Source organism: Silene latifolia, chromosome 7 (genome assembly GCF_048544455.1).
Source record: "Silene latifolia isolate original U9 population chromosome 7, ASM4854445v1, whole genome shotgun sequence".
Lineage (NCBI taxonomy): Eukaryota > Viridiplantae > Streptophyta > Magnoliopsida > Caryophyllales > Caryophyllaceae > Silene > Silene latifolia.
The window spans coordinates 41,542,209-41,614,297 of NC_133532.1; the positions used below are offsets into that span (position 1 = coordinate 41,542,209).

At 39.1% G+C, this 72,089-nt stretch overlaps 1 protein-coding gene across 1 annotated transcript; it reads left to right on the forward strand.

Moving 5' to 3' along the window:
- Nucleotides 1–21,773: 21,773 nt before the first annotated feature.
- Nucleotides 21,774–43,431, forward strand: LOC141589996 (agamous-like MADS-box protein AGL8 homolog). The gene is made up of 8 exons (XM_074410614.1): nucleotides 21,774–22,051; nucleotides 30,584–30,662; nucleotides 30,775–30,830; nucleotides 31,057–31,168; nucleotides 31,438–31,479; nucleotides 35,739–35,780; nucleotides 35,913–36,049; nucleotides 43,295–43,431. Exons 1-8 carry the CDS (start codon nucleotides 21,774–21,776, stop codon nucleotides 43,296–43,298), a joined length of 750 nt encoding a protein of 249 aa, XP_074266715.1. The 3' UTR covers nucleotides 43,299–43,431.
- The last annotated feature ends 28,658 nt before the right edge of the window (nucleotides 43,432–72,089 follow it).

Genomic DNA, 72,089 nt, shown 5'->3' on the forward strand with positions numbered 1-72,089 from the left:
TTGGCAGTTGTGGCAATGTCTCACGTATTTGATGCAATCGGATTCCATGGTTGTCCAATAATACCCTAAACGTGTGATTTTCTTTGCCATCATGGGCCCACTCATGTGAGGACCGCATTCTCCATCGTGGACTTCTTCCATCACCTTTCGTGCCTGTGAATGATCAAGGCAACTTAGGACTACACCAAGAGGTGTTCTTTTGTATAATTCTCCTTGCATCAGGATGTATTGGGAAGCTAATAGGCGTATAGCACGTTGTCCCCTTTTGTCCATATCCGGTGGATAGGTACCATTGAGCTTGAAATTCAGGATCGCTTGGAACCAGGGTTCCTGTGCGATTTCTTCTTCATCGGTGATTTGATGGACATAAGCCGGTTCTGATCGTCGTTCGATACACAAAGGCATTTCTACCATGTGGTCTGGCATATTTATCAAAGATGCAAGTTTCGCAAGAGCGTCTGCAAATTGATTTTCCTCCCGAGGTAGGTGTAGGTAGGTTACGTGGTCAAAGAATTGAGCCACTTGGTCTATCCTAGCTTGAAAGGGTGCGAGGCTTTCGCTTCGGATTTTCCAGGATCCTTTAACTTGATTGATGATCAGTGATGAATCCCCATGTACTCGGAGGTTTTTGATGCCTAAACTTACTGCCGCTTGCAGTCCAATGAGGCAAGCTTCATACTCTGCAGCGTTGTTTGTCACCTCGAAGTCGAGTTTGACAACAATTGGTGTACGCTCACCTTCAGGAGAAATGAGCAACACTCCTATTCCGAATCCTCTTAAATTTGATGCTCCATCAAAGTATAGGTCCCAAGAGTCTACGTCTGTTTGAAGTATATCCTCGTCGGGAAATGACCAAGTGTCTATGGTTTGTGCGTCGTTGATAGGATTTTCTGCGAAGAATTCGGCGACGGCGCGACCTTTTATGACTTTTAGTGGCACATATTTGAGGTCGAATTCTGAGAGCATCAGAGTCCACCTTGCAAGACGTCCGTTGAGGACGGGTTTCTCGAAGAGGTATTTGATTGGATCCATTTTGGAATATATCTTGATGGAGTAGCTAAGCATGTAGTGACGTAGCTTCTTCGTTGCCCACACAAGAGCGAGGCATGTCTTTTCGAGTTGCGAGTATTTGCACTCATATTCCAAGAATTTCTTACTTAGATAGTAAATAGCTCTTTCTTCACTTCCTACAGTTTGAGCCAGCATAGCACCCATGGCAGTTTCAGTTACTGTGAGATATAAACCAAGAGGTTGATCTCGTTGTGGCGGCATGAGCACCGGTGGTTTAGCCAATATCTCCTTGATTCGGTCAAACGCCTTTTGACAATCATCATCCCACATGGTGTGGTCTGTTTTCTTGAGTTTCTTGAAGATAGGCTCGCAAATCATGGTAAGTTTCGATATGAATCGACTTATATATTGTACCTTTCCCAGGAATCCTCGGACTTCTTTTTCTGTTTGAGGTTGTGGCATCTCGATCAGAGCTTTGATTTTTGAGGGATCTATTTCTATACCGTGTTGGCTGACGACATATCCCAGGAGTTTTCCCGATGTTACCCCAAAGGTGCATTTCTGAGGATTGAGTCTCATGTTGTACTTTCGTAGCCTCGCGAAGAACTTGCGAAGGTTCGCAATGTGTCCCTCTCTTTCCTTGGATTTGACGATCATGTCATCTACATATACCTCAACTTCTTTGTGCATCATGTCATGTAGGAGTGTAGTTGCGGTGCGTTGGTATGTAGCTCCGGCGTTGATCAATCCGAATGGCATTACTGTATAGCAATATGTTCCCCATTGGGTGACGAATGCGGTTTTGTGCATATCTTCCATGGCCATCTTGATTTGGTTATAACCCGCATATCCATCCATGAAGGATAGTAATGCGTGGTCTGCAGTATTGTCCACCAATATGTCAATGTGAGGTAGAGGAAAGTCATCTTTCGGACTTGCTTTGTTTAAGTCCCTGAAGTCAACACAAACACGGATCCTCCCATCCTTTTTGGGCACAGGTACTATGTTGGCTACCCAGTCAGAGTACTCGGAAACTTTGATGAACCCGGCTTTGAATTGCTTATCAACTTCTTCCTTAATCTTTAGAGCCCATTCTGTTCTCATTCGTCGAAGCTTCTGTTTCACAGGTTTGAAACCCGGCTTAATCGGAATCCTATGTTCGGCGATATCCCTGTCGATCCCTGGCATGTCTTTGTAGGACCAAGCGAAAACGTCTTTGAATTCATTTAGGAGGTCTATGAAATCGGCCCTTTCGGTAGAGCTCAAGGTAGTCCCTATCCTAAGTTCTTTGGGTTCTAATCCGGTTCCTATGTTGATGGGTTCAGTATCCTCTATTACTGGTCCCCCTTCCCCTTCCTGTAATATTTCTTTGGCTACGTAGGGAGGTATTTCGGTCAAGTCTGGGTCTTGGTCATCCTCAGTATCATCATAAACAGAATTGCACTCGAAAGAACACAGAGAGTAAGCAGAACCTGATTTATTCATATTAAGATTTGAGTAAAGTTGAAACAAAGAAGCCAACTGATCCATGGTCAGTGGCGGCAAAGGAACAGTAGTTGGGGCACTCCCCGAACTACCGTGACTACTCGATGCTAGGCTAGGAGAAACGAAGGGAGTGGGGATGACAACAGGAGTAGACTCTCTAATAACTTCTCTAGACTCCGACTCTGACTCCGACTCCGACTCCGACTCGAACTCGTCGTCTTCTGGTTCTCCTTTGAACATCTCTCCTTCTCCAGTAGTGAGCTTGAAGAGCCTTCCTTGGTTGTTGGTCCATTTGATAGATTTTCTCCATCCTTTCTGCTGCTTTGTGTCGATTTCTGTGATCAACGCGGTGGGGTTGAAGCGATCATCCTGAAGTATCATAGTAATGATCTCATCCTGCGCGGCCCTAATGAATCGGTCTTCTCCAAACAGTAGGCTAACGGCTTGTTCGTCGAAGCAAGGTGCTTGACGGGTTTTGACGGTAGGAACCGTTTCGGGAGGAATGAAGTAACAATCATGAAAGATCTCGATTCCGGCTAACTTCCTCTCAAGATAATGCCAAGGTTCGGGAAATCCATGGAAGAGTTCTGAACTTCCTTCTTGAACGAAGTATCCATTTAAAGTGGGGAGATACGGTCTCATTTGGACTCCCACGTGCTTGCGATTTTGGACTTGAGCGAGCATTTCGAGAACTTCTTCTGTTGTGGGTTTGTATCCTAGTCCAAGTGGTATCCTTGTCGAGTTGCCTTTCTTGTATGGTGCGAAGGTGTTCTTCCGAATTGGGTTCAAAGGCATTCCAAGGAAGTATCCCTGAGACTTGAGTATGTGGTTGACCACCAAGTTGGAGTAGGGATTATAGTATAAGGGTGCCAACTCACTTTCTATGACATCCACACTTTGGAAGCCTCCAAGTTCGTATATGGGATCCGCAAGGACTTGATTGTTTGATTGTTTCTCGATTATTGCCTTGATGGGTGACGAAGTGATCGTCACAACTTTGCCATTTAGTGGGATCTTGATCTTTTGGTGAAGGGTGGATGTTACCGCTTTGGAAGCGTGAATCCAAGGACTTCCCAGAAGTATGTAGAATGACGCTTCGATGTCCACTATTTGGAAGTTAACTTTTCGTTCGATTGGCCCCGTGGCTATGGTCAGGCTAGCAAGTCCAACTACTTTTCGTCGTGTACCGTCATATGCACGTACACCTTGATTTGTAGGAGTCCAATCCGACTCCTTCATGCCTAGTTTGTATGCCGTTTTGAGGGGTATGACGTTGACCGCGGAGCCATCATCTACCAAAGTCATTGGCACGTTCTTCTTTAGACAAATGACAGTGATGTATAAAGCAAGGTTGTGATTGGCGCCGAAAGGTGGCAAGTCTTCATCTGAGAAAGTAATAGGATTACTTAGCCTCGGTGATTCTTGGAAGACCAAGTTGACTACATCTTCAGGAGTGGAGTTATGTGCTACATTCAATTTGGCCAAGGCTTGCAGTAAAGCTTGGCGATGCGGAAATGAGCTTGCCACTAGTTGCCAGACTGAAAGATCAGCCTTGGTTTTCTGTAATTGCTTGAGCAAATGGTCAGTGGGGTCATCTTCGTTGTCATTTGGTGTGATGACGTTGGTTGGACCGTTTTGAGTAGTGCTTTGATATGGGCGACCCGAACGAGTTAGGTGATCCACATCTTGGTCTTCACCATTTTGGACTATTTCCTTGACCAAGGAGTTTTCAATGAGATATTCGTCTTCGTCGTCATCGGCCCAAACCCCATTGATTACAGCTAGTTCCTTCATCCTCATGATATCACTTTCTAGTTGTATGATTTGATCGACTAGTTTATCAACCACGGTGACTACTTCTTGCATAGTGGCATTTTGAGAGAAGATCAATGGTACGCGTTCTTTAGGCATTGCATTGGGATTGTGTAAGGCCGTTACCATGTTTTCTAGTTCCCACACTTGTCTATCTACACTCCTTGCCCATGCGATGAAGTCGGAAATGGTAGGGGAGATGGTAGAGTATAGCCTTTCTTTCTCAATTGCATGAATTTCATTTTCGGTGGGAGAAATGAGATGTGAGCAATCTAAGGTAGATTCGTCACTTGTAATCACTAGAACTCCAAGAGGATTCTGAGTGTTGTTGGGCTTACCTCCTGGTGGAATTGGAAGTCGACCATCTTCGATTATATCTTGAAGCACGTGTTTCAACTTGTAGCATTTTTCTGTGTCGTGCCCTTTGCCCCTATGGTATTCACAGTAGGAGTTTTCATCCCAGAATTTGGACTTCTTTTCAGGTTCGGGAGTAGGTCCAATGGGTTGGAGTTTACCTTGCTTCATTAGCCTTTTTAGAGCGTTGGAGTACGTATCCCCAAGGTTTGTGAACTTCCTTGGTGGGCTAGTTTTCTTGGATGGCTCGAGAAGGTTAACTTCGTCGGTCTTGCTAGTAGAGCCGTATGAACGACTCGTGGACCCTTGATATCCTCGACCTACCGTTTTGGACAAGAGTCCTTTACGGATGTCATCTTCAATTCGTGTCCCTAGTACAGTTAAGTCCTTGAAAGTCTTGATGTTTTGGTATCTCAAATGATTGGCATATATGGGCTTGAGATTATCCACAAACTTTTCCACAAGAGTAGCCTCATCCGGGCGCTCAACTAGTTGAGTACTAGTCTTCCTCCACCTACTTAGGAAGTCGGTGAATCCTTCTTTGTCATTTTGGGTAAGAACCTCTAGAGTACGCATGTTGACTTGGATCTCGGCATTATCCGCGTATTGTTTCGAGAACTCGATTGCGGCGTCTTCCCAAGTAGCGACCTTTTTGTGATCTAAGGTGTAGAACCATTGCTTTGGAATGGTGTCAAGAGATGAAGGAAAGATCCTCAAGAACATCTTGGGTTTGATGCCTTTGATAGACATGTAGTCTTTGAAGGCGCGGATGTGGTTCAAAGGGTTCTCATGTCCTTTAAACTTAGGGATATCCGTCATGCTAAAGTTAGTGGGCAATTTGGAATTGACGGCTTCGTACTTGCGATTGTTTTCCCTATAAATGTCATCCCCCTTAAGGTACATCAATTGCTCCTCTAGGTATTGGAGTCTTTTCTCAGCTGCGGTTGTCCCTAGGACAGGATTCTCATCTTTAGACTCGTCATCGGAAAATTGTAGTACTTCACCTTTAGGGGGAGGTAACTTTCCTTCTACATCAAAGATACGGCCTTTGATAAGTTCAAGGCGGTCATAGGTTTGTTCTTGAGTGATTTGCATTTGGGTTATCGCGGCTAGGATTCGATCATTACTTTCTTGAATTTGCTGGAGATTTGTTTCATCACTTGACCCAGGCATCTTGGAAACTGGATAAGAGATCGGCGACGAATCAAAACACGATCGACCATTCTATCACACTTGCTAAAAGAGGAAAAGTTTTGACTCGTGAAGTGGGTGTGTGCCACTTGTGTTGAGTGAGTTTTGAAGAAAGACAAGGTCTTTGAAAATGTGTGTCCTAGTCAACTGTAGTGTAGTTGTAGGAGTGGACTCGAAGTGAGGTTTGTGGCCCGAATTTTGACGCGACAAACGGACAGAGTTTTGACCGGATTTTGCGCTAATTAAAGGCCTACTTTTTTCGAAATTCTTGTTTGAAAATGAGGATTTTGAATTTTTGAAAATTCGTCATGGTTTTGTTTAGAAGTGGTGATCACGTAAGGTTTACATATTTATACAAGCATTATAACGGGATGCTGAGTGCATTTAAAAGGGTTTTGGTTAAAAGGGTGGGTTGCCATACCGAACCATCAAACCCGAAGTCTGTGGAGAGGATCGTGCCAAACAAGAGTAAGGCCGATTCCTAGTCCATTTCCTCAAGTAGTGAAGGCCCTTGATACAAACAAGAGTAAGCATCATGGTATGGATGACGTCAATCGCTATCCATCCTTAGGCCCAAATAAGAATTAGGACCGTTTAGACGGGACGATTGGTCGAATGGGTTGGGTTGGGCCTAGGAAGGCCGAATAAAACGATCTAGGAAGACCGAGTTATGAAAACCGACAATTGTCTTGTACAAACTTATTCCCTAACCTTGTTCAAGTTTCACCCTTGCTACACGTAAGTGTATTATCCCCAGCGGAGTCGCCAAACTGTGGACAGCGGGCCGCCCACGGGGGCGCTTGGCGAGAAACGAGGGACAAGCGTTTGCATTTTGTATGGAGTCGCCACCAATTTTTATGGGAAATTGGAACCGTTCGAATACCTCATGTCATGTCAAGACACAAAGTAGTGACATGAACACTAAGCAATCGTTACCCTTAGCATTCTATGTCTAGAATGACTCTCGTGGATGCCAATGAACACGGGTGCTCACGGAGATCTGGAGTAAGGGGTGAGGGTACGTATTAGGAAGCTCTTTTAATCGAACACCTAATCCCGCCCGCCTCGATAGCGGTCTCTACTAATGATTAGGGAAGTTGTCTATACTTGATATATCGTCGGCTATATGCATGCAATGCAACATCCATTGATTAATCCTAACATGTGAGAATTAACTAAGTCGGTTGACATGTAATTAGCACACAATTGGGTCGAAGTTGGAGTTAATATTGATTTACATGTGAAAACATACAAGCAATAAAAGAAATACAATAATTATAAAATTACAATAATGAAAATTACATTAATTACATTGGAATAGGCGATTTATGTCGAAAATACCTTTAAAACGGATAATTTGAGAAAAAGGAATAAAAGAATAAAATCAAATAAATTAACGAACAGGAATTAGCGATATTACGGATGTTTAATATGTAAACTAATTAAACTAGGTCAAGGCAGAAACGGAGTTCAGGGACAGAACTCATCCGAACAAAGCGCAGAGAGATCGCGCCCTGCGGAAGAGGCGCAGCAGTTTGCGTCTGTTCAAGGGTGAGTGAGTTAATGGCCGTGAAGCCGAAGCGCAAATTGTTAACGTGAATTGATGAATTTAAGGATTGATTAAATTATGTACTCGGATGAAAGTGATTTATTTACACATGAATGGGTCATAAAAACAGTAAAACATGGATGAGACGGAAATTAAACGGATTATTTACAAGATGGAACGATGTTAATGAATGAGTCCTCTATTAAAATCAATTAGCTAACATTAGATATGACGATATATGACGAATATGTGAATAAACAGATGAAAATATATCAAAGACGAATTCCAGAAACTCAATATGAACAAATCGAATCTCCAAAACCCGGAATTGAATTTAATGACGAAAACCCGCAAATATTGGATTACTTGGGATTAAAGTCGGATTTGAATAATTAAAACATGTTAATGATGAAGGAATAATATACATGTGAATTATTAAACTATCATGTGAACGAATTAAAGAGAAACATACGGAAACAAATAAGAAAGACGAATAAACAGAGGATTTAAGAAGAAGAAAAGAAGCGAGAAGCTGGCAGCCCTCACAAAGAGGCGCAGCAGAAGCTGCGCTCCTTCGAAGAGGCGCAGCGATTCTTTGCGTCTTTTCTCGACGTCATCTCATCGGGAAATCCGCAAAAACAGGTTTTAAAGCACGGTTTTAGAAATCGGTTTTACGGGATATTACGGGATATTATCTTATGAATATTACGGGATATTATTTGCCAAAAGATAAAATTTGTGAAATATGGAATAGAAATATCCGGAACATTCCAGAACATTCCGACTCGGGATTTACGATTATCGAGAAAATGGAGACGGTTTTTGACCGGACTCGAATGTACTCTAATTATCGCCAAAACGACCGTATCAGGACGTAGATGACAACTAAGAGGTCGACGTTAATATTTGAGCAAACACTTGACGATAATCTTACGAACTGTCACAAATCGTTCCGCGAATCAAACATGCGGCCCAATCATCACCGGGTGGTTTGCGGGAGGTGCAGAAACGAGTTGTCTACACCCATTTCAAATCTCATTTTCAAATCAATCCTTCGTTTCTCGAAAATCAATCCAAAATGTTTCTCGAACCTCAACCAAGCATGAAATGCGTCAAGTCGTGTCCGGGTCATGGCCGTGTTAGGCCGGGTGTGTTTCATTCTAAGAGTCTAGAATACGACCTTGTTGGGTCACCCAAGCTCACCTCTTGGGCCTTGAGTCATATTGGTCGACCATCTGGTCTAGGATAGTCCACAAAAACACCCAAGCTAGGCCATTTAGGGCGTTTCACCCGAACCTATGGGCTATGTTAGTCCAATCCCGGGTTTAGTCACACCGAGTCCAGTTTAGAATCGTGCTATGACAGTTTGAGTCATGTCGTTTTGCCGAGTCTAAAATGAACCAAGGTCTAAATCCAACCGTGAGTCGAACCTTTTGTTAGTCAGTCTCAAGTCGAGTCTTTGTTTGAGTCAAGTTGGGGTCGTGTCCTTAAGTGTGCAGGGGCTCTTACTTTAAATATTGACTCAGTACGGAGTTTTCTTGTAGAAAGGCCGCCAAAAACCCGACGTCAAGCAATGGAAGATGCTGTTAACAAGCTCACTGAGGCCGTGAACCTCATGATGACCCGAATGGATGCAATCGAATCTAAGCTGAGTGAAGATTCCCCTCCATCTACCCCACCTCTGACTGATCTGGAGAAACGGTTCAAGTTCATCGAAGACCGTTTAAAACTCTCCCAGGGGAAGAACATTTACTATGAGAATGCTAGGGCCTATGCCCCAGTTCAGGATAAGTTGCCCACGAACATGGTACTCACTGACATCCCAAAGTTCAAGGGCACTGGAGATCCAGTCCATCATGTTAAGGCCTATAAAGGGTACTTAGCACTGAAGGGAGTACCTGTTGACATGCTCTCTGAAATTTTTGCCCAATCTCTGGATGAACACCCGAAGGCGTGGTTCTATAATCTGGACCTTAAGAACTTCCCCACTTTCGAAGATATTACGGTGGAGTTCTGTAAGCACTATGCTGATAATGTCGAGATTCAAAACAACATAAGAACATTGGAAGTGATGACACAGAAAGATAAAGAAGGCTTTACTGAATTCCTTGCAAGATGGCGCGCTGAAAGCGTGAAACTAGCCAAGAAGCCTGACAAAGTTGAAATGATAGATAAGTTCGTAAAGAATCTACGACCTATTTACCGCAATGCTCTGAAATACCAGAATTTTGGCTCTTTCAAAGAATTGATAAGGATCGGGATAAAGGTAGAAGATGATGTCATAAGGGCAGAGGCTGAAAAGCCGAAAGGGTACCAAGGGGCCTCATCGTCTAAGGCCAAGGCCCCAGCAACGACCCATTTGGATGAAGCCATCAATCTCTTAGAAGGGCAATCGAAGAAGCCGCAACGCCAAGCTCCGAGGGCATTCACCGATATCGGATGCACTTATACATACGCTCTCCAAAGGCTCATAGCCCAAGGAAAGCTGAAGCCTATTGGTCCAACTCCGGACCCTCCCGCTGATCAACAAGGTAAATGGTATAAACCAAATGCCTATTGTGCCTTTCATCAAGGGAAAGGCCATGATACTGAAAGGTGCTATCGACTGAAGCACGAAGTCCAAGACATGATTGAGAGTGGAACACTCCCGATCCCAACTGTTAAACCCAATAACATCACCAATCCATTTGGCGATCACGCTAACTTTGTTTCTGTCGAACGCAACGTCGATTATTCCCATCTTATCCGCCCATGTCACTTGAAAGGGGTGTTTATCAGGAAAATATTTTTGGATTGCTCTGGATTCTTGCCAAACCCGAAGAATGAAATTCAAGTCGGGAGTCTTGCTCTAGAATGTACTCCTCTCGTTAACGAAGTTAATAAAAGATAATTCGATTCACCGACCTTCATCATTGGCGTAGATCCTCATAGGACTACCTCGGGATGGAGGCAGACCATCAAAGGGATCAAGGACAAGAGTCGAGCATCTAAGTTGACAGCTGAACAAGGGAAAGCTCATGACCAGATTTGAAAATTATGAGTCGGGATCTGTTTTCTTATCTTAGTCGAGTCGAGTCTAGGACTTTCTTTTCTTGAAGTTGAGTCGTTTGTTCCGCGATGACCTAGGGTGTGTCCTGGGAATCGTTCTTTCGAGTCTGTTAAGCTTTTGCCATTCCAATAAAAAGTTCCAGTTTCGTTTCCAAATTTGTCTTGTTTTCAATCCTCGATCACTCTGAAAGCATGATTAAATGCACAACACACTCAAAGGAATCCCTGGGGTAGAAATATGTCCTGTTTCAAAATGTAAGGTACACTAGGATCCCGTGTTTGATTCCTTTACCTATTCCATGTCTGGCGGTAGAAAACCTCCATCAAAACCAGTGCTTGTGACAAGATTTTAGATGATTATATGACGAACCCGGACTAGCTCCTTGTTTCCCCTATCGATGACGGAAGGCAAGCCTTTTCCCCGTAAAATCATCCCATCTCGAAGAGAGAAGAGATCAACCCGTTCTAAGAATGAATTGTTAGTTCTAACCCAATTTAGTTGGCGAAGCCCAGTTTTCAAGGTGTATCCATTTGTGACTGAATATAAGACCATTTTCAAAGAGAGAAGAAAAAAAAAGAAGAAAAGAAAAAAAGAAAAAAGATGAAAGAAAAAGAAAAAAGAAAAAAGATGTTGAAGTTATTGCAGAACGCTTTTGGTTGAATGTCGAAGTTACGGAAGCCAGAAGTCAAGTCAAATACCCATAGTTGAAGTTCAATGGGCGAAGCCCAAAAGCTTAAGTAGTAACCTCTTTACCCCTAAGTCCTTCTTGAGACAGCTACAAGGGGATAGTCGGGAATTTTGAGAATTATTCCGCTTGTGTTGTTACACCCAGCCTTTAGGGTCCAGACATGGAAATTTGAACCCACATCATTTTTCAACCCATTTGCACTCGTGGTTCATCAACCCGAGACACCCATTCCAACCACATCAGCAGCCATAGCCCTTGGCCTTAGCACCACAAAACAAACCTTCAGAATGATGGTTAACCATTCCAACTTTTTATTACCAAGCTGCACATCCCAAAAGATCCAAGCCTTCTACACCTAACCCCAAACACGGGATTTAACGGTACTTTACAGGCTAGAATGGGATATGACATGATACTTTAGGTGAAACCTTCGAGTGTGTACACACAATCAAAATGCCATGTTTATGCACCCTGATCGAACTACGTCGGATTTGATTTCGCTCCACGCGAATACGTAGGCAGTCCTTCAGAATAAGGGATTCAATCCACTCATCAACGAAGTTGTCATCTTGTCGGTTTCTTACCGGTCTTAACCAAGTCCAAATGAAGCCACCTTTGTTTGAGTCGGTCTTAGCACTCGATGTAGGCTAGGATAGGGATATAGTTTCGGATGAATAGTATCAAGTCTCAGAATGAGCTTTATCTAACGGTTTAGGCAAAGATGCTGAGTCATATAGATGTGGGTTTGTGTTGGGAACAGAAAATATGAAAAACCCGCTGAAAAGAAAGAAGGCGTGGAAGAAAAATATGAAAAGCCCGCTGAAAAGAAAGAAGGTGGTGGCAAGAAATGATAAAAACTCGCTGAAAAGAAAGGAGGCGAGGATAAGAGTGACGGGATGTTCCCAACAAGAGTGATGTGTGATGTCTAAGTATTCTCATAAAATCAGTCTGTGTTTAGTGTCTAGGCGAAGCTAACGTTGTTGCTCCGTGAGTTTAATCCACCTTGTCAATGCTAAGTGATCTTGATTCCCATGTGCCCTCGGGAGCACGACCATGCCATACGATATCCCCGTCCCAAGTTCGACGACCTTGTGATTCCCATTTGCCATCTTTTGGCGCCGGAATGACCAATTTACATTTCTACCCCCCAACAAGTCAATAATTGAATTAAAACCCGTGCACACTTGCGGTTTTATTTTCCTTTTTTGTTTTACGGTAGCGGGCTACGCCCACGTTGTTTACGAGTCATACAGAGTGTCTGAGTCGTATTTCGTGCTCACCCGTCAAGGTTCGATTTCAAAATGCCAAATTTTTCAGATTTCCGAAATTTCAAAAACTTTTTACGAATTATGGATAGATGATCCAAGTCAAGGTTCAAACCTCAGAGTTCAAAATCAAATTTTGGGTCGACGACCCAACATCCAAGTGATTCATTTCAAATTCAAAATTTGGGTCGATGGCCCAATTATTCAAAATTTTCAACATGTTCAAACTTCGAGTCGATGACCCAGTCTTTCAAATTCAAATTTCGTGTCGATGGCCCAACATTCCAAGTCTTTCAAATTCAAACGTCGGGTCGATGGCCCAATTATTCAAAATTTTCAAATTCAATTTTCGGGTCGATGACCCAATCTTTCAAATGATCCAATTTTAAGATCGATGATCCAAGTGTGCATATGTGATGATTATTGCTTGTACATGTTCTGTGTTTCAAATATAGCAGGATATGCTTCAACTGGGGGCTCTAAAGTCTTCGACTTTAGAGCCATTGCAAACTGGGGCTCTGAAGCCAACGCTTCAGAGACCATTATCAGGATGTAAAGGATAACATCCACCAAGAATTCAATTCAATACAAGAGTATGAAATGGAAGAATTCCGTAGCTGAAATCAAATGATGAAAGCGGCGGCAACCTCCTCGGAAAGTCCCGTCCCATTCGGACAAGTGCCAGCAGATGATAAATTTTGGGCAAATGTCAGCAGATGATGAGTTTTGGACATACGCCAGCAGATGATAAACTTTGGGCATGTGTCAGCAGTGGCCGAACTACGACGCGGGTTTGATTCCGTCAGAAACGGATACGTAGGCGCCTAAGGATAAGGCTCAATCCACCATATATGCAATTTTATGGGTCGACGACCAACGACGATAATTCGACACAACAGAAGCAAGAGTCAATCCCCAACGAAGTTTCAGGTATGATCTCTTCTTATGGCTGGCGAGCTTACATACGCAAGTCTAATGGACTATAAACGACCCGCAGAATCCTCAGGTCGAGAGGGACCTGTGGTATACTTTGACTTTCGCCTTGTCCAAGCCTCAGTCAAAGTGGGGGCTCTGTAGATACCCGTATCCGTCGATATTGGAATTTATAGAGAACCCGACAAACACCCGATGATGATAGGACACATGTATTTATTAGTTGTCATTGTCATTATTTGGGTTCGTTTTACGATGTAGAATGAGCGTTGTCGACGGAGCATTTTATTAATTTAAATGATATTTAAATTAAAGCTTTTTTTAAGATAAATTCATTTTATTGCTTTATTTTGAATTTATTTTCTCAAATTTATTTTATTGAAAATAAAATAAATAATTGATTTGAAAAATCATTTTATGAGTATATTTGATTTGAAAAATCATTTATTTTAATGTGTTAATTGTTTTGAAAAATCGATTTAAAAATCGAAAAGAACTCGTTTTAAACACGTGTTTTAGAGCTCGATTAAAGCTCGGTTTTTGAGCCCGTTTTCTTTACGAGTTGGCACGAATCTCGAGTACACTAACCAACCTAAGCCTCTACCCATCCAACCCCAGTTCGAACCCCATAACCACAGCCCAAGCCATGCCCCAAATCACCCCCCAAACAGCCCGCATAAAACACAAACAGCCCCCCCTGTTTTGCAGCTCAAACCCGAGTCCAAAACCCGCTCCAAACACTACCAAAACCCGTGCCCATTAACCCTAACCCATACCCTAGTATCCTACCCATATTACCTTAGCTTAACCACCAAGAAAACCCCTCACAAAGCCTCTCAAACCCTCACCAAAGCTGCTGGACAGCAGCTATGCGCGAACAGGCCCGTCTGCCTCTCTCCCCCCTTTTACCCTACTTTAACTCCTTATAAATACCACCCCTTCACCATACATTCATTCCTCTAAGTTCTAGACACATCCAACCTTCAGTTACAAGCTTTAAACTTCAGAAACAAACCCTAATTGCCTCTCAAAATCTCTCCACAAAACCGACTTGCAAACTGGAACAGTTTGTGTGTCCTCTTCGAAATACAATTCGTTCCTCCTTCAAACATCCGTCAAAATTCGAGTTTCTTGTTCCTAATTAACCATACAACATCCATCCACACATTAGATAAAGATTTACGAGCCAAATTGCCCTTGAGAGTACACGAATTCCCTCGAAAAACAGAGTGTTATACACTCTGTTTTCGCGGCTTTTCCTGTCTGTCCAGTTCTGTTTGTGCTCGTTTTTCGTGCCCAATAACTCAAAACGAGCAGGGATTGTTTTAAGATCTCTGTTCTACTCTCTTTTTAGTTTTCAAAACATCTTTTAAATCGAATTTTCATCGTGAAACGAGAGAGAAATCGCTGTTTGAAAGTTGCTGTCCAGATTCGATAAAAACGTGTTGTTTGCTTTGTTTCTTCGTCGACGACGGCTTCTCGAGATAAAATCTACCATCGATTACGACCCAAGACGGTGTCAAAGATACATGTAGGTTGAGGGTGCATCAAATCCTCCTCTTTCTCCCTTTTATTTCGTTTTTTTTTATGTTTGTTTTTTTTATTGTTTCGTTTTATTTCGTTTATCGTTTTTATTTATTGTTTAAATTAACTATGAAACTAGTTTAGTCCGAGTATGAGTTAAAGTACCACCATGAACACCCGCGTTGACTTGAGATGGGAAAGAAACCGCTACATCAGTCGGTCGTACACCCTCGTCTCATTTACATATCCTCGTGTTCAAGGTAGGGCATAAATAAAACGGATTTTTGACTTCGCTCTTCGCTTTTAACCCCTCTCTTCTCTCGTGTGATTCGACCTACCCCTGGACCATTTACATGTTAATATGACCTCTGATTGTTAACATATGACTTATTTAGACGACATTCGATCATTTAATAACCTGATTAGACACATTAGGTGGCTTCGATATAATCATTAAAATCAACTAACGATTCTGTAACTTAATTGAATGCATCTCTCTCTTTCACCTAATTTCTCGTTAGTATAAGAGTGCGTGATTAGCACCTTCTTATTAACACCCGATGAGTTAAATTAATTAGCAAACTTGACCTAATTTGACCCCTTTAGGCCGTGTAGAATACACCTTTGCGCGACATCCTTTCAATCGATCAACGTTGTTTCTAACTCGTTTTCTGACTTGTTTTCTAATTCGTTTCGAGCTCGTTTCGCAATCAATCTATCTAACCTAATGAACCTGACCTAGGACCTAGGGTTGGACGTGGCTTTAGGCCGTGAGGCTTGGCCGTGTCCTTTGATCTTTCTTATTTCGTTTGTTTTACATCGTTCGTTCTTTACTTGCTTTGTCGCTTGTAATTTATCGTTTGTTATCGAGTTATAATCTGCAAGTTAGCTTTCTTTTATCGAGTCAAATGATTTCTAAAAACCTTAGTCTTGTTTGGTTAGACGGTTGTTCCCCAATGCATGTAAGAGCGTAGTAAATCGCATGTTGTTTAAAGCAACATAGCCCGATTTATGCTAATGCATGCTTTGGTGCGTGGCCTTATGTCTAATTCGATAAGATTAAGTGAAAGCACCCATTACGAGGAGTGACCCAAGGCTGTGAGTCATGTAAGCCGTGGGCCACCCCTTTGTGCACGGTTTCCTAGGCCGAATGGTCGTGTATTGCGTCGTGTGTATAGCGTTGTATTTTAGATCGAGTTGTATCTTTAATTTCTCGTTGTGTCGGCATGAAATGCCTGGGTTGTAATAGGTAGATCCCAACGGCTCCCCCATTCCCCTTTAAGCCTTGTTTGTTTTGTTTGTATGTTGTTAGATCAATCAACCCACATGCTAAATTACAACTTTGACAAAGTTAGTTTAGTTGCATCTAAAATGACATAGAAATTGTTGTCACATGTTAGGGTTTTAAAACGATGTTTGCATATCATATATCGTAGTAGCTATGACCTTGTTTGAAATCCGATACTTGACTTAGTAGAGGCCGTTATCGACGGGCGGGGTTAGGTGTCCTTATGGGCTTCCTAACACGTACCCTCACCCCTTACTCAAGATCTATGGTTTGTGGATCCGTCTAAATACCATTGGATTACGAGAGTCATTCAAATCGAGTGATATAGGGTACAAGTCTTTATCTTTAATCACTCGTAGTCGATTGGCTTTATGCTTTTCGATGAAAGGTGTAAAGTTGACTTGAAAGGTTCCAAGTTCCCAAAAAACTTGGTGGCGACTCTAATTTGTCTTAATTCGATTCGAAAGAACCTCGAGTCGATTATGCCTAGTGTGGATCCCGAGGACGCAGTTCCCGAGGGCCTTGTCCACACACATCCATGTGGAGGGGGGATACGGTACGGCTTGAACAGAACCAAGCCGAGGAAGAAGAAGCCGGAAAAGAAGTTCAACTTGCGCAGAATACGCTCAACACTCATCGAAGGTCCATACCACGACATAGACTACGCTGGGGGCAAATTGATGGGGCATATTCTGCACCCGCTGACCGAGTCAACATATCGAGCAAGGTCAAAGCTAATAGACAGCAAGTCAACGTATTAGACAGCCTAACCGACGCGACTCGGCCCGTCGGCTGTCACCTGGTCTCTACTGACAACTAGCACCGGGAGGCATATCCGCGTACTCACATCCGGTCCCCAAGCATGGAGTCAACCAGCCAGCCGGCCTGCCATGGGTCCCTCGGCCGAGGGTAGAACAGTCTTTCCACCTGCTCTGCCACTTGGCCACTACGTGACAAAAGGTGAAAGTCTATAAATACTCCTCAATCCTCATTGAGAAAACGATCGAAGAATCGACAATTAATCCGAAATATAACCTAAACATCTCACAAATTGGTATAAACTCCCTTATCTCTCTACAATATACTTTGCCAAGTAACATACAACTTATCTCTTTAAGTTTACTGACTTGAGCGTCGGAGTGAGTACGCTCGGTACCAAGCCGAGCCCTCAGTTTGTTCATCTTTACAGGAGAGAGCGAAAGGAAGAGTCAAGCAAAGACATCATTCAACAAGCTTACGTGGTCACAAAACACTGCTCCGAAATTACACCCGGAACAATTAGATTATGAATTTCATATCATTTGCACACACGAAAAAAAAAAGAAAAAAAAAGTCCGATTATTAATAAACAGTATAGGATGTCGAACTAGGCGAGAAAAAGAAGACGTGTTTCTTAGAATGTTATATGCCACGCATTGAAAAATAATATAAGTGTGATGAACATACTACGTATAAATAGTAGAATCGTCCCACATCGGAAAATTATCATAAGGTGGGGTCATCCAATTATAAATAATAGAATTATCCCACCTCAAAAGATTAACATAAGATGTGATGATCCTATGTTTATATATATGAGTCATCCTTTGAACTTAAATATAACCCAAAATCTTTTCAGTCTCTTAAGTATTGTCTTAAAGAGCTCTTATATGTTACAGTTGTCTTATATGTTACATTTGTTGTGCTCTAACAGTTAAATTGATACAAGTGACCTTGATTTTCTTGATTCAATTATCTAATTATATTATACTTTAATCTAACAATCGAACACCGATAAGACTAACTAACAAATGTAACAATAAGTATGCATGATCTCCATAATTAATAAGTCTTAAACGCGATTAATATTGATTAATTCAATTTAATGAGAATGAGACTATAAAAATGAGTTAGGTATGATTTCATTACAATGGGACCAACTCACTGAATATTAGTCAAACAATTAAGCGGACAACAGTTGAAGAAATACGAGTATAGCAAAAGGCTCAAGGTTCAGCTACCATATTAGCTCTAGGAACTGCCAACACACTCATAATAAAATGCTACAAAAATATTTTCCTAAAAAATCCATAGGTCATAACAGCCTATAAAGTCTTAATACCAAATTTATTTGTATTTTATTATCCACGAATTTTTATTTAAGACGGAATTATCCGTCTTCAACCTTTTTTTTTTGTTTAAATATGTACTTAAATTAAAAGACTTACAAAAGGAGTTCATACATCAGTTAAGGTGGAAAATCCAAAGGACAAAACGTTATTAAATCGAGTTGGATGTCAAATTAGGTGCGAAAAAGATGATGTAATTCTTAGTATATTATATGTCACACATTGTAAAATAATAAGATGTGGTGAACATGTTACGTATAAATAGTAGAATTGTTCCCACATCGGAAAATTACCATAAGGTGTGGTCATCGTATTACAAATAGTATAATTGTCCCAAGTTAAAAGATTAACATAAGGTGTGTTGATCATATTATTATAAATAGTATAATTGTCTCACATCGAAAGATTTAACATAATGTGGGGTGATCCTGTGATTATAAATATGAGTTATCCTTGGAACTTAAATATCAACCCAAAATCTTTTTGAGTCTCTTAAATATTGTCTTAGATAGCTCTTATAAGAGTTTGTATTATTACCTCCACAATAGTGAAATTTATTTGTATTATACTTTTGATTTTGGTGGTTTCACAATTATATAATTATATATTGTTATATCATCTCATTTTCTACTCAAATTTAGTAGTTTAGCAATAAGTTATTTATTTTTTAATTTTTAAGCTGAATTTTTAAATAACGAACACACATCAGTAGTATATTCTTATTATATCAGAGACTTTAAAAGTAACGTTACATAATGATATTTTTCAAGTTTTAACATTTTTTTCATCTAGAGAGTCAACCCTTAAAAACTACTTAATATTTATAAGAAAAAAATGTTTATTTTATATGTAAGAAAAACTTTGGACTTTATAAGATTAGTTTGTTAGCAATAACATAAAATTGCACAAATGTTACCTATATATGTGCGAAACACTTTAGACTTTAAATAAGATTAGTTTGTTAGTATTTGCTTATTATTAAATAGTGAATATAACTACTATTAGATATAATGAGTAGCAATTGTCTGTATTTCGGGATTCGGGTTAGATGTCGAGCTAGGTGTGAAAAAGATGGTGTATTTATTAGCATGTTATTTGTCCCACATTGAAAAATAATTGAGGTGTCGTGAGTATATTACGTATAAATAGTAGATTTGTCCCACATTGAAAGATTAGCATGCATAAGCAAGATAGGGTGATCTTATGATTATAAATAAAAGTCGTTCTTGAAACTTGGGAATGAACCCAAAATCTTTTGAGTCACTTAAATATTGTGAAAGAGAGCTCTTAAGAGTTTCTATTATTAACGGTTAAAATTAAAATTTAACAAACTATAACCTTGTTGTCACTAAATTGTATGTTTGCTTATACTTGCCAAAAACATAGACGGATTTATCTTTTAAGCCTTTACGGTAGAATGATAGTAATAAGATGATCATAGGAGTATACATTACAAAGGCATTGTGAAAGAAAGAACATAAAAATGAACTCTATGTATCAGTATTTAAAAGATTAATTATTATTATTATGTAAGACGATCTTATTAATTGAACAAAAAAATTTGAAATGACTAATTTATAAGAATGACATGTGTAAGTAAATTGTCCATATTTGAAGGGTAGGTATATCGTTCAAACAAAATTTATACTCCCTCCGTCCCAGTCAATAGTTTACATTTGCTTTATTCTCCCTACCAAATATAGCAAATGTAAACTATTCATTAATTTCATACCTGTCTTTGTATTAATCATAAGGGTTATCAAAGCGCCCTCGTTGGCTTACACTTATGATGATTAGTACTTCTTAAATTTTGCTAGAATTCGAGATAACAAAGCTTTAGAGGCTACTTAATGCTTAGGCTCTGTTTGGCAATATTACCTGAAAAGGTAGCTGAAAACTGAAAAACTAAAAACCTGAAAAGGTAACTGATAAGGTAACTGAAAATTAGGAGCTGATAAGGTAGCTGATTATATAAAAATGTGTTTGGAAAACTAGCTGATTTTGGTAAAATGACGTAAAAGGATATGAAAATTATTTAATATTATAGAATAAAGGGGTACAAAATGGAAAATAAGTCATTTCAGGTACCTGATTTCTCAAATGTTACCTGAGGTAGCATTTCATTTCAGGTACCCTATTTGACCAAATAAGCTACTTGCCAAACACTTGAAAAAAAATCAGGTAACTGAAATTTTGGTCAAATAAGCTACTTTGGTCAAATAAGCTACCTGAAGTGTCGTGCCAAACAGAGCCTTAGAATTAAGTACGTATCAAGAGACAATAAGGGATTAGGATATTTCATTTTTTTTAGAATTATGTGACACCCGGATTTGAACTTCGAAACACCTATCTTTATATTATCATAAGAGCTATCAAAGCTCCCCGATTGGCTTACACTTATGATGATTAGTATTTAATAATTTTTGCTAGAATTCGAGATAACAAAGTTTTAGAGGCTACTTAATGCTTAGAATTAAGTACGTATCAAGATACCATAAGGGATTAGGATATTTCATTTTTTTATAGAATTATGTGAAACCTGGATTTGAACTTCGAAACACCTATTCGATAAAGTTCTAAAACTTAGTTTTAAAATAATCAAGGTCATTAACCCGTACGAAGTACGGGCTTTCAAACTAGTCCAAACTAATTAAAACTAAAGCATACATAGGTTACCGCGAAAGTGGTGATTAACCCCCATAACTTTGAGTAATTGTGAGATTAATCCCCGTAACTTACAAATGTAGCAATTAGACCCCATAACTTTGACAAAATGTGAAATTCAACTCTGCTTTTAATTTTAACATAAATATATCATTAAATCATTTTATATTTAGAATCATTGTACATTAAATAATTTTTAATATTTTAAAAGTATTTATATATTTTATTAATTAACATAATTGTTAGATAAAATATTTTTAAAAGTTTTACTATAATTGATATATACATATGAAATCTCTCTACAAATTATATAAATTTTATGTAGTTCATTTAAATATTATTTTTTTTCCCAAAATGTATCGTAAAATACAATTTATAAATGTATAAAAAAAATTATTGTATTGATAAATTGTATAAAAGGATGAAATTGATTTTTTTGTTGCAATTTTGGTTGGAAATTAAAAAATTGGATTCGATTTCACTTTCACTCAAAGTTATGGGGCCTAATTGCTACATTTATAAGTTATGGGGCTTAATCTCACAATTGATGAAAGTTATGGGGGTTAATCACCACTTTTGCGGCTACACTAACTTAAATTAATTTTTAAAATGAAAAAAAAATAAAATCAAAATGCATTGATATTTTGGGTCACAAACGGGATACTCCGTACAAGTGTAGGAGCCAACTACAGTGAAACAATTACTAAGAACTTGACAACTTACACGAAGACCTTAAATTAAACCATTTGATTACTATTTAACCAAACAAATCCCAACTATAAACCCCAACCCACCTCCTTAAAACATTATCAAATTCATAATAACCATAAGTCCATAACCATCATTATAAATATGTCCCTTTTTTTAATAATCATATACAGATTAAATCTAATCATATACAAAGTATTATATATCATATATCATATATCGTATATTATATCGAATAAGGGGAGAGGAAGAGTGCAATTTAAGCTAATAGAGAACAAGATAAACAGGCAAGTCACATTTTCGAAAAGAAAAGGTGGAATTATTAAGAAAGCTAATGAAATTTCTTTGCTTTGTGATGCTGATGTTGGTCTCATCATTTTCTCTCAAAGTGGCAAACTCTCTGAATTCTCTTCTGATTCTTGGTATGTACATATATACTCCTTAAATATCGGTTTCAATTTTAAGTAATTTTGGAAGATAAAGTCACTCGTTTATTATAGGAAAATGAAATGACGATATCACCATACTCATTTTGGATTAATTTATTAGAATGTTTTATTCGAGTAGGGTAATACTCAAACTCAATACCACACGGTGATATTGTACTATTGTAGCTTTATTATTAAACAGGAGATCTGTGGTAAGATTGTTATGCGATATATAAATACGCCACAATTTAATGATAACAATATATGAGCTGTATAATCCCCCGGGTGTGTGAGGTTTAAAGCGAACAGTCTTATATGAAAGTTTGTGTTGTAATTATAATATTATTTGTTTGGCCATATTGTGATTTGTTGGAACTAATTACTAAACTCCGAAATAGTAATTAATTAAGACAGAAAAACAGTAGCAAAAACCAAGATCAGAATTAGAAATACCGACAGAGGAATTGGTAGTGACGCGGTGCGGAACCGCTGCCTTAAAAAACTATTTCTCCGGTGCGACCGTGGTGGCGATCAGCAACGACCGGTAGTCCCCAAGGATTACACTACTGCTGCCTGACAAACTCGCCCACTCGAGTTTGTAAGACCTGGAACGATTTTACTTAACCCAGAAATTTTTAGAGAAAGCAGAGAAGAGATGGAGAAGAGAGTTTATGTTTTTGTGTGTTTTGATAGAGAAGTCGGGCTCTTATTTATAGCCAAACAGACGCAACAGAGGCAGCAAAACCGACTCCTAAGATGTTGCAGTCAAGGGCTACAAACGTGGAGCATGACCCTCATGTTGACAGTCAGTTGGACTGACTGATTCAACTCAACAACACAGCCCAAAACAAAACTCAGATGCGGCCCAAAAAGATAGGCACAGCCGGCCGTTGCCAAATCCCGAATCCCGAATCCGGATCCGCGCCGCGCCGGGCTCGGGCACGGGCACGCGCGCGCGCGTGTGCGAGCTGAATTAAGCACCTCGCAAAGTCTCTACAAAAGACTCCCCATGACCACTAGTGATAAGGTAAGGGAAGGGGTGTTATATAAACCCATAAAACACCCACTTCCTCACCAATGTGGGACAAATGAAAACTAAGAAAAAAAGCTCTCGAAGCCTCTATTTCCAACAATCCCCCACTAGAGGCGCCAGAGCCAGAGAAAGAAGAATTCCTGGGTAAAGGAAGGGTGGATACTTAGGTATCAATATCTTTCGATTTGAATTGACACTTTAGTGAAATGAGGAAACAACTTACTTACAACTAGAGAATATCTTGCGATTTGAATTCCTAGCTGAACTTCGGTCGATACCCCCCACTACACATATCATACCTTCAAATTAAGATCGTCCCGCGATTTCAGAGTGCAACGCGCTCTTTTAGAGCTTATGCGTTACCTTGGTACTGATAGGTGTGACCACAAAACTTCTCATAGTCTTAGGATCATTACACCTACGTAGGTGGCTCAAGTGCTTCTCAATAGCACTTCTCACATGAGCCATTAAGGACCTAAGTCCAACCTAGTGTATAATTCATCAAGTGCGTCTCAAAAGCACCACCATAAAGGCTATGAATCATACTACGCCATAGGAATGGAAACTTTGGACCTAGTCAATCTCAACCTTGACTCATGGACCTAAGCCCCATTCCCCTCGACGTATTAACGACTAATCTCTTAGTCAACCCCTTAGTAAAGGGGTCGGCAAAAGATTACTTTCGGACTTCACATAGTCCACGTAATCACTCCATTCTCAAGTAGTTGTTTAACTGCAGCGTGCCTTATTCGCATGTGTCTCTTTTTCGAATTGTAGACACTATTCTTTGCAACGCCAATAGCGACTTTCGAGTCACACAAAGCATGGAGACCGGTGTCGCCGTCCTCCCCATCTTGGTACATCACCCAATAGGTTTTTCACCCAATCGCTTCTTCTTGTCCGCCAACTCAAGAGCTATGAACTCCGACTCCATGGTAGAGCGTGCAATACAAGTCTGTTTAGAAGACTTCCACGATATCGCACCTCCACCCATGGTGAAGACATAACCACTAGTAGAACAAATCTCATCGTTACCTGCAACCCAATTTGCATCACAATATCCTTCTAACACAAGCAGAAATTTACCATAATGCAAACAAAGATCAACTGTTCCTCTTAGGTATTTTAGCAAACGACGAAGAGCATTCCAATGTTCATTACCAGGGTTATGTGTATAACGACTCAGTCTACTAACCGCATATGCAATATCTGGTCGAGTACAGTTCATAAGAAACATCACACTCCCTAGGATTTTAGCATACTCTTCCTGAGAAACACTGTTACACTAGAATCATAGGGTGTTCTAGCAGGCACAACATCAAAGCAGTTAAACTTTTTCAACACTTTTTCAACATAGTGAGATTGACTCAAAAAAATTCCATTGGAGTTTCGGATAACCTTAACCCCTAGGATGACATCAGCTTCTCCTAAGTCCTTCATCTCAAAGTGTGATGACAAAAATTCTTTGGTTTTAATTATCACATCTAAATTATTACCAAAAATAAGCATGTCATCCACATATAGGCATATAATAACACAATCAGATTCTATCACTTTGGAATAAACACATGAATCAGAATTGTTAATCATAAAGCCATTACTCATCAAAGTAGTGTTGAATTTCTCATACCACTGTTTAGGTGCTTATTTCAGACCATAAAGTGACTTGTTCAGTTTACACACTTTATTCTCTTGACCCTTAATCACAAACCCTTCAGGTTGCGACATATAGATCTCTTCCTTTAGCTCACCATTCAAGAAAGCAGTTTTAACATCCATCTGATGTATAATAAGGTTATGAATAGCAGCTAAAGCGACAAGAGTTCTTATAGTCGAAATTTTGGTCACAGGAGATTAGGTATCAAAGTAATCAATGCCCTTCTTTTGTGTAAAGCCTCTAACTACAAGTCTAGCTTTGAACCTTTCTATTGTACCGTCAGGTCTCATTTTCTTTTTAAAGATCCATTTACTCGTAATGGGTATACTACCTTTAGGTAAATCAGTCAACTCCCAAGTCTGATTAGAAACAATAGAATCAAGTTCACTTTTAATAGCATCTTTCCAAAAATTAGCATCAATGGATTTCATTGCCTCACTATAGGTTTTTGGGTCATCCTCTATTAAAAAGGCTGAAACAAACTCATCACTTGCACAAACAGAGTATCCATCACTTGCCCCTCCACTAAGTCTTCGAATAGCGTACTTGCATCGTTTCGCGTCATCCAGAACTTTGAAATCAAACATTCGTTCGATTTTCCTCTCCCACTCGAGGTAATCCTCGGGATCCGTGCCTCCCACAAACTCGGGTAGTTCACTTACTTTGAATTCTTCTCGACTTCGTTCACCTCGACGTGGTGTTCCACGTGGGCTAAGTTCCGAAAGATTTTGTAGTGCTTCTATAAGACTTTGAAGGAGATTATGATTGTTGGGATCCATAATTTTTTTTTTTTTTTTTGATGAATAGTGCCGTGAACAGTACTGGACGTGAACAATAACTTTTTTTTTTTTTTTTTTTTTTTTTTTTTTTGCGAAGAAATCAAGACCCTTAGATCGTCTCGATTAATGGAAATCAAGAGCCGAAGCTCTGATACCACTTTTGATGTGAATTTTGGCGGAAGCGGAAGACATTTTTGTAGGGTTGTTTTTGTGTTTTGAAATAAAGGGGATATTTGTTTCAAGATCAATGAAGACCTCGAAAACAATGGGATATTTGTCGTAGCTAGACCTATAGCTACGCCAATGGGTGAATTGTTTGATACGCGTCAAACAATCCGACTTAAACTTAGGATCACGTCCCTCGTTCAAGCAAGGTGCGAAATCGCGTTTCGACCTCTTAAGCCAAACTACTCGTGTAACAACACAAGAAGACAAGACAAGTTTTAGAGAATACTCTCAAGTTTTTACTTCAAAATTGGATGATAAACAAATGAGGATTACAAGCCTTATATAGGCCGAAATTCCTTGGTGCCCAAGGCTAGCTTTTAATGCTTTGTGGTGAGTTCTAGGCTATGTAGAAGAACTAGGTAAGACTAAGCCAAAAACTAGGAAAGAATTTTGCAAAAACTAGGTGAGCTTTATTCAATGCCCTTGGACTAGCCCATTTTCGAGGTTGGACCTTGCTCCACACGGTTCTCCTTGCTCCACACGGTTCTACCCGTCCTATTGGCGGGTGATCATGCACTTTTCTCGACTATTATTCGAACCGATCCATGCTTGGTGAACCGGGTTGCCTTGGTCGCTTGTTTCGAGAATTATTTCATCGAGGTGATTCGTATTCACATCAACAACCAAAAAAGCACTCCGTACCACTTGAAATTCCCTCCCCCACCTCTATAAACACCAGAGGTAGGGGAGAGGGTTTCGAATGGTGATTGTGGTGTCTGATGATTTAAGATTCATAATGATTTGCGAAATATCTTTTCTCTCTTCAAATTTTTTGGATTTCGCGATTGTCTACTCTCTGCGCTATTTTCCCTAAAATCAAACACCAAATCCCCAATTTTTTCAATTTGTGTGATTTTGATGTTGATTGATTTTTTGTGGTGATTGTGGCGTCTGATGGCGTTGGAGATGGCGCCTCTGCCACGTTTGCTCGCCTGAGTTGGCGATCGTCGCCGGAGATGACGTCAAAGTGGTAGGTGGCATGGCAGGGTGGTAGGTGGTGATGGGGTGGTTAGAATTTTAGGAGAAATGTGATTGGGAGAGAATGAGAGATGGAGTTTCGTTGTGAACAACTCAAAACGCGCGTGAGGTTTTATTATAAAGGGCGTTCTCACCGAATAGTCGTTCTCACCGGATCCTAAATCTACATATATATATATATATATATATATATATATATATATATATATATATATATATATATATATATATATATATATATATATATATATATATAGTGCAAAGTTCTTCTAAGTCCCTTTTTTTTTAGTCCATAAGTCCCTCCCACAACCCTTGGATCATGCATGGTGGAAGGTTGAGATTGAAAGCAAAAAACACACTTAACACTAATTAATTCACTTCTCTCTCTAGTTTTAATAATACATTCACTAATTCATTATCATACATAATTAACACCATATTTTGTCTTATACTTCAAAGTTTATGAAAAATTTGTTAACATTTTTCCTGTTTCGGTTTTTTTCGTTTTTTTTTTTCGACACAAGTTTTCGACTGTTTCGTTTTTTTCGTTTTTTTTTTCGACACAAGTTTTCGACATTTTAGGATTTTACGAGTGTAATTCTAACAGCAAAAAGTGTAATTTTAAGGAATATTTTCGAGAATTTAGCGTTTTACAAGTTTAACTTCAATCTTTTCCGAGTGATTTTAACGAATAATATTTTGAATTTTTGTCATTTTATCACAAGTTATTGTAATTTAGCATTTTACGAGTGTTATTTTAATGACAAAAAGTGTTATTTTAGTCCAGGTAAGTGTAATTTCAGTCCAATGAGATTGTTATTTTTAGTCAAGGAGAATGTAATTTTAGTCCAGAAAAGTGTAATTTTAATCCAGAAAAATATAATTTCAGTCCACTGAGAATATAATTTTAATCTATTGAGAGTGTAACATTAGTCCAATGAGAATATGAGAATATGAGAATATGACCAAGTCCATGGAGAGTGTAACATTAGTCCAATAGAGGTAAGTGTAATTCTAACCGAAAAAAGTGTAATTCTAACAACAAAAAGTGTAATTTTAGCCGAAAAAAGTGTTATTCTAGCAAAAAAAAAGTGTAATTTTAACAGAAAAAAGTGTAATTCTAACAACAAAAAAGTGTAATTTTAGCCGAACAAAGTGTTATTCTAGCAAAAAAAAAAGTATAATTTTAACAGAAAAAAGTGTAATTCTAACAACAAAAAGTGTAATTTTAGCCGAAAAAAGTGTTATTCTAGCAAAAAAATGTATAATTTTAACAGAAAAAAGTGTAATTTTAATGGAGAAAAGTGTGATTTTAACAGAAAAAAGGTGTAATTCTAACAACAACAAAAAATGTAATTTTAGCAGAAAAAGTATAATTTTAGTCGAAAAAAGTGTTATTCTAGCAGAAAAAAGTGTTATTCTAGCCGAAAAAAGTCAGAAAAAAGTGTTATTCTAGCCGAAAAAAGTGTTATTCTAGCCGAAAAAAGTGTAATTTTAATAAAAAAAAAGTGTAATTTTAATGGAAAAAGTGTAATACCTTAAAAATAAGACTATATTTTAAATATATCTAAGATTAAAATCAACAAATAATCTTAGATCTATTTTGTACATCTAAAACTAAAATAAAAATATCTCACAAAATAAAAATAAGAACTAAGAAAAAAAATATAAAGAAAATATTTCATATTTAGTAGATTTAATATTAAAATCAAAATATAATATAATTTATAATAACAATTCACAACAACAACAACAAAACTTTGAGATCTGAAATTTTTTAAACTAGATATTATGTAAGATCTAAAAATTTAAAATATCTAGTTCATAATGAAAAAAAACAAAACATGTAAAAACAAAAGAAAAAAAAAATCAGAAAAAAAAAACAACAGACAAACCTAAAAACAAAAGAAAAAAAAAATCAGAAAAAACAAAAAAAAAACGTCAGACAAACCAAAAGCACACACAAACCAAAAACACACACAAACGAACAAAATTGAAGAAAAAAAAAATAAAAAATAAAAAAGAGATATGGAATTGAAAGACGGAAAAGAAAAAGAGAAGAGGTGTCGGTGAGGGTGGAAGCAGTCGGTGGAGGTGCAGCCGCCGTGGTGGGATGGTGGCGCTGAAGCGGGTCGTGGTGTGGTGGCTGTGAGTGTCTGGTGGTCGTGAGTGGTGTGGTGGCCGTGAGTGGTGTTGTTTGTTATGGGTGGTGGCGATGGGTGAGGTGGTGTTGTGGGGTGGAGTTTGTTGAGGTAGGCGACAGTAGGAGGAGGGAGGCGGAGGAGCCGAGGAGGTGATTGGTGTTGGCGAGGGGTGAGGAGATGGTGTCGGTTGTGGGTGGTGTTTGTGGTGCGAGGTGGAAGGAGGCGGTAGTGGGGTGGTGAGGTAACGGTGGTGGTGGACGGGTAGGCCGGTGGTGGTGGAGAGGAGTTTTTTTGGGTTTTGTTTTGGTTGGTTTGTTTGAGAGAGAGGATGAATAAAATGGAGGGAATTTTTTTTTATTTTTTAGATTTTGAATTATTTGGGTTTTTTAGGATGAGAGAATTATTTGGGTTTTGAATTAATTTGGGTTTTAGAGAGGGAGTAGAGAAGTGAATTGTGTGAATGAGAGAGAAGTTGGTGGAAAAATAAAGGTTATATAGTGGATTAATATTTGATTAGTGTGGATTAGTAAAGTAGAGAGGGGGAGTGTTTTATTAGGCATTAATCCTCCTTTTTTTGCTTCCAATCTCAACCCTCCATCTTCCTCATCCAATGGCTCTAAAGGGAACTTATGGACTCAAATGTAAGAGGTGGACTTAGATGATCTTATTACTATATATATATATATATATATATATATATATATATATATATATATATATATATATATATATATATATATATATATATATATATAACGAAAACATCGGAAGAGTACAATATTTTATTACCTTGACATATATCTTACTTTATTCTGATAATTCAATTTTAGAAGAAATAGAAATAAATATAATTTACCTAAAATTTCCTAAGTATTCTATAATATATATCCAACCACGAGCAAATGTGTTGAGATTGGGGTTGAGAGGGATGTCGCGGTCCGAGATGTTGGGTGTGGTCACCACTTCAGTGGAGGGTGTAGGTCTCGAGGTAAGTTGGTTAGTGATGGCAAACACTGCTTCCAGATATCCAGGTGATGGTGGGTGGGAGAGGAAGTGAGAGAGAAGGTTGAGAATTGAGAGGAGAATAAACGATTGGGGTAATATGAAAAAAAAGCGTACAACAATGAGTAAAATTAAATGAATATTGCGTAAATAAACATGTTATGAAATGTACAATAATTTTCAATCCACTTTTCAGATTTCACCTTTCATAAGTTAAAAAGTCGACTAAGAAAAAAAAGCAGAATACTTCGAATAAAACTGAGAACATAAACTTATCAAAAGTGTATGAGTAGACAAAGCCAAATTTACTAATGTTTAATAATTTAATAAATCTAAAAAATACGTAAATTTTTACTTTTAATAATATTTTCCGCTACCACCCGTTCAGTGCACTGGTTCAAAAACTAGTTAATTAATTAATTAATTACAGGATTAGGCAAATAATACAAAACTCTTAATTTTAAGAGAACCTAAGGCTGCCACGTGTCACAATATGATGCTCAAGATAGGCTTTTTATGTTATTATATAAATATAAATATATATACACTTTTTGTCTTGGTTATTTATTTACATATTATATTTATTTTGAGCGATATTTTAATCAAAGATAAATAAATTATTGAGTTGAAGGTGCTACTTCTTACTTCTCACAATATAATGGAGTATACTCTAACTAATTAATTAATGTTTTGATGATTTTGAAGTATGGAGAAGGTTTTAGAAAGGTATGAGAGATATTATTATGAAGAAAGACAACGAACTTCAAATGATCTAGATTCACAGGTATCTAATACTTGTATTATTTATTGTAGCTTTCATACGTTTAATTTATAATTTATAATTTATATAATTATTACTAAATGAATTATCCAACTAATCATCATTTACCATCTAGGTGAATTGGACTTTTGACCTTGCCCAACTGAAGGCCAAGCTTGAACTGCTTCACAGAAAACATAGGTGAACATATTCATCCTGTAAATTTTGGACAAAGTTGTAAAACTTCATACATTCGACTTTAGAATTAAGGGGGTGGGATTCGAACCTGTGACCTTCTGGTCACACTGGCTCTGATACAGAGATAGATGACTATCTCAACCAAAATCTAAGGTGATGGTTGGAGTCCCATAATCGGTTTTATATTCTAACGTGGTGTATCAATTTTTCATGTACAATTGAACATCGGGCAATACCTTGGAGAAGATTTGGACTCACTAAATAATATGAAAGACAGAGAGAGTTTAGAGCAACAACTTGACACTGCCCTCAAACACATAAGATCAAGGAAGGTAAAGTTTACATATATTTCAAAAAATTAGTTGTTAAATTAGTCGGGTAGGATCAGTAGGGCGGTAAAACTCTCATTTATGAATTTTAACACTGCTGTAAAACATTCTAATTTACGAGTTTTAACACTCTCATTTATAAACTCTCATTTATTAGTCGGGTAGGATCAGTAGGGCGGTAAAACTCTCATTTATGAGTTTTAACACTGCTGTATTCTCAAATCTTGAACTCGAGACCCAACAACGTTTGATATGTTTACATCATTTTACAGAATCAATTGATGCATGAGTCCGTCTATCAGCTTCAAAAGAAGGTAAGCATTCAATTTTCAAGTCAATAACAAAAAATTATATTTATTTACTACCTAAGCAAATGTATCGGAAAGAAAACAATTGATATATGGATTGGTTGTGATAGTACTCCTTCCCATGTTCTGTTAATGGCTAGGCAACTTAGGGCATGTAGTGGTAGTAATTCAAATCAAGCTAAGGATATTTCAATTGGAAATGTGGATAACTTTGATCCTTTTCAAAATATGGTCGTGGACCCAATTTTAACTCCTATAAATATGGGTGATACTTCTACTTTGGATATGAATTATTGTAACAGGGAGAAATTGAAAGTTAGGAGAACAAAAACAAATAAAAACAGTGACTCCGTCATTCAAGAAAACGTTTCTCCTGTGAAGAGTGTAAGGTTAAGCAAATTTGGTGGTCCTTCATTCCAGCCTTCCTCTCAAAAATCTCAAACAGTTGTTACTAAAGTTGGTGGTCAAAGGTTCAAAATGCCTAAAGCGTCAGCTAAAAGAAAGGGTATATATTTTGCTAAGACTCAAATACAAGAAAGTGTTGATTGTAAGAGGAGTAAAAGTGCAACAAGAAGAAAGATTCTTGAATATGATAGTGAATCTAAAAGTTTTGATAGTGATGACAGTTATGAACCATCTAATGATGACATAGTTGAGGATGAGGGTGATATGAATGATTTAGAGGTGGAAGATAACCTATTAATTTCCTCCCTAGATCGTGTTGATGATGGTTATGTTCCTTTTCAACGCAATGAATGGGTGCTAGATGATGAGGGGTACTTGGCTCAGCTTTATGCCAATGGTGAGATGTATGAAAAGAAGGAGTTTGGGGAAATTATATTAAGGCCGTGGATGCTTTTTATGGATAATGAACATTTTAAAGACGTTCTACGGGATTATTGTGTTCAAGAAGGGTTCTTCTTAATTGTTGTCAAGGCTGACAGAAAAAGATATACTGCAGAATGTGCCACTCTCACATGTAATTGGAGAATTCATGCAAGTGTACTTCCGGATGGGACAACGTGGGCCATAAAGTCAATCAATAACCCTGATCATAGCTGTATGGGTGTAATGAATCACAATCCAATGGCTAGTGCTTCTTGGGCTGCAAAAAAGTTAGTGGGGGATATAAGAGCAAATCCTGATATCTCGGCTCAATCTATTCAAGATCTTCTCATGGATAGATATGGGATAGAAATGAAGCTTTCTACATTGTATAGAATGAAAAAACAGGCTTTGAAAGAAATAAATGGTGGGTATGATGAAAGTTATAAGTTATTGCCCAGGTATTGTGAGATGGTGAAGCAAACAAATCCCGGAAGCTGTGCCCATTGTGCCTGGTCTTTAATGGATACCCTAGAAAGAACCCTACAGTTTAAAAGTGTTTTTATCTCCTTTGACGCTCAAATTAAAGGTTTAATGGCAGGGTGTAGGAGCCTTATAGGAGTTGATGGAACTCACTTGAAAGGTAATCATGGTGGTGTCTTGTTGTCAGCTGTTGCCCTTGATGGAAACAATGAAATATTTCCCGTGGCAGTCAGTGTTGTGGAGTCTGAGAACAAAGATAGCTGGGCAAATTTCTTTTGGCACTTGAAGCAAGTTATTTCCAGTTGTGAAAGAAGTGATTGGACAATCATTTCTGATAGACAAAAGGTAATTTATCATACTTAACTCCTGTTAATTTAGTTAAATTTGTTTGCCTTAATAAGTTTATATGAAAGCTTATTATATAATATGTATCCCAAATTGAACAGGGTGTAGAGCCAGCTTTGGAAATTGTATGGCCTGAGGCATATAGAAGGTTTTGTGCTAGGCATCTTTGTAAAAACTTCAAATCAGAATACCCGGGAATAATGATGCACCAGTTGTTTTGAAGAGTAGTTAATGCGACATCAGAGTTTTCATTCAAGAAAGCTCTTGAAATGGTTGTCCAAAATGCAGGGAAAGGGTGTGCTAGGTGGTTCCTTGATTTAGGAGAAAAGGAGCTTTGGGCAAAACACAAGTTTGACCCGAGAATTTGTAGTGACGAGAATACATCTAACTTTGTAGAAAGCTTTAACAGTACACTAGGAGTACACAGATGCTTACCAGTGCTTAGTCTTCTTGAAGGTGAGTTCTCTCTTAATTGTATATGCTGCTATTAGTCTCCTTGAAGGTGAGTTTGCTCTTATATAAGGTATAATTAACTAATAAAATTTATTGTATGTAATAGGTGTTAGAAGAATGACAATGGTGAGATACGCTACAAGACAACATGTAGCTGATTCTTGGCCAGATGAAGGGATATGTCCTAACATAATGAATGAGCTGAAGGTGCTTAAAAAAGATTCAAGAACGTGTCTTGCTTACCGATCTGGAAGGGGCGAATTTGAGGTACATGACGGTCGTACTACTAAACTGCATGTGTCATTGAATAAGAGAACTTGTGCTTGTGGTCTTTGGGAAATTAGTGGCATTCCATGCAAACATGCTATTAGAGCAATATTATCGTAGAAAGGGATCCCGTTGACTACGTGAGTGAATGGTATACGTTAGGAGATATAAGGAGGCATATGGTATGTCCATTAATCCAATACCCAATAGCGAGCAATGGCCTATGTTTGATGTACCTTGCCTAGAACCTCCCACTCTAAGGAGATCAATTGGGAGACCATCTAGAAATAGGAGAAGAGAACCAGGGGAGCAAAGGAAGGGAAAAAGATCAACATCAATAAAGTGTGCGAAATGTCAATGCTTTGGACATAACTCAAAAACATGCAAAGGAGGTTACACTGCAAAAGAGAGGGCAAAAATGCAAGGTAAGATTGTGAAACGTTGTAACAAGGTGAGTGGCAAGTCACATATCAAACTTTTTGACTCACTAGAGGACTTAGAGGGTGCGAGTTTTAGGCAACATCGAGACAGAAATTCCAACCAAATTGTCAACACCCGGACATCGATGCGACAATGATCCATGGAGCATCAAGCAAGGGTCATAAGAGGAAGACAAGATGAAGAATTGCTGTTATAATAGCAGCTGATTTTGTATATTGGCTGATATGTAATGCTACTTAACAAGAAGACCAATCTTCGATGGTTTTAGAAGTTACAGTAATTTTTTGTTTTGGTTCTAAAACATGTAAAGCAAGCACATTTATTTACTGTCAACTTTTCTAGATTCCCTCCAATTCCAAGTATCTAGCTTCTACCTTTTTTTACATCACGAAATCTCTTTTAAGACGGTACAATCCGTTTAGACAGGTCAAATAGCATACGACTTGTCTTACCTACACAAGTGACATATTATTTGACCCATTTTATTCTTAAGACGGATATATCCGTCTTAAAGGAGACTTATTGTACATCCAATTGGTCTCCCTTGTGACGGGTTATCATTTGTGACGGATATTTTGTGAGATAAAATGGTAACAAAATGGGTTAGTGGAGAAAGGGGACCACATGAATAGTGTTGCAGAGAGAGAAAAAGTGGGTATATTGTGAGGTAAAATGGTATCCGTCTTCAGCTTGTGACGGATATGTCATGTCTTCAATGAGAATTTGTGTTGTACATCACATTTATCATTCTCCACAAAGAATTAGAAACAATAGACTAGTGATTAAACTCAACAAAGAAAACTCATAGAAATTGAAACTTTAAACATGCAAAAACAATCTTGGTACAAGTGATTAAAAGGTAGAAGATGATGTAAAACAAACCTGAATAAGAGAAATTGAGTTCTTGTTGCCAGAATCAATGAAAAGTATAGTGAACAAAATGTAGTGTTGACCACTAATCTAGTACTCCATAGCCAAGTGTTTCGATAATCAAATGGAGTATATGCAGGTATTAGTTGTATATATAAAATCAAAGAGATGTTATCGGCTTATCGCCATAGTCAAATTGCTAAAGAAAAATGAGATAGACAAACCTTATGTACAGTGAGCTTTAGAGTGGATTTTGGGGGAGAGAGATAATGTACACTCAGCAATATTGAGTTATAAATCTAACGGATGTATTTTGACGGAAAATATTTATTGTAACAGTTGGGAATAAAGAAGGAAGTTAAGGGGTATAATTGGAGATTATGAAAAGGCGGGGGTACCAGTGAGAAAAGTCAATAACTCGAGGGTACCAATGAGAATAACCCAAAAAAAAATTTGAACTGGGAACAAATTTTAAAAAATTTCAGTTCGGTTTAAGTACTAAATACTCACTAATAGTAGCGATTCTCTTGATCAATACCAAAAAATTATTGTTACAGTAATCGGTACTCTTATTTTTACAGAAGAGGGAAATGCAGGAGCGAAATAACACATTGGCTAGGAAGGTACAGGAACTAATTTAACACATTAGTTTTGCCAGAAAATAAATACGATATGGTCCATATGGAGAGTCGAAATTGAAGTTACGTAAATTTGACTGGTTTTTAAGCTAATTTGTTTTGGAAATATTTATGAAGATTAAGGAAAGAGGAAAGATTAGTGCGGAATCACAAGGAATGGAATGGCAGCAACAGCAAAACCAACATCAACAAGGTCTTCCTGAAGCATCAAATTATGAAGCATTCAATGCTGCACTTCCTTCTTTGAATATGAGGTATTATTAGATTATTTTTCCTCATATATCCTTTTAACTCAAATAGGCCTTCCTTGAGACGGATATGTCCATATCCGTCTTAAAAATGAACCGGATCAAATAACACCCTATTTGTATAGATACGATAACATGTTAATCTCAATGCATTCTGTTATTGTCTTATGTTATGTGTAATATTTGACCCGTATTAAACTTAAGAAGGATATATTCGTCTCAACTCTTAAATATAAATTTGTGTAAGTGAAAATATGATTAGCCATTTTGACACAAGTTTTTTATGAAAAATTATTTGGAAACAGTTAGATATTAAGTGGTAAATAAGAATAAAGTATGGAAAACACACACAAAATTTTAGTGGAAGAACTCTCTCCCATATCCTTATTACTCTATATATATAAATCAACAAGGCCACTAACAAAGAACTCTTTGTAATCCTACAATTTTTTTTGGGGCGAAAAACCCGAAAGGGCTTAATTGATTAAATCAAGATAAGCAAGAATAATAATGTTAGGTGGAAGCAAACTACCCCAAGCCCTTCTCTCATATAGCCAAGGAGAGGCATAAGATGGAGCATGAGCCACCTTGTTAAGATCCCTACAAACAAATGAAAACTTAACAGAAATCAAAGAATTACAGATTGCAAAAATATCATCGTAAATTAAATAAATGTCGCTTTTTCAGCCTTTACGCCCGCATAACTCTCCTCAATGACACTCAAGCAATACCTTCGACAATAGTTCTTGTGCATCCAGTAAGAATATCTTCCATAATTATCCCCACAAGAACATCCTCCGGACGCACTTCGCCCATCACTCCGCTGACTCGTCACTCCCCACAGCACCACCCCCTCTTCGTTCCTACATACAACACCCATGCACATACCCACACCTTCGATAACACCAGCATCAACGTTTATCTTCATCACTCCTTCTCTCAGTTTCTCTCAGCTACACGATCACGTTCTCCCTCCCCTATTTCTAATATAAGCACCGTCTTCCCTACTACTTCCCCCCACCTCCAACCAGCCTTCCTCCAACCTTCTTTTTTCTTATTTCACTACCCTCCGCGTCCCTCGTCTCACCCAAGAGCGACCTTAACTGTCTAATGACCGCCTCCGCATCCCTACGCTTCTCATCGAAAATGATCTTATTTCTCCTCTTCCAAATAGGCCAGCAACCCGGCATAAAGAGCACGCAATCCGTCTCACCCAACCCCCCATCACACTTTTCACCACTACCTCACCCTTTCATTCCCATCATAACCTCCTACCTCCTACCTCCAAACCCAATCCCTCCCAAATGCCTTCCACTCACCCACAATCCCGAATAAGTCTCCATGTTATTGAAGCAAAGAGGGCAGTCAATGTCATAATATCTTCTTCGCGTTATTACGCTTTGTGGCCAAGGCAATGTGACATAATTGCCAAAAGAAGGTTTTAATACGGGGGTAGCACAAGAGTGTTCCATATTTTATTCCAAAGCCACTTATCACGAGAAAATTCCGATCGCTCCGCCATTAGCTGCGTACCCGTTGTGTGGAAGCGTGAATATCCCGTGTTAGGCCTCTGCTACGCCGGTGTCCACTGTCCATAATAGTAGGATATTGTCCGCTTTGGGCCAAGCCCTCACGGATTTACTCTTGGGCTCCTTTCCAAAAGGCCTCGTACTATTTTATTTTGTGAACCCTTATAAAGATGATCTTTCATCTTTATTCTACCGATGTGGGACATGAGTTTCCACCCTAACAATCCTCTCCTCAAACCAAGGACCATCATCTTGACTCGGACCTTGACCCCTATGGAGAACTTCCCACACTCTACAGCCCCAACTTCTAGACCACCCGAAATATCACAAGTCTTGATAACCTTCCTTTAGCCGACACACCATGCTACCACGAGCCATGTCTTGTACCACATGTCACCGCTTGGTCAAGTGAGTGCCCCCACATGCTCCTAAGTCTGCATGTCCGTGTGCCCTTGGGAATTTGGCTACACATGCATATCGAACATCCTCTGCATCCACAATATACTCTGGACCGGGTCCGCCACTTCAGAAGTCCAAGAACACAAACGGTCTCTGGCATCCAACCTGGAAAAGACCCACCATACCTTTGGCACCCAACATGATAAGGGTCCACCTAATCAATAATTCGAGTACACAAATGGTCTTTTGTCCCACAAGACCTATGACGCCTTTCATCCATTTAGCCCTGGACCGGGCTTGCTCAAGGACTCACCCCGAGCTAGAGTTCCATGCCTTATAGTGTACAACTTCAAGTCTTGGGCCTGCTGATGCATCCTCATGTCTAGCCGAAGTCGAACCTTGGGCTCTGATACCACTTGTTGTGTGGAAGCGTGAATATCCCGTGTTGGACCTCTGCTACGCCAGTGTCCACTGTCCATAATAGTACGATATTGTGCGCTTTGGGCCAAGCCCTCACGGATTTACTCTCGGGCTCCTTCCCAAAAGGCCTCGTACTATTATATTTTGTGAACCTTTATAAAGATGATCTTTCATCTTTATTCTACTGATGTGGGACATGGGTTTGCACCCTAACAGTACCTGTAAGAAGCTTATAAGCTGACTTTACCATGTACTCACCATCTCGTTCAGGGTCCCAACACCACTCGTCTAAGGGCTTAGTATCGCACAACCCGATATTTTCAATTCATTCCTGCTCAAAAGGGAGGAAACAGGCCCGCACTTTATCTTCATCCTAGCATAGCACGTCAGATTCCAAAATCTCAGGCACTCACATATCCTTTGCACCATTAATTCTCGAGGAAAGGACACGACGTTATTGGGCACCATGGATCCATGAATCCGTCCTAAAAAATGTGCTCCAGCCGTCCCTAATCCGCTTCCTTGCCCAATGATTTAAAACCTCATTCACTTCTCAGATACTCTGCCAAGTATAACTTGGATGTGCCCCAAGCTCCATATCCAAAACGACTAACCCTTAAAATATTTTCCTTTTAAAACACAGGTCATAAGAGAGCTCTCATAAGTAAATAATCTCCTAGTTTGTTTCCCTAAGAGCGCTTTGTCAAACTTCCATAATCCCGAAAACCCAAGTCTCCACGACATTTAGGAAGACATAATTTATTCCAAGAAACCCATGGAATTTTCTTTCTCCCATTCTTCAACCCCCATCAAAATCTAGGCACAAGGGAACACATTTCATCACAAAAATTGCCCGGTAATTTCAACACACTCATCGTATAGTTAGGCATAGCTTGGGCGACCACTTTAATCAACCTCTCCTTCCCCGCTTTACTCAGCAATAACCCTTTCCACCCTACAATCTCTTACTCATCTTATCTCGAAATATCGCGGTCATCTAGGTAGCACAGACACTCCTCCTAATCGGCATACTCGTGTCGGACACGACACTCGTCGGACATGAGTTAAAATGTGTCGTACACCTATAAAGCCGTGTCTAACTTTATTATTTTATTTCGGCACATGTCATGGTATTTGGACACGTGTCCATGGTTTTTCGACACGTGTCCATAGTATTTGGACACATTTGGGACACACCTTCAAACAAAATCATTTTGAATTTAAGGTGAATGGTGTTGGTTGTTTTATGGTGGAATTTGGTGGGTAAATAAGTTGAATTGGGGGTAAATGATCTTTAGACGAGTAATCAGATATCGAAAGAGATTGATTATAAGTTCGGTTTTGATTTTGGAAATGAGAATGAGTTATAATCAATGTCAAGTTTTGCCTTCACTTATTTAAATTTAATATCAAATACCTTTTCAGAAATAAAATCGTACACATATAATTATAAAATATATATTTTATTAAATTTAAATAACGTGTGCCGTGGTCTAAATTTCATAGGATGTCGTGTCACGTGTCCATGTCTATTTCACTGCTATCTAGGCCGTCAACCTCCTCTTCGGCCTTTTCACAACGGTTCGAAGCCCCATATAACGGTCCCGGACAGCCCCTTCCAGACTCCCAAAACACCCACATCCCCAGTACGCCGCCCATATTAGTACCTTTAGTGAAAAAAACGGTGGTCTTGGCCAAGCTAACAAGTTTCCCCGACGCTGCCTCATACCTCCTAAGGATATCCTTAATAACCCATGCTTCCCCCACATTATCACGAGTAAAGATGATACTATCATCCGCAAAGAGTAGATCTGACACCATAGGTGCCATCGAATCTACCCGAATGCCATGAATACACCCCGTCTCAATAACCATTTTGATCATACACGACATAAGTTTAGCACACAGGATAAATAAATACGAGGATAGGGAATCACCCTGTCTCAGTCTACGATCAGGAGAAAAAGCTTCGGTTAGACCCATTGATTAAGACCTTATACGACACTAATCGAACACATTCCATAACTCGCCGAATCCAGTGACAGTCAAAACCCATCTTAATCACAACCCACTCCAGAAAAGGCCACTTGACTCTATCGTAAACTTTTGCCATGTCCATCTTAAGAGCCATATGACACCCACACACACCTCTCGAGTTTTTCATGTGATGAAATAACTCAAATGCCACTAAGATATTATCAGTAATTAATCGTCCTGTTGTAAATGCACGTTGGTTTTCAGAGACTATCACTAAGAAATTTCTTCAACTGGTTTGTTCGAACCTTAGAAATAATTTTATAAAGCCTAATGGGATGTAAATCCACCAACCTTTCAGGTGACTTTTTTTTTTCGGGATCAAGACTATGTGAGTTCTATTCAAATTTGCAGGGAAAGGCACGCCATTAAGAATATTAAGTGACGTACGAATGACTGAAGGACCTACTATGTGCTAGTAGCTTTAATGGAATAAGTAGTTCATATCGTCCGGGCCCAGAGCCTTGAGAGGGTGCATCTAATTAAGGGCCTCCACCACTTCCTCCCCATGATATTCCTTGCCAAGGATGGTATTCATCTCCGTATTAACCCATCCATGCACCCCTTCAAAAATGTCATCAAAACCAGTAGGTTGGTCAAACGCAAATAGCTGCCCAAAATACCTCACTACCGCATTCTTCTTGCCCATCCTGTCCTAAACTTATCTTCCATTATCATCGATCAAATCTTAATAAAATTCTTGCGTTTCGCTACTTCGATTGTCTATGAAAGAATTTGGTATTTTTATCCCCATCTTGCAACCACAATACTCTTGGCCGTTGCTTCCAAAACGTCTCCTCTTGACGGAGAAGATGTGATATATCAGCCAACACGGTCTTTCGCTCCTATTATGCCTCCAGAGTTCGAACCGCTTCATTAAGCCGGATCAACTTCCTTCTTTTTGCTGTGATATCCCTCATATTCTTACGTTGCTCACCCCCTTCTACTCTAGCAAATATTTAGCACACTAACCGATAGTATCGAGTAAGTCTTCATCCCCTTGAGACTAGGCGTTCATCACCGTTTCTTCACACCCTTCCTCACTTACCCAAATCTGTTCAAACCGGAACTTCTTTAGCTTGCAAGCCTTGTCCTCCATTCTCCCATCTTTCATCACCAGAAAAGGAGAAGGAAAGGAGAATGGTTTGACCATTCTTTATTTAAATGAACAAGCTTCGCGTAAGGGAATAAGTCGAACCATGGTTTAGTGGCCATATCTTTATCAGTCATAGTTTGCCGATTACCGTCCCTAGCCTGCCCGTTATCATAAGTGAATTGGTATCCCTCATACCTCAATTCCCGAAGGCCACAGTCATCCACGACTTCACGAAAGTTATTCACCTCCCATTGATGCCTCACCCCACCTTGCATTTTCGTCGCGAACAAAATCTCGTTGTAGTCACCTATGCACATCCATGGGCTCTGCGACGCTAGAGCTGAGAGACATAGCTGCTCCAATGATAAGTGACGATTTTGCATAGCCAACCAACCATAAAACTCAATTAACCGCCATTTATCCACTCACGAACCCACATCAAAATCCATGTAATGCATAAAAGCGAATTGAAAAGAACATTCCACCTCGCTCCGATCCTCCAAAGAAAGGCCAAGCCACCCGATCTCCCCGCACTATCCACCTCCATGCTTTCATACCTATTAATCGAGTCCCTAACTTTCTTGAATTCTATACTACTAAGTTTAGTCTCTCAAAAAAAAAAAAAAAAACTATACATAGGGCCTCTCTCCGTACGAGATTTCGAAGTCCGCCTACTACATCGGGGTTGCCTAGCCTCCTGTAATTAAAGCTCAAGATTAACACTGGGGGGTTGAGCATCCTCAACCTCCGCTGTAATAACACAGGTTTCTGACTATGGGATACTCGGTCGAGTATGGCTTACTCGGCCGAGTAGGCTGTCGGGTGTGCTGAGGTTGGGTTCTGGAGTGTCAATACTCGACCGAGCGTGATGATACTCGGTCGAGTAAGGCATACTCGGTCGAGTACATCGAGTACTCGGTCGAGTAACCAGTCTGACGGGTTATTTATTTGCGGGTTTGATGAAAATAGTTGGAGAAGTATATAAAGGCATGTGACAGTTCTTAATCACCTTTTTATTCATCTTCTTAAAATCCTAAACTACGTATAAGCTCTCAAACCATTTTAATAACTCTTAAGGCTAGATTCGCTCGATTGAAGGGTTTTTACATCTTTTGTCCGCGTCGATGTCATCGGTAAGCATCGTACTCTTGTTATTGTTGTCATGTTGTAGTTGATAAACCCTAATCGAATTGATTGGGAGTTTAGGGTAGATTTTGATTGTATGATGTAGTTATAGGTGACGAGTTTGTAAAGGAGCCTTTCTGATTTGATTGCCGTGGTTGATTGGATTGCGAATAAGGTAGGGTTTTCCCTACTCAGTTGGTTGTCTAATTTTTTAAGTTGTTTGTGAGTAATTGTTGGCATGCTATCTCTTTGATTGAGTTTGATGGAGGTTGATTTGGATTATACTCTTGGTTGGTTGTTGTTGTGAGACCATGTCTGGAGATGTTTCCAACCCCATGTTCGCCCCTTGTGACTCCCGTCACAAGGGGGATGTGCACATTAAGGAGTCGGGTTCGCTCGTTGCGATGAGCGGGGCTTAGGTGGTACGGCTGTGGTCTCCACTAGAGGTGTGGGTTACCTGTTGCGATGGATAACCTGTCAGGGCTACACATTTTAGTGTGTAATCAGTTATTGGTGATTGTTGGAGTTGGAGTATTGGTTGATTGTTTGTAATTGTTTCTGCTTCGCATGCTTAATTTGGTTATACAGTTGACTGACCCCATTTTATGTTTTCAAAACTGTGGTGATCCATTCGGGGATGGTGAACAGTTAACTTAGCAGGTGATGGATGTTAAGATAGCTCGCGGGATATGGATGGGCGGAGTCATCACTTGTTGCGTCGTTTAGCTGTAGCTGAGTTTAGTTTCATGACTTTTAGTTTTGGTTGTACCATTTTGGAGTTTTAAGACTTGTAACCTTTTCTATTTAAGTTGTTTTAATAAAAGTTATTTCATTATGGTTTCTATGATGCGTACTGCCTCGGGTAATCGAGATGGTAGCACCCTTATATGCTAAGGTGGTCCTTGGTAATACCTTTTGGTATATGGAGGTGTTACATCCGCCTAAGGTGAACATACACCAATGATTAGTTTTGTTTTCTTGCTACTTACGCCATCAGAACTACTCCCTTCCCAGCGTCGCTTTTCTAGTGCTCTTCTCCTGTAGCTTCAACCTCCTTATCTTTCCTTCTCCATTTCCTCGATTCCTTTATCACATCCCCTATGCATCCCTCCATCCTCAACTCATACCCTGCCCAGCCCAAAAAGTTCATCTCCATATTTACTCTCCTAACACCATCCCTATCCTTAGCTCCATTGTCCACACCTTACCCCACCAACACACTACACACTACTGCTTTCATCGACTTCTAAGTTGCTTTAAGAGTTCCCTTATCGCCAGCCTCCCTATTCCTTTCTTGCCCATCCACTTCCATACTCTTTTTTACATTCCCAACCAGTCGATTCCTCGGCGTGATTGCTTTTTATTGTCTAAGACTTGTGCTTAAATTATTTGTTGAATACAAGATGTAATCTTTGTAAAATTAATAAAAGGCCGAGACATGTTTAAGAAATAATAAGTTAATTTTCATGTTCATGTAAATTATTGTCTTTAACAAAGTTACAACAGTTCCCAATTCTGTGTGTCATCGTCTTGTGTAATTTATTTCTCCATCGTAATGTATTTAGCTTTGAAAACTTTGAACAGAGACTCGTATTTATTTCAGGTCTAGAATATGTCTGTAAAATTTCTTAATCTAACGCCTTGTCGTTTGTTCACAATAAATTATTTTGAACAACTACCTAAAAAGTCCATGAATCAATTAGTAGCATAAAGATTATTTCGAAAACCTATTTTAAACATCAAATCGATACTGGGTATTTTTCATACATTAATTTTGAAGAGTGTAGTTGATGTTAAAATTTGATTTCACCCTAAAGCAATTTGTTAAACTTGTTTTACGAGCTTATACTTTTTATACGACGAAATATGTCAGCCGAGCAGTTAAAGAGCTCCCTTTATAAACCTCTGATGAGTTCGTAATTTGAAGATGGTTTACTCTATAGAGTTGTAGACAAGAATCTTGGGATTCTAACCCCACTGGTTTTGTATCGTTTTGATTTTTATCAAATTAGTTAGGAATTTTATAGTGGGACTCTCCTATTTTGGAAATCTGTAAGTCAAGTTACAGCTATTCGTGGATGGGATTCGAGTGTGAGCTAGCGAGTAGTCTACTGGGACTTACTCTAATTTTAGTTTCGTACTTGCTCTTTCATGAATAAGTTTTGCTCTTTTATGTACTTTTTTCTAATTTTTCCGTACCTTATCCTTCTACTAATGAAAAAGAAAAACAAATTCTCTCTTTTCTATCTCTTAAAACTAACCAAATTTTCATCAAATTACTCGATTATTAATCTTATTATTTGTTTCTCATAATCAAACAATGATTCTTACTTCACCGATTAATTACTTCATTCATTCTATGTATCAAAGTAATTGTAAATAATCATGTAGTGATTAAATTATGGTTAGATAAATTAGGATTTTTGAAATTAGGGTTTATGGCGGAAGAGGACGAGGACGAGGACGAGGACGAGGACGTTGGTGGCGGTGGGAAGTTCGTCTACTGCAGGGCGTCAGAGGTAGGCCGACGTGCCCGGCCAGGGGCAAGGGGTTTCATGGAGATAGTTGTGGTGTTGGAGGTAGGCCGACGTGCAAGGGGGAGGGTTTTCGTGGTGGTAGTTGTGTCGAATAAGGTGGTTAACGGTGGTGGTCTGAGGTAGTCGTCCGTCTGTTGTTGACGGTGGTGGCCTGAGGTAGTCGTCCTTCTTTTTTTTTTAGATATGTGCAGGGAGGTGACGGTAAGAGGGTGGTGGTCGACTGGTCGGGCTTGCAGTGTGGTAGGCATCGCCGGTCAAGGGAGGCGAGAGAAAGTGGCGGTGGTCGGCGGCAAGTATTGGTTGTGGCAGGGGTGGTGAAGGAAGGTGGTGGAATTCAAAAGGGGATTTGAAAAGAGAAATAAAATTGAAAATTTGAGTTGAAATGGAGGGTAAATTGGTCATTTGTGTTCATAAAAGAGTAAAACTTGTCTATGAATGAGCATAACCCTTTTTGTTTATAGCTTTATTAAAATTCTTTTTATTTATGTTAGTTTTAATAAGTCGTCATTTTTATACAAGTGACGAGTTGTACCTACTATATTTAGTAACTGCTATTTTGAGACCTACTTTTTTGGGAATGTTCTCCAGAGGATTATTTAGATTAATCCAAGTTTTTATTTCACATATCATTTTTATTGTATTTAATCCCATTCGACAGTATTTCCGCCACTATTTTGCACTAGAAATTATTTGCCATCTTACTATTATACTTTCTATTCTCTCATTCAGAAAATAAAAATAGATCAACATTCATCTTGTTCTCTCTAGTATTGTGCCGTAATATCTAGCCTTTATTCATCCATTTTTATTACTCTTTCAATCCCTATTTTAGTTAATACTAGGTTGTATCCCGCGCTTCGCACGACCTGTTTTAAAATTTTATTATTTTAATTGAAGAAAAATAATGTAATTCATATATGATCTTTAATATTTTCACTTAGAAATAAAAATAAATTAATTTTTCTCAAATTTAATTTTTGTAGGTTTAACTTCAATGTTTTAAAATAAAATACATATAATTTTAATTATTAAAACTAATAAGTGATAATTAATCAATGTTTTATAAATAAATTTGTTACTTATTTAATATCATATTAATTAAAATAAAATTTATTCGAATAACGCAACGATGAACATTGAGTTCTCACATTATATTATTTAACGATACATTATGTCCTGAATCAATTAATATTTGTTCAAAATGATATGAATATAATTTTATGTAATTTATATCTTTTATGTATAACATGTGATATTTATGTATCAAACATATAACGTCCAAACTCAACTTATTCAATTTTTTTGATTGTGTGTTGCAAGTGTTATGTGTCAAACATATTTATAAGAAATTTACAGCTTTTGTTTTTTAAACAACAATCAGTTATGTTACAATGATGTTTAATAAATTACCTGTAAATAAAATAGGTTGATGTTTCTCAAATTTTTTTTTGAGGTTTAACTTCAAAGTATTTAAAAGATAACATATAAAATATTTAACTAAAAGTAATATTTAGTTAGTCATAATCAATATTTTATACTTGACACATACATATTTAATTGAAGATATTAAAGAAAAATGTAACGTGTTTTCTACTTTTTCATGTCATTTATAATACTATATTACTTAATAATCATTATTTTTGTTTTGATTATTTAAATGTACTTGTGATCAATGTGTTACTGTGTACATACATACTCCTTATCACACTATTTAAACCTATCAAAATCTCACATGTATTCAATTTCTCGTAATATTTTTTTTTTCATTCTCACACTATAAAAATTAGAGTAATTTAATAATTACACCCTTTTATAAACCACTTTTCTAAAATTACTCCCCTTTGAAAACTTTTTAATAATTTACTCCCATAAAATGTTCTCAGGTAAAAAATTGCACCCAAATTGACAATCCGGTGACATATTCCGTCAATATTTGAATTTTCTGATTTTAAGCCTATTTTTATGACAAAAATGCCCTTCTACTCTCTTATATACTCTTATACTCTCCTTTCTCCTTTATACTCTTTACCTCACTGGCTCACTTCATTCTTTCACCCTCTTTTTATAATTTTCCCATTTTTTCCCAATTTAATGTTGCTCAAGAAGGTTCGCAACTACTGAGAAGGTGATTCTCAAGGGATCCTTTACCCATGAACTCATACACCAAAAGCCTCTGAAGCCCTTCAACATAGTAACTCTCGATTTCCCTGCAGGCCTTCCTGTCTAGCTGCTGCTTTACTGCAACAACCTGTAGCAAAATGTCTATTATGTCTATAGCTTTGTTTGTTTCCTAACAAAAAAATGTGGAAGAAAAAAAAAGGAGCGTGATGAATGCCCTGTAAACTTTCCAAAAACCACCTTCAACGTAAGTTATCATATGTGATTTGGGTTTTAAACACAGAAATTTGGGTTTTAAACACAAAAATTTGGGTTTCAAACCCAGAAATTATACTTAAAAACCCATATATTAGGGTAAGAAACCCAGAAATTTGAATTAAAACCACATCAATGAGGGCAATGAACAAATAAATTTGTCAAATTAAACCCAGAAACTAGGGTTCACAACACACAAAATATGACTATGAACAAATAAATTGATTCGCAAAAAAACTCAGAAATTGATTGCAATTAAACCCAGAATTAGAGTTTACAACAAAAAAAAATTAATACTATAAACATGATTTTGGGGAGGAAACTTACAGTTATGAATCTTGAATCGTCACAAATTAGGGAAGGATTCACCCAGGCGCAAATTTGGGGGAGAATTTTTGAGGAAAAATCTAACTTTTAATTTCGATGAAAATGAGAGAGGAGAGTTGTAAGAAGTCAAAGTGAAGGTGAATGTTGGGTTGACGATAAAACAGGGGTATAACGGTCCTAAAATACGACTTTTCACCGGATTGTCCATTTGGGTGTAATTTTTGACCTGAGAACATTTTATGGGAGTAAATTATTAAAAAGTTTTCAAAAGGGATTAATTTTAGAAAAGTGGTTTATAAAAGGGTGTAATTATTAAATTTTAGTTTTAATAAATACAATGACTCTCCCAAATATATTATTCTTACCGGATTTAATGGTCTAAGTTTTATAACTTTTTCAAAATATTTTTTTACGTAAATGTAAAATATCAAAATATTTCAATAAATATAATCAAAATTATACTCAATTGAAAGAATTTTTTTGCAATGAACGTAATTATTTACATTTTAGAATTTTTATCAAAATATTTTTTTACTAAATTTAGAATCAAATTACGGTAATTTTTTTATGTAATTTTATAATAAATTTATTAAACTATAATTAATATTTTGCTGAGATTTATACAACATTTATTATGCTCGTATTAAATGATTAGCTGTAATTAATGCTTGCCATTAAGGCTGTATAGGACACGTGGCGCATCCACAGCGTTTCAACCCAGATTTATATATATATATATATATATATATATATATATATATATATATATATATATATATATATATATATATATATATATATAATATTTCATATGATTTATTCTTGTGGTGTTTTTGTAAGCTTGTAGAGGATGCATTTGAAAACTAGCATTATATCGATTCGGATCTGAAACAAGGTAACACATACATGTGTGGACAATGGGCCACGGGGGCGCTTGGGAAACAAGCGTTTTCATTTGTGGAGTCGCCACCAATTTTATGGGAAATTGGAACCGTTCGAATACCTCGTGTCATGTCAAGACACAAAGTAGGGACATGAACACTAAGCACTCGTTACCCTTAGCATTCTATGTCTAGAATGACTCTCGTGGATGCCAATGAACACGGATATTCACAGAGATCTGGAGTAAGGGGTGAGGGTACGTATTAGGAAGCTCTTTTGATCGAACACCTAATCCCGCTCGCCTCGATAGCGGCCTCTACTAATGATTAGGGAAGTTGTCTATACTAGATATATTGTCGATTATATGCATGCAATGCAACATCCAAGTTTTGATCCTAACATGTGAGAATTAGACTAAGTCGGTTAACACGTAGTTTTAGCATACAGTTGGGTCGAAGTTGGATTTAAGCTCAATTATATGTGGAAGCATACAAATGATACAAAAAACAATGATAAATACAATAAAAGAAAATTACAATAATAAAAATTACAATAATTACAATGGGTTTAGCGATTTATGTCGAAAATACCTCTAAAACGGATAATTTGAGAAAAAGAATAAAGGAAAGAATTAACGAACAAAACAGTAAGCGATAATACGGTTAATAGTTAATTATACGTAAGCTAATTAAACTAGGTCAAGGCAGAACGGAAGTTCAGAGACAGAAATCAACCTGGAACAGGCGCAGCAGGACTGCGCCCTTTGGAAGAGGCGCAACAGTTGCTGCGTCTGTTCCAAGGGTGAGTTCTGGCTGTGAAGCCGGAACTGCAAATCTTTAATATTAATTGGTGAATTTAAGGATTGATTACGATATTTACTCGGATGGAAGTGATTTAATTCATTAATTACATATGAATGAGTCATAAAAGCAATAAACATGGATGATACGGAATTAAGATGGATTATTTACATGAATGAAAGATTGATTAATGACATGGGTGAACTAAAAAGATTGAATATGACAAATTAACGACGAATTAATGACGAATATGACACTAAACAGATGAAAATATATCAAAGATCGAATTCCAGAAACTCAATATGAACAAATCGAATTTCTACAACCCGGATTTGATTTTAATGACAAAAACCCGCAAATATTGGATTATAGAGGATTTAAGTCGGATTTAAGGATGAACTATATGCGTTAATGAATGATAAATAATATACATGTGAGATAATTATGTTATTGTACCAAAGAATTAAAGAAAACAAACGAAAACGAATAAAAAAGATGAATTACAGAGGACGAAGGAAGAAGAAAGGAAGCAGGAACTGCGGCAGCCTCACGAAGAGGCGCAACAGGCACTGCGCTCCTTCAAAGAGGCGCAGCAGTTGCTGCGTCCTTTCTCGACGGTTTGTCTTCTGGTTAATCCGTAAAAAGGGTTTAAACGAGGTTTTATAAATCGGTCTTAATAAGTATTTTCGACATAAACCTTACATTAGTGATACAAAAAGTAAAGAACAATGAATAAAAGAGAGATTTACACCCTCAGACTTACATGTTTGACGAAACGAGATGAACTAAGTTATCGATTAGTGATGCTCGACTCGAATGTAACGAAAGTGCCGTCGTAAGAGGAAAACGATTAATTAATTAAGTTGATTGATTGTGGAGTTGGTCAAATTGGTCGGTTATGCAAAACGAGGCTGGTACTCAGAAAGATCCGAGCTTACGTGGTCGAATGTTCAAGCACGTAGACGCCAAAAAGTAAGAACGTGGTCTAGAATGCAAAGGGAGAATAGAAGAGCGGACACTCGCGTGAGAAATATGAGGAGCGAAGGCTCCTATTTATACTAATCACGTGAAGTAATAGGGTTTTCGGAGAGACTTTGGAAGTGAATCTCGAAAAGATATGAAAAAGATACGAAAAACACGCAGAAAAGGACCTGGGAAGAAGCGCAGCAGTCACTGCGTCTCCTGGAAGAGGCACAACACCTGCTGCGTCTGTTCCCAGGTGGTTTCCTCCTGCGGAAGAAAGATTTCCGCGTTTAAATTATGGAATAACGGGATAATCTTATTTTCCTTAATATTTTGTATGAATATTACGAGAAACTGTTTACCAAAGATTGAAGATTGTGAAAGATTTATAAAATATGGAATAGAAATATCCGGAACATTCCAGAACATTCTGACTCGGGATTTAACGGTTATCAGAAAATGAATACGGTTTTAGGCCCGGACTCCAAATGTACTCTAATTACTGTCAAAACGACCGTATCGGCGCGTAGATGACAACTAAGAGGTAGACATCAGTGTTTGAGCAATCACTTGACGATAAACTTACGAACTATCACAAATCATTTCGCGTACCAAACATGCGGCCCAATCATCACCGGGTGGTTTGCGGGAGGTGCAGAAATGAGGTATCTACAGAGCCCCCACTTTGACTGAGGCTTGGACAAGGCGAAAGTCAAAGTATAGCCATCAGGTCAATCGAAGATTACAACCTGACGACTATGGCGACGCGAGGCGGCTCAAGGGGTCTGAGCCAATGACCTGTCGTCGGGAACATTTTAGAGTCTGTCGACTATCGGGGAGGGTCGTTTAAAGTCCATTACACTACGTAAGGAGGCTCGCCAGCCATAAGAAGAAACCATACCCGAGATACCCCTGGGTGAAACGGGAATGAAGACGCTTCGGCAAAACTCTTTGGTCTGAAGATAACTTGGTGTCTGAAGGCATTAGGGGTCACAGGGATTCTGAAGAAACTTCTTCACACTTCCGAAGGCTAACTTTGATGGCTATCTCTCACTAAAGGAAAGGCTAAAGGAAGGATTACCCCAAAGGACTAAAAAGGGTCGTCTGAAGGATTAACGGTAAATTTCTGAAAGATCTGAAGGATTTATCCTGAAAAGGGTTACCTAAGAGGATATGAAGGTTCGCCTGAGGAATAAAAACGATGATTTTGGGAAAGACAGCAGGACACAGTCTAGAACCGCTGGGTGAAATCTATTTGTGTTCAGCTTCAAACAAACTTCGGAAGAATTCGGGGTCGATGTTGATCTCCATGTCTCGAGAGGAAGTGACTGTCGGTCGTGAACTCTGATACCCGTCGTTGTGAGTACCAAAAATAAGATTTATAATTTCCTATTAAGACTAACCTAGGCTAGTGGTAACAGGGTCGAACCACAAGGAGGCAGACGTAATTTCTAGCTGTCTAATAAAAGTCTAAGGTAACAATTGTGGGGGTTGAATTGATTTGGTCTATGACTAAGAGTAAATAAAAAAATAAACTAAAAAGATGGGTTAAACAGATAAAGAAGGGGTACTAGGATGATCGGTTTGTTATAGTTTCGGCGGCAGCATACTAAACAGGTCTAAATCAAAACACATGAGGCTGGAAATAAAGAGGTCCTCTCGGTCCACTCTTAACAAATAGCATCTTTCGATCTCGCTATAGGTCCCTAATATCACTAATACTAACTTTCGTCCTGAAAAGTGATTTATGGTCTAAACTTTACCTATCTTTCGATCTCAGTATAGTTTAGTCATTTTAATTGATGGTCTAACAACTGTCCCTATCTCTCGATCTAATGGGTCAGTCATATCCTAAACATCCAACTAGTCGTGTGCACTCGATTCGTCGAATAAAGAATTAAAACAATTAAAACGAGAATAAAACCCCACGAGGTCAGTCGATCGACCAAGAATGTCAGTCGATCGACCGACACGCGAATCAGGCCGTGTTCAATCTATTGCCGCCTATGCTATAATTCGCCTACATCCTAGCACAATTAGTCTAGCTACTCATGCTAAGGGTAAAAACAATAATAATAACGATGAAATTAACTACTGAATTCATGCTTGAAACGATAAAGTAAACAATTAACATAAACAAATGAATTGGTTTTGGGAACTTAACTAGCAATTCTATACTAATGATAAAATAAAGAAGAACTGAAAATAGGGCAGAAGAATACCAAGATTGCAGAGGAAAGATTAGGAATAAGAACTAAAAATCCAATGCTCAACAATAATCCAAACCCTAATTAATTGATAACTAAACTGAATGTAAACTGAATAATTTTCTGAATGATTGTAACTGTAAACTAGGTTACGTTATATAGGAAATATACGTAACTATTATTCCAAAACCTAATGTATCATGGGCTTGCGTTTCCTCGATCTTTTAATTCTCGTCTGTTTAGCGGCTTGGTCGATCGACTGCTATGACCGGTCGATCGACTGAATAGCAATGAACAGTAGCTTCTGGAACCCGATGGTTGGTCGATCGACCAGAGGTAGTGGTCGATCGACTGGATGAGCTGCTACTTGCCTTTTATAAACTCGTGGGTTTGTCTTTTGGGCCTTGAAGTGCGCACCAAGCTCGTTCCTTAAGCAAATTCTTCACGTCAAATGCAATGTAGGATACTCGGGGATGGATTTAGCTTGATTTCCGCTGGATTCTTCACATTTCTGCAATAATGTACAAAAATACGGAAGTAGACGGAAACAGGGAGAAATGTAGCATAAACTACATGAATGAGCTCTGAAATGCGTGTAAAATGGGATGTAAAACATCATATAAAAGACACGCATCAAACTTCCACAAACCGAACCCTTGCTTGTCCCCAAGCAAGAACTAGACTCGATCTAATTACCTAATGGAACGAGTTCAATCTCAGAGCGAAATGCAACATGTAAAACCTAAACCAATTTAATGCTACAACTAACAATCAATTAGTAACATGAATCATGCAAACGAGTTATGTAGTCGTTAGAAATAATGCTGAACCGTTAACTGTAGAGACTTTATCAAATCGGACTCTCACGGGTCGCTCGTATCACTCAATAAGCATAGGTGAATAATGTAAAGATAGAAAGAATTCATTTTGTAGCGACACTTACCTAACTACGACCTATAAGAACATGCCTGCAATATAATATGAAAACAATCTCTACAACCGCACATATGCATTCCAACCAACAAAAGACCATGACACATGCCGAGGTATATATGGGATATGTGAGGTATGGGCAAGAAGAGGCAAAACATTTATGGAAAAGTGGAGGTACAGGTGATCAAGCTAGTACCGAAACGGAACCATATGGCAACATCCAACTTCTTGCTCAAAAACAAATGGAAACGGTGCTATAGCAAGCACAAATCTCACAATCTCCAGGTACAAAAGTAATCAACTAACTCCCCATAAAATAAGAATAAAATATGGGAGCAAAAATCGCCAAAAGATAAGGATTTGAATTATGCGAATTGATTTCCTTTTCTTTTTCTCGAACCTCAGTCGATCGACCAAAAGGGGAAGTCGATCGACCGCATGAACAGTACATAACTCTCTTTTCTTTTTCTTTTCGAATTATTTTTTCCATCTCTTTTTTTTTCTTTCCTATTTCTTTCTTTCCTCCCTTTCATTTTTCCAGTAATATCTCAAACATGAGCATATGCCACCAAAAACTAAGTAACAATCCCAAAAACATGGACTACTAGCTTGACAAGGGCAGGCTAAATGTAGGATGTAGTAATGGGACAAAAAGGCTGTTTTTGGCAGTGTGGGGTTCATGGGCAAAACAAATAAGGGGAAACCTCTACCACATGTGTCAACTAACCACAGACCGAATGCATACAGGTATTAAGCAGATTAAGTTCATATTTATGCACATTTATGAAACATACCTTATAGGGAGTACTACTCACACTCTTAAATAAACTGGTCATAGATGTCACCAGTTATAGGCTCTAAATCTCAGAAATATGATGTAGCTTGCCAATTTTCTAAGTCAAGTCTCAAGTCCATTAAGAATGTAACGAAAACTCGTAGGTATGCACTTATATGATTCTACTAATAACATGTTAATCAAGCAAGGCTTAGGCAAAACAGGTGCAAAATGCAATATCATCCTTGAAATACTATCGTTCCGACTCGACCTATATGCTAAAATAAACGTGCATTTTTTGATTTTTTGAAATTTTTTCAATTTTTTTTTTGATTTTTGTAAATATATAAAGAAATAAACAATGCAAAACAAAATGTAAACGTGAATGCAAGCAAATGATATGCGACGCAAAACCCTTCCCCAAACCAAATCGCACAATGTCCCCATTGTGCAAAATCATGTAATGAAATAAAAGAGAAATGGGAATTTGCGGGAAAATAAATAAAAATGACATGAAGTGGAAATCGGGAACTTACAAGACTTTAAGCGCAGCAAAGGAAACCTCCCCAAACCAGCGTGAGCTAGGAGGTTTCAAAGAGTGAGCAGTGATGCTACTAATAAAGCACCGAAAGACAAATAAAAAACACGCATAAAATCGAGAAGATAATTTTGAAGCGGTAAATATGTGCACAAATGATAAAATTTAGAAGAAATAATTAATTAGACGGAAAATAAAGTGGAGTAGAAAACTCCCTTAAGTCCGCATATCGACCAAACACAGCAGGGGAGAGGTCGTGAATAGGTACAGCAGCGTCCTTGGTCGATCGACTAAGGATGGCAGTCGATCGACCAATGTGTCAGGAAGAGTGGCTCTTGGAAAGTGCAACTCAGTCGATCGACCAATGTAGCCAGTCGATCGACTGCAAATACTGCTGTACTCCTTATTTCTTCGTATTTGCTCAATGATTTGAGCTAACAAGCTCTAAAAACCTGCAAATGCACAGTAATACGCGCCCAAAATTGGGCAAAACCCAAAATAAAGTCTAAAGTACTTAAAAATCCTAAACAAACAAAATAAAATGCGGAGTTTCGCGCACACAAAAGCACTAAAAATTGTCTAACAAAAGCAAATAAAATGAAGTTTATAAAGAGCTCGATCAACTAATAGTTGATCAAGAATGGCCACGGTATGGCCCACTTCGTCGGCTTCTGGCTACTAGAGGTAGCCTCAACGGTGCTTATTTGATCAGCTGCACTATCCTTAGCTTCCACGTCCCCTGAACTCAATGGGTCAACACTCTCATCATCTCCCCAGTCAATGATCTCTTCGGGCTTGTCAGAATCCAAATCAGACTCTCTGGCTTTGACCGGCTCGTCATCAACTACCTTATCAATTCCATAGCTCAGGCAACCAAGACCTCCTCTTTGAATGATCGGCTTCTTTACAGTTGGAGCAACTTGCAGCACTTCTTTCCCCAAACCAGCTCCTGTAATGTCTAAAACAACAGATTCTTCCTCCTTTTTGCTCCCAGTCTGGGGCGGAGGGGTTAACACAGAAGTAGTAATAGAGACAGGCAATTCAGGAAGCACAAAGTACGATTTCTTTTCAGAAACCGTATTACAAGTCACAGGCCACATGGGGTCCTTTTTCTTAGAAGGTTGGGCAAAAACAATGGAGTGCTTTCCCACATTGAAAGTCAAGCTTCCTAGACCGACATCTATGACTGCACCAGCAGTGTGCAGAAAGGGCCTACCCAAAATAATGGGAATATGGGCATCCTCAGGCATATCAAGGACCACAAAGTCTACAGGGAAGAAAAACGTCCCTATTTGGACAGGGATGTCCTCTAAGACTCCTACGGGTTGGACCGCCGATCGATCGGCCATCTGGACGGTCATGTCGGTCACTGCAAACCTAGTCAATTTGAGCTTCCTAGCTAGACTCAAAGGCATGCCGCTTATACTAGCTCCTAAGTCACATAATGCCTTCTCAATAGAGAAGGTACCTATATTGCAAGGAACAGAAAAGCTACCCGGATCCTCTAGCTTATGGGGTGCAGTGTGAGACAGATAATAGCATGACTCTTTGGTTAGTGCGACAGTATGCACATTTTCAAGTGACTTTTTCTTAGACAGGATTTGTTTCATAAATTTAGTATAAGCGGGCACTTGATTGACCAACTCAAGGAAAGGTACTTGAACATTTAGGCTACGAATGACTTTTTCAAATTTATTGAAAGATACCTGTTCCTTTGTCGGCACTAGTCTCTCCGGATATGGGGCTGTAAGAAGTACCTTAGCCCTCTCCTCTAAATCGCGCATGCCGGTATCCATGGACTTAGGTTGAAAGTCCACCACCTTCTCCTTATTAAAGCTCGAACCCTCCTCAGACCGTCTCAAATGTGAGCCATTGACCGTCATCGGATCGAACTGAGCGGATCGACCCACCAAAGACTCGGGTCTTTCCCCAATATTTTCGGGATTGTCGTGCCCCGAAACAAATGGTCCCTTAGATTATCGGGCATTGAAGGACGAAATTTCTCACTATCAGCAGTGATCTCGGTCGATCGACCACTATCCCCAGTCGATCGACCAATGTGTACAGTTCCAGAAGCTGCTGTAACCCGCGTATCAGTCGATCGACCGGGTGTATCAGTCGATCGGCTGATATACCTGGTAGACGCCTTTTTCTTTGAATTATTCGTTACAACTTTCTTTTGACTCGAATCTGCCTCATTCTTTTCAACAGCGTCCTCGACCATAGCAGGCCCCTCCAGGGTGGACCCACTCCTCAACGTGATAGCGTTTAAGGTCTCTTTTTGGTCGGTTTGAGTCGGTAAGTGTCCCGGAGCTCGAGTGGTACTCTTACTAGCCAATTGAGCAATTTGGCTCTCTAGTAGCTTCATCCCGGCTTCTCTTGCTTGGGACTCCTTCAGCAACAAGTTCTTGAACTCAGCAAAATCAGAACCATGGGATTGTTGTTGCTGCTGCGGCACATAAGGAGGTTTTTGATATTGTTGTTGCTTTTGATGAGGGGGCACATAGGGTTCTTCTTTGCGGAGGTGGAGTTGGATTTAGGACATTCGGCTACTCCACCTCAGGTTGGGATGAACATTAGGCTCATAGTAGGTGTTTGTCTGCCTATAATGTTGAAAGGCAGCACAAGACTCAAAGGGACTAGGACAATTCTTCGAAACGTGTCCCTCAGCTCCGCACCTTTCACAGACGAAAGGACCGTCTGACACAATATTTACTTGGTAAATACCCCCCTTTGAAGCTCCTCCTAATTCATATTTGTCAAATCTCGTAGTGAGTGCTTCAAGCGCAGCAACAGAGGAAGATTCAGCATCTCTCCTCTGGTTCCCTCTGGAATTCCCATACTTAGCCTTGTGGGTGGATATATCGTCAATGATTTTCCACCCCTTGGTCTCTCCCAAGTTCTCAGCAAATCGGCCATTGGCTGCAGCATCCAAAATAGCCCTCTGATCGTCATACAGCCCATTATAGAAATGATTGCACAAGCTCCATTTTTGAAACCATGGTGCGGTATGGTTCGCACTGACTTCTTAAATCGGACCCATGCCTCGTGGAAGTTCTCATCCGGCCCTTGTTTGAAACTCGTGATTTGAGCTCTAATAGCAATCGTCTTTGAAGCAGAAAAGTACTTCTTGTAGAATGCCAATGCCAAGGAATTCCAGTCGGTGATCCCATGAGCATCTCGATCCAAATCTCTATACCACTCCCTTGCAGCATCACGAAGGGAGAAGATGAACATGGTCTCCTTGATCTGATCTTGGGTCACACGCTACCGGGTGGGGGTATGGAACAACGATGAGTCAATAAATGTCTCCATATGCTTAGCTGCATCTTCATTTGCAGCTCCCCCGAACTGGTTTCTCTCAACCATACTAATGTATGAAGGCTTTGGTTCGAACTTCCTGGCATCTCCTGGTAATTCGAACCCCTTATATAAATTTGCGGTGTCGGCTCGAATGACTAGCTATACTCGCTTCCTCGCCCATGACTGGAATTTCGGAGAAGTGACTGTCTCGGTGAAGAGGTGGAAACGGGTGAAGAATGTGGATCTTCCTCGAAAAGCTCGTTCTCGTAATAGCTTGACAAAGTACTCAGCTCTTCCTCTGTCGGTAATATCCTTTGTGATCGTCTCAACTCGCGCAAAGATTTCTCAATCTCAGGATTGAATGGTACTAGTTCACCACCCTGTGACCTGCGCATAAGAAGAAACTACAAAAAGAATATAAGAAGAGTTTAAGGAACAGAAGTCCCTTAAACTAAGAAAGACTAAATTAAAACAACTAAAAATTAGAACTATTGCCTCCCCGGCAACGGCGCCAAAATTTGATACCCGTCGTTGTGAGTACCAAAAATAAGATTTATAATTTCCTATTAAGACTAACCTAGGCTAGTGGTAACAGGGTCGAACCACAAAGAGGCAGACGTAATTTCTAGCTGTCTAATAAAAGTCTAAGGTAACAATTGTGGGGGTTGAATTGATTTGGTCTATGACTAAGAGTAAATAAAAACAATAAACTAAAAAGACGGGTTAAACAGATAAAGAAGGGGTACTAGGATGATCGGTTTGTTATAGTTTCGGCGGCAGCATACTAAACAGGTCTAAATCAAAACACATGAGGCGGGAAATAAAGAGGTCCTCTCGGTCCACTCTTAACAAATAGCATCTTTCGATCTCGCTATAGGTCCCTAATATCACTAATACTGTGGACAAGGCCCTCGGGAACTGCGTCCGAGGGATCCACACCCGGCATAATCGACTCGAGGTTCTTTCGAATCGAATTAAGACAAATTAGAGTCGCCACCAAGTTTTTTGGGAACTTGGAACCGTTCAAGTCAACTTTACACCTTTCATCGAAAAGCATAAAGCCAATCGACTACGAGTGATTAAAGATAAAGACTTGTACCCTATATCACTCGATTTGAATGACTCTCGTAATCCAATGGTATTTAGACGGATCCACAAACCATAGATCTTGAGTAAGGGGTGAGGGTACGTGTTGGGAAGCCCATAAGGACACCCAACCCCGCCCGTTAATAACGGCCTCTACTAAGTCAAGTGTCGAATTTCAAACAAGGTCATAGCTACTACGATGTATGTAATGCAAACGTTGTTTTAACCCTATCATGTGACAACAATTTCTATGTCGTTTTAGATGCAACTAAACTAACTTTGTCAAAGTTGTAATTTAGCATGTGGGTTGATTGATCTAAACAACATACAAACAAAACAAACAAGGCTTAAAGGGGAATGGGGGAGCCGTTGGGATCTACCTATTACAAACCAGGCATTTCATGCCGACACAACGATAAATAAATTACAACTCGATCTAAATACAAAGCTATACACACGACGCAATACACGGCCATTCGGCCTTGAAAACCGTGCACAAAGGGGAGGTGACCCACGGCCTACATGACACACGGCCTTGGGTCACTCCTCGTGTTGCGTGCTCTCACTTAATCTCATCGAATTAGACATAGGGCTACGCACCAAAGCATGCATTAGCATAAACCGGGCCATGTTGCTTTAGACAACACGCGGTTTACTACGCTCCTACAAGCATTGGGAACAACCGTCTAACCAAACAAAACTAAGGTTTTCAGAAAAGGTTTTGACTCAAAAAGGAGAACTAATTACAAACAAATTACAAAACGTGACTCAAAGAAACATAAATTAATTACTAGTGACAAAACAAATAAAGAACGAACGATGCGAAAACAAACGAAATAGGAAAGGCCAAACACACGGCCAACCACGGCCCAACCAACGGCTAAGACAAAGCCAACCTAGTTCCTAAGTTAGATTCATTGGTTAGATCGAATGATTGCGAAAAGGGATCGAAAACAAGTTAGAAAACGAGTTAAAAACGATGTTGATTGATTGTCGCATGAGGGTGCATTCTACACGGCCCAAAGGGTCTAATTAGATCAAATTTGCTAATTAATTTAACTCATCGAGTGTTAATAAGAAGGTGCTAATCACGCACTCTTATACTAGCGAGAAATTAAGTGAAAGAGAGAGATGCATTCAATTAATTACGTAATCGTCGATTGATTTTATAACTTACGTCGAAGCCACCTATCGTGTCTAATTAGGTTATTAAATTAAATTAATGTTATCTAAATATGTCGTAGGTTAACAATCAGAGGTTAAACTAACATACAACGGGTCCTAGGGTATGTCGATTTGGCCGAAACAAAAGGGGGTCGAAAGCGAAGAACGAAGTTAGACAATTGTTTTATTTATGCCCTACCTTGAACACGAGGATATGTAAATGAGACGGGGGTGTACGACCGACAGAAGGAGCGGTTTCTTTTCCCATCTCAAGTCAACGCGGGTGTTCATGGTGGTACTTTAACTCATACTCGGACTAACTAGTTTCATAGTTAAATTAAAACAAACGATAAACAAACGAAAAAACAAACAAAAAACAAGCTATAAAAAAAGCATAAAAAAACGAAATAAAAAAAGGAAAGAGAAGGGGATTTGATGCACCCTCAACCTACATGTATCGTTGACACCGTCTTGGGTCGTAATCGAAGGTAGATTTTATCTCGAGAGGCCGTCGTCGACGAAGAACAAAGCACACGCGCGTTTTGGAAAGTTTCTGGACAGCGATTTTAAAACAGTGATATCTCCCTCGTTTCACGACGAAAATTCGATTTAAAAGATGTTTTGGAAACTAGAAAGAGAGGAGAACAAGGATCTTAAAGCAACCCCTGCTCGATTTGGGTTATTAGGCACGAAAAACGAGCACAAACAGAACTGGACAGACAAGAAGAAACCGCGAAAACAGAGTGTTATTTCACTCTGTTTTTCGAGGAATTTCGTGTACTCTCAAGGGCAATTTGGCTCGTAATTCTTTATCTAATGTGTAGATGGATGTTATATGGTTAATTAGGAACAAGAAACTCGAATTTTTATGGTGATTTGATGGAGGAACGAGAGGGTTTTCGAAGGAGACACACAAACAGTTTCAGTTTGTGTGTCGGTTTTGTTTAGGGTTTTTGGAGGATGTTTAGGGTTTGTTTCTGAGGTTTAAAGCTTCTATGTGATGGTTGGATGTGTGGAGAACTTAGAGGAATGAATGTATGGTGAAGGGGTGGTATTTATAAGGGTTTAAAATAGGTTAAAAGGGAGTAAGGAGCAATCGGGCTAGCTGGGAATAGCTGCTGTCCAGCAGCTTTGGGAGGGGTTTCTAGGGTTCGTTTTGGGGGATTTCTTGGTGATCAAGCTAGGATAATATGGGTAGGATACTAGGGTATGGGTTAGGGTTAATGGGTACGGGTCTTGGTAGTGTTTGGAGCGGGTTTGGGCTTGGGAATTGGCTCGCAAAAACAGGGGGGGCTGCATTGGTGCGGGCTGCTTGTGAGGGGTTTGGGACGAGGATTTGGGCTGTGGTATGGGGGTTCGAACATGGGTGGATGGGTATTAGCTTAGGTGGGTTAGTGTACTCGAGATTCGTGCCAATTCGTAAAAAAAACGGGCTCAAAAATCGAGCTAAAATCGAGCTCAAAAACAAGTGTTCAAAACGAGTTTTCTTCGTTTTTTCAAATCGATTTTTCAAATCAAATAATCCATTAAAATAAATGACTTTTCAAATCAAAAATACTCATAAAATGATTTTTCAAATCAATTATTTATTTTATTTTCAATAAAATAATCTTGGAAAAAATAAATTCAAAATAAGATAAATTAAATTGAAATTACTTTAAAAAAACAAACTTTAATTTAAATATCATTTAAATTAATAGAATGAACTCACTAAAAAAACATTAATTTAAATATCATTTAAATTAATAAATTACTTCATCGACGACGCCCATTCTACCTCGTAAAACGAGCCCAAATAATGACAATGACAACTAAAGAATACATGTGTCCTATCATCATCGGGTGTTTGTCGGGTTCTCTATAAATTCCAATATCGACGGATACGGGTATCTACAGAGCCCCCACTTTGACTGAGGCTTGGACAAGGCGAAAGTCAAAGTATACCCCAGGTCCCTTTCGACCGAGGATTCTTGGTCGTTTATAGTCCATTAGACTTGCGTATATAAGCTCGCCAGCCATAAGAAGAGATCATACCTGAAACTTCGTTGGGGATTAACTCTTGCTTCTGTTGCGTCGAATTATCGTTGTTGGTCGTCGACCCATAAAATTGCATAAATGGTGGGTTGAGCCTTATCCTTAGGCGCCTACGTATCCGTTTCTGACGGAATCAAACCCGCGTCGTAGTTCGGCAGCTGCTGACTCATGGCCAAATTTTATCATCTGCTGGCGTTGTCCAAAATTCATCATCTGTTGACATTTGCCCAAAATTTATCATCTGCTGGCGCTTGTCCGAATGGGACGGTATTTTCCGAGGAGGTTGCCGCCGCTTTCATCATTTGCTTTCAGCTACGGAATTCTTCCATTTCATACTCTTGTATTGAATTGAATTCTGAGTGGATGTCATCCATTTCATCTTGATAATGGTCTCTGAAGCCAACGGCCAGAGCCCTGATTTGCAATGGCTCTAAAGTCGAAGACTTTAGAGCCCCCAGTTGAAGCATATCCTGCTACATTTGAAACACAAAAACGCACTTGCAATAATCATCACATAAGCACATTTGGATCATCGATCTTGAAATTGGATCATTTGAAATACTGGGTCATCGACCCGAAAATTGAATTTGAAGATTTTGAATGATTGGGTCATCGACCCGAATTTTGAATTTGACATTACTTGGTATGTTGGGCCATCGACCCAAAAAATTGAATTTGAGTTTTTTTGAATTTTGAAAGATTGGATCCTCGTCCCGGAAAGATTCTACTACTTGGATCATCTATCCACAATTTGCAAAAAAAGTTTTTGAAATTTCGGAATTTTGAACTTTTGAAATTAAACTTTTGAAATTATTTTTTGAAATCGAACCTTGATGGGTGAGCATGAAATATGACTCAGACACTTTGTACGACCGGTAAACCACGTGGGCGTAGCCCGCTACCGTAAAACAAAAAAGGAAAATAAAACCCTAAGTGTGCACGGGTTTTAATTCAACTATGGACTCGTCGAGGGTAAAAAGGTAAATTGGCCGTTCCGGCGCCAAAAGACGGCAAACGGGAATCACAAGGCCACCGGATTTGAGATAGGGATATCGTATGGCACGGGCGCGCTCCCAAGGGCACATGGGAATCAAGATCACTTGGCATTGACAAGGTGGATTAAACTCACGGAGCAACAACGTTGGCTTCGCCCAGACACTAAACACAGACTGATTTTATGAGAACACTTAGACAACACACATGACTTTTGTCGGGAACATTTTGTCACTCTTCTCCTCGCCTCCTTTCTTTTCAGCGAGTATTCATCATTTCTTGCCACCGCCTTCTTTCTTTTCAGCGGGCTTTTACTATTTTTCTTCCACGCCTTCTTTCTTTTCAGCGGGTTTTTCATATTTTCTGTTCCCAACACAAACCCACATCTATCTAACTCAGCATCTTTGCCTAAACCGTTAGATAAAGCTCATTCTGAGACTTGATACTATTCATCTGAATCTATATCCTTATCCTAGCCTACATCGAGTGCTAAGACCGACTCAAACAAAGGTGGCTTCATTTGGACTTGGTTAAGGCCCGTAAGAAACCGACAAGACGACAACTTGGTTGATGAGTGGATTGAATCCCTTATTCGAAGGATCGCCACGTATTCGCGTGGAGCGAAATCAAATCCGACGTAGTTCGATCATGGTGCATAAACATGGCATTTTGATTGTGTGTACACACTCGAAGGTTTCACCTAAGGTATCATGTCGTATCCCATTCTAGCCTGTAAGGTACCGTTAAATCCCGTGTCTGGGGTTAGGTGTAAAAGGCTTGGATATTTTGGGATGTGGAGCTTGGTAATAACAAGTTGGAATGGTTAACCATCATTCTGAAGGTTTGTTTTGTGGTGCTAAGGCCAAGGGCTATGGCTGCTGATGTGGTTGGAATGGGTGTCTCGGGTTTGATGAAACCCGAGTGCAAATGGGTTGGAAAATGATGTGGGTTCAAATTTCCATGTCTGGACCCTAAAGGCTGGGTGTAACAACACAAGCGGAATGATTCTCAAAATTCCTGAGTATCCCCTTGTAACTGTCTCGGGAAGGACTTAGGGGTAAAGAGGTTACTACTTAAGCTTTTGGGCTTCGCCCATTGAACTTCGACTATGGGTACTTGACTTGACTTCTGGCTTCCGTAACTTCGACATTCAACCAAAAGCGTTCTGCAATGACTTCAACATCTTTTTTTCTTTTTTCCTTTTTCTTTCATTTTTTTTCATTTTTTTTCATTTTTCCAATTTTTCTCTTTTTCTCATTTTTTTCATTCTTTTTCATCTTTTTTCTCTCTTTGAAAATGATTTTCTATTCATTCTCTTAGTCATAAATGGATACACCTTGAAAACATGGCTTCGCCAACTAAATTGGGTTAGAATTAACAATTCTTTGTTAGAACGGGTTGATATCTTCTCTCTTCGAGATGGGATGATTTTGTTGGGGAAAAGGCTTGCCTTCCATCATCGATAGGGGAAACGAGGAGCTAGCCCGGGTTTGTCATAGAATCATCTAAAAGCTTGTCACAAACATTGGTTTAGATGGAGGTTTTCTACCACCAGACATGGAATAGGTAAAAGAATCAAACACGGGATCCTAGTGTACCTTACATTTTGAAACAGGACATATTTCTACCCCAGGGATTCCTTTGAGTGTGTTGTGCATTTTATCATGCTTTCGGAATGATTGAGGATTGAAAACAAGACATATTTGGAAACAAAACTGCAACTTTTTTATTGGGAAGGCAAATGCTTAACAGACTCGAAGGAACGATTCCTAGGACACACCCTAGGTCATCGCGGAACAAACGACTCAACTTCAGGAAGAGAAAGTCCTAGACTCGACTCGACTAAGATAAGAAAACAGATCCCGACTCATAATTTTCAAATCTGGTCTTGAGCTTTCTCTTGTTCAGCTGTCAGCTTAGATGCCCGGCTCTGGTCCTTGATCCCTTTGATGGTCTGCCTCCATTCTGAGGTAGTCCTCTGAGGATCTACGCCAGTGATGAAAGTTGGTGAATCGAATTGTCTTTTATTAACTTCGTTAATGAGAGGAGTACATTCTAGAGCAAGGCTCCCGACTTGAATTTCATTCTTTGGGTTTGGCAAGAATTCAAAGCAATCCACAAATATTTTCCCGATAAACACCCCTTTCAAGTGACATGGGCGGATAAGATGGGAATAATCGACATTGTCTTCGACAGAAACAAAGTTGGAGTGATCGCCAAATGGATTGGTGATGTTATTAGGTTTAACAAATTTGGGATCGGGAGCGTTCCGTTCTCAATCATGTCTTGAATTTCGTGCTTGATCGATAGCACCTTTCAAGTATCATGGCCTTTCCTTGATGAAAGGCACAGAGGCATTTGGTTTATACCATTTACCTTGTTGATCAGCGGGAGGGTCCGGAGTTGGACCAATAGGCTTTAGCTTTCCTTGGGCTATGAGCCTTTGGAGAGCGTATGTATAAGTGCATCCGATATCGGTGAATGCCCTCGGAGCTTGGCGCGGAGGCCTTTTTGACTGTCCATCTAAGAGATTGACAGTTTCAACAAAGTGGGCCGCTGCCGGTGCTTTTGCTTTAGATGACGAGGCCCCTTGGTATCCTTTTGGCTTCTCAGCTTCAGCCATTCGGACATCGTCCTCTACCTTTATTCCGATTCTTATCAATTCTTTGAAAGAACCAAAATTCTGGTATTTCAGAGCATTGCGGTAAATAGGTCGTAGATTCTTTACGAATTTATCTACCATTTCAACTTCGTCAGGCTTCTTAGCTAGTTTCACGCTTTCAGCGCGCCATCTTGCGAGGAATTCAGTAAAGCCCTCTTTTTCCTTTTGTGTCATAACCTCCAAAGTTCTTATGTTGGTTTGAATCTCGACGTTGTCAGCATAGTGCTTACAGAACTCCACCGTAATATCTTCGAAAGTGGGGAAGTTCTTAAGGTCAAGATTATAGAACCACGCCTTTGGGTGTTCACCCAGAGATTGGGCGAAAATTTCAGAGAGCATATCAGGTACTCCCTTGGTGCTAAGTACCCTTTATAGGCCTTAATATGGTGGATCTGGATCTTGGTGCCCTTGAACTTTGGGATGTCAATGAGTACCATGTTCGTGGGCAACTTATCCTGAACCGGGGCATAGGCCCTAGCATTCTCATAGTGGATGTTCTTCCCTGGGAGAGTTTCAGACGGTCTTCGATGAACTTGAACCGTTTCTCCAGATCAGTCAGAGGTGGGATAGATGGAGGGGAATCTTCACACAGCTTAGATTCGATTGCATCCATTCGGGTCATCATGAGGTTCACGGCCTCAGTAAGCTTGTTAACAGCATCTTCCATTGCTTGACGTCGGGTTTTTGGCGGCCTTTCTACAAGAAAACCCCGTACTGAGTCAATATTTAAAGTAAGAGCCCCTGCACACTTAAGGACTCGACCCCAACTTGACTCAAACAAAGACTCGACTTGAGATTGATTAACCAAAGGTTCGACTCACGGTTTGATTTAGATATCGGTTCATTTTAGACTCGACAAAACGACATGACTCAAACTGCCATAACTCGATTCTAAACTGGACTTGGTGTGACTAAACCCGTGATTGGGCTAACACAGCCCAGGGGTTCGAGTGAAACGTTCATAAGGCCTAGCTTGGACGTTTTTTTGTGGACTATTCTAGACCAAAAGGTCAACCAACATGACTCAAAGCCCAAGAGGTGAGTTTGGGTGACCCGACAAGGTCGTGTTCTAGACTCTTGAAACAAACTCGGCCTAACACGGCCATGACCTGGACACGACTCGACGCATTTCATGCTTGGTTGAGGTTCGGGAAACATTTGGATTGACTTTGAAAAATGAAGGATTGATTTGAAAATGAGATTTGAAATGGGCAGCATGCCGGCTATAAAAGCTCATTTTGGGCCGAAATTCTAGTCCTATTTGGGCAGCATTCCGCGTTTTGAAAATCATGCTAGGTTTGAAAGTAAGTTGTTCAAAAGTTCGGTTTTGAAAAGGACTTGGAATTTTCGAAAAAAAGGACTCGGGAAAACACATTGCACATTGTCATTCTCATGTTATAAGGATGTATGCTCTTAGACATCTCTAAGTCTCGGCAAGTCTTCTACAAGAAGGTCTATGCCCTCCATCCTTTTGCGGTCTTATAAAGCGAGGTGTCTTAAGGTAAAGTACCTAGAAGATCGTCCCCATTCCCAAGAACCACGCGAGGCGAAGTGGAAGCGAGCAATGTGCAGCTTCCTGGCATAGTGGGACGTCGCCCCCCACGCATCACGAAGAAACGCTGGGACGGCCCGGGCAAGTCCTTAAGGGTTTATGCATGAATCGTAGCACTATGAGTAATGTTTTACTTTCCAACACTTTCTTTTCAAGTTTCACCTCGGAGGAAAAGACCCTAGAAACACAATGTAACTAGTCCTCTTTTCCCAGTGGAGTCGCCAAATCTGTGGACAAGGCCCTCGGGAGGCTGCGTCCGAGGGATCCACACCCGCATAATCGACTCGAGGTTCTTTCGAATCGAATTAAGACATATTAGAGTCGCCACCAAGTTTTTTGGGAACTTGGAACCGTTCAAGTCAACTTTACACCTTTCATCGAAAAGCATAAAGCCAATCGACTACGAGTGATTAAAGATAAAGACTTGTACCCTATATCACTCGATTTGAATGACTCTCGTAATCCAATGGTATTTAGACGGATCCACAAACCATAGATCTTGAGTAAGGGGTGAGGGTACGTGTTGGGAAGCCCATAAGGACACCCAACCCCGCCCGTTAATAACGGCCTCTACTAAGTCAAGTGTCGAATTTCAAACAAGGTCATAGCTACTACGATGTATGTAATGCAAACGTTGTTTTAACCCTATCATGTGACAACAATTTCTATGTCGTTTTAGATGCAACTAAACTAACTTTGTCAAAGTTGTAATTTAGCATGTGGGTTGATTGATCTAAACAACATACAAACAAAACAAACAAGGCTTAAAGGGGAATGGGGGAGCCGTTGGGATCTACCTATTACAAACCAGGCATTTCATGCCGACACAACGATAAATAAATTACAACTCGATCTAAATACAAAGCTATACACACGACGCAATACACGGCCATTCGGCCTTGAAAACCGTGCACAAAGGGGAGGTGACCCACGGCCTACATGACACACGGCCTTGGGTCACTCCTCGTGTTGCGTGCTCTCACTTAATCTCATCGAATTAGACATAGGGCTACGCACCAAAGCATGCATTAGCATAAACCGGGCCATGTTGCTTTAGACAACACGCGGTTTACTACGCTCCTACAAGCATTGGGAACAACCGTCTAACCAAACAAAACTAAGGTTTTCAGAAAAGGTTTTGACTCAAAAAGGAGAACTAATTACAAACAAATTACAAAACGTGACTCAAAGAAACATAAATTAATTACTAGTGACAAAACAAATAAAGAACGAACGATGCGAAAACAAACGAAATAGGAAAGGCCAAACACACGGCCAACCACGGCCCAACCAACGGCTAAGACAAAGCCAACCTAGTTCCTAAGTTAGATTCATTGGTTAGATCGAATGATTGCGAAAAGGGATCGAAAACAAGTTAGAAAACGAGTTAAAAACGATGTTGATTGATTGTCGCATGAGGGTGCATTCTACACGGCCCAAAGGGTCTAATTAGATCAAATTTGCTAATTAATTTAACTCATCGAGTGTTAATAAGAAGGTGCTAATCACGCACTCTTATACTAGCGAGAAATTAAGTGAAAGAGAGAGATGCATTCAATTAATTACAGAATCGTCGATTGATTTTATAACTTACGTCGAAGCCACCTATCGTGTCTAATTAGGTTATTAAATTAAATTAATGTTATCTAAATATGTCGCAGGTTAACAATCAGAGGTTAAACTAACATACAACGGGTCCTAGGGTATGTCGATTTGGCCGAAACAAAAGGGGGTCGAAAGCGAAGAACGAAGTTAGACAATTGTTTTATTTATGCCCTACCTTGAACACGAGGATATGTAAATGAGACGGGGGTGTACGACCGACAGAAGGAGCGGTTTCTTTTCCCATCTCAAGTCAACGCGGGTGTTCATGGTGGTACTTTAACTCATACTCGGACTAACTAGTTTCATAGTTAAATTAAAACAAACGATAAACAAACGAAAAAACAAACAAAAAACAAGCTATAAAAAAAGCATAAAAAAACGAAATAAAAAAAGGAAAGAGAAGGGGATTTGATGCACCCTCAACCTACATGTATCGTTGACACCGTCTTGGGTCGTAATCGAAGGTAGATTTTATCTCGAGAGGCCGCCGTCGACGAAGAACAAAGCACACGCGCGTTTTGGAAAGTTTCTGGACAGCGATTTTAAAACAGTGATATCTCCCTCGTTTCACGACGAAAATTCGATTTAAAAGATGTTTTGGAAACTAGAAAGAGAGGAGAACAAGGATCTTAAAGCAACCCCTGCTCGATTTGGGTTATTGGGCACGAAAAACGAGCACAAACAGAACTGGACAGACAAGAAGAAACCGCGAAAACAGAGTGTTATTTCACTCTGTTTTTCGAGGAATTTCGTGTACTCTCAAGGGCAATTTGGCTCGTAATTCTTTATCTAATGTGTAGATGGATGTTATATGGTTAATTAGGAACAAGAAACTCGAATTTTTATGGTGATTTGATGGAGGAACGAGAGGGTTTTCGAAGGAGACACACAAACAGTTTCAGTTTGTGTGTCGGTTTTGTTTAGGGTTTTTGGAGGATGTTTAGGGTTTGTTTCTGAGGTTTAAAGCTTCTATGTGATGGTTGGATGTGTGGAGAACTTAGAGGAATGAATGTATGGTGAAGGGGTGGTATTTATAAGGGTTTAAAATAGGTTAAAAGGGAGTAAGGAGCAATCGGGCTAGCTGGGAATAGCTGCTGTCCAGCAGCTTTGGGAGGGGTTTCTAGGGTTCGTTTTGGGGGATTTCTTGGTGATCAAGCTAGGATAATATGGGTAGGATACTAGGGTATGGGTTAGGGTTAATGGGTACGGGTCTTGGTAGTGTTTGGAGCGGGTTTGGGCTTGGGAATTGGCTCGCAAAAACAGGGGGCTGCATTGGTGCGGGCTGCTTGTGAGGGGTTTGGGACGAGGATTTGGGCTGTGGTATGGGGGTTCGAACATGGGTGGATGGGTATTGGCTTAGGTGGGTTAGTGTACTCGAGATTCGTGCCAATTCGTAAAAGAAACGGGCTCAAAAATCGAGCTAAAATCGAGCTCAAAAACAAGTGTTCAAAACGAGTTTTCTTCGTTTTTTCAAATCGATTTTTCAAATCAAATAATCCATTAAAATAAATGACTTTTCAAATCAAAAATACTCATAAAATGATTTTTCAAATCAATTATTTATTTTATTTTCAATAAAATAATCTTGGAAAAAATAAATTCAAAATAAGATAAATTAAATTGAAATTACTTTAAAAAAACAAACTTTAATTTAAATATCATTTAAATTAATAGAATGAACTCACTAAAAAAACATTAATTTAAATATCATTTAAATTAATAAATTACTTCATCGACGACGCCCATTCTACCTCGTAAAACGAGCCCAAATAATGACAATGACAACTAAAGAATACATGTGTCCTATCATCATCGGGTGTTTGTCGGGTTCTCTATAAATTCCAATATCGACGGATACGGGTATCTACAAATACTAACTTTCGTCCTGAAAAGTGATTTACGGTCTAAACTTTACCTATCTTTCGATCTCATTATAGTTTAGTCATTTTAATTGATGGTCTAACAATTGTCCCTATCTCTCGATCTAATGGGTCAGTCATATCCTAAACATCCAACTAGTCGTGTGCACTCGATTCGTCGAATAAAGAATTAAAACAATTAAAACGAGAATAAAACCCCACGAGGTCAGTCGATCGACCAAAAATGTCAGTCGATCGACCGACACGCGAATCAGGCCGTGTTCAATCTATTACCGCCTATGCTATAATTCGCCTACATCCTAGCACAATTAGTCTAGCTACTCATGCTAAGGGTAAAAACAATAATAATAACGATGAAATTAACTACTGAATTCATGCTTGAAACGATAAAGTAAACAATTAACATAAACAAATGAATTGGTTTTGGGAACTTAACTAGCAATTCTATACTAATGATAAAATAAAGAAGAACTGAAAATAGGGCAGAAGAATACCAAGATTGCAGAGGAAAGATTAGGAATAAGAACTAAAAATCCAATGCTCAACAATAATCCAAACCCTAATTAATTGATAACTAAACTGAATGTAAACTGAATAATTTTCTGAATGATTGTAACTGTAAACTAGGGTACGTTATATAGGAAATATACGTAACTATTATTCCAAAACCTAGTGTATCATGGGCTTGCGTTTCCTCGATCTTTTAATTCTCGTCTGTTTAGCGGCTTGGTCGATCGACTGCTATGACCAGTCGATCGACTGAATAGCAATGAACAGTAGCTTCTGGAACCCGATGGTTGGTCGATCGACCGGAGGTAGTGGTCGATCG

Bases quoted from the DNA above. Each gene is read 5' to 3' on its own strand.
- LOC141589996 (XM_074410614.1), top strand. From the start codon at position 21,774: ATGTCCCTTTTTTTAATAATCATATACAGATTAAATCTAATCATATAC. The intron at 30,663-30,774 runs GTATCTAATACT...TTTACCATCTAG, and splicing joins CAAATGATCTAGATTCACAG to GTGAATTGGACTTTTGACCT. The intron at 31,169-31,437 runs GTAAAGTTTACA...ATCATTTTACAG, and splicing joins AACACATAAGATCAAGGAAG to AATCAATTGATGCATGAGTC.